Raw genomic sequence first — 72,089 nt, 5'->3', positions numbered from 1 at the left:
AGCAATGTTTGTGTAAGTATAGTCATAGTCAGGATAGTCTGGCTCTCTCTCTTGGGTTGAATTCATGCTTTTTTTTCTATAAACCAAACAAAGCAGAAAGGTATTAGCACTGCAGATTTAAAACAAATTTTATTCAGGTATAAATATACAGGCCAGGTTTAACCGACATCTATAATTAGCTTTGAAATTTAGCCTAAAAATTCTACATTCCTATAGTTTTATATTAAATTCATGCACATGTTACAGAAACTTTGAATTGTAGTTGACATTTGACATTTAAGAAGACTTTAAACTGTGTAGAACATCATCTACTGAGTGGCCTTTTTGAAGTTAAAGATGTCTTTCCTTTAAAATATATAAACAAAAGTGATTTATGCTCAAGACTGAGATGTTTGAAGTTGCCAAATGTGTATATTTTGTATATTTTGTTCCACAGCCACACCCCAGTGATTCTAAATAAATAAATCATTTCATGAAATAATACCAAGTTCTAGAATTAGTTTACGCATGCCTGTGGGAAACCATTTTTTAAATACATTTTTGTAGAGCATTCCTCTGAACTCTCAGCAGACCGACTCAATATTTTTTCTTTGTCTAGATTGTGTTTCACAGTAGATAATAAAGTGTTAATTAGTATGATTTAGCAATCTGTTAATATTTAAATTAGTCCACTCTAGTCAATCACTTTTCAATGGACATGATAACTATATCCTTTGAGGAATTGTGACTGGGTTACAGAATTTCAAATGTATTATTTCAGCGTAGTAAAGAAGAAACTAGTGCTGTTGAGAAGTGCAGTCACAGGAAAAGTAGTTTTGTTACATCCTCTGGAGGTGTGATAATATCACTTCTCCCTTTCCATCTGCATTTTTCATTCTTTTCCTTACTCTCATTTTCCCCCTGTAATATGCAGCATTGTTCATGTGATGGCAAGTGCCAAGAGTTTATTTTGCAGAAAGACCAAGCTCTAAAAGGATGCTGTGGCGTTTGTGGTATTTCTCTATTGATATTTCATGTTCAAAGAAATAGTCTGCAAACAACTGTTAATGCCATATTCACTTTGATGTGGGTGTACCCCTGTGTATTTAGTAAAGTGTCATTCTTTTAGGTCATGAGCAGATGTAGTGTGTGTCTATTATACTGATTATTTCGGTCAGAATTCCCACAAGTAATATTTGCAGTGGTTGGAAATGACCAAGTTTGATTGAGGTCATCAAAAATAGGGAATGGCTCAACATCCTGAGAGAAACGCAACAAGACTTGAGCAATTAAACGCAAATAAATGTTCTACATATTCTGCCGGCATACAGGGCCCTGTTTGCTTCTATATAAAAAAAAAAAAAAAAACTTACCTGCTGGCCGCTGCTGCAGCACGATGTTGCAGGCTTTTCAGTTTTTGTTGCCTTATGATGAGGCACTTTTTCTACTGGTCCAATTTCAAGACGCTCAGTTCCTCTCTGTACTTCATTTACTTCTCAGAAATTCAAGAGCAACCACATATTCACACACACTTTGTGGCTGTAGCGCCTCCACTGCCCATGTTTGGCAGCAGGCCTCAATGGGTAAAAAAAAACAGGGTCCCACAGCAAGTATGGTATTTATCTTGCATTTATCTGATAGATCATGTACTTCCCCTCTCTACAGCCCCCACACGCTCACTTTGCAATCATACAACCAAACAGTGCAGACATGCAAACCACACAATGTCACACACAGTGTCTGTGGAGGGTTGCTGCTGTAAATCTAATAAATGCAGTGTAAAATCTGATAAACGTCAATATATGACATTGTATTTTCTTCATGAATATATTTATTCGTAATGAAGTTGCGGAATGATTTACAGTTCATTTGTGGCTGAGTGTGAAGGCCTCTAGAGAAAGACGGAAACAGTACACTTTTAAATTAAGACTACAATTATAAAGGTTTAGAAATGGCTTAAAAATCTGTTAAATACATTTTATTAATTAGGTTGTAACCACCTTAAATGTAATTAATAATTATTTGTAACACAGAGATAAAAGGGGATACAGTGACAGTGACTGATTTATTTATTTTTTGTCTAAAAGAAGTGTCAGAGATCTTACTGAAAATGTTGAAATAAAGAAGATCCTGAGACTTTAGAATGTGTTTTTATATGATATATGTTAAGGTGCATCACATTAGGATATATGTCTAAAAAGACATTCTATTGGTGGTTAACTGGTTAAAACTGGACATTAACTGACAGAGTTAATGTCGACTGAAGGAGAACACAAAGTGAGGTCAGCATCCAGAGATCTGAGATTTTACAGTAGATGGATGTGGGTTCACTATTTGGCAAACAGCACGTCACTGTTTCACTTTCTATCTGTGATATAAATTATTATTAATGACTCTTAATTCATTTACAAACTAATTAGTAACAATTAATAAACAGACTGTAAACAATTAAGGAACCTTTATAAGATTCATTTGCAAAAGCAGTGGTTCTGTGTAGAACCATATACCATTAAAAAATGAATCCAAAAAGTTTGTTCTCCATGATACATTAAATAAAGATTGTAGGCAGGACATAAATAAATTCCTAGGTAAAGAGTATCATTGCTTTTGAGTATATATGTCTCTTAATGATGTAGACACTACATCATTACACGGCTGTGTAATGATAAAAAAAATGATGAGTCATTTTTTTTTAGGTTCATCAAAATTGATTACATTTTTTTTTTGTGGTTAAATGAATTGCTTGGTTTTCTCCTCAATTTTTAAAAAGCATTCTTATATCTAAAAATGTACGTTCTTAAAAATAAAGGTCCTATAAAGGGCTCTGTGAGCGATGCCATTTCAGAACCACTTTTGGTTCCATAAAGAACATTGTTTACTAATTCATTTAAATTAATAAGGAACCTTAAAATCAAGTGATGGATTTTTAAACTTTTAAAGGGTTTGTCACACGCACACGTCTCTTGAACAGACTTCATATCTTTTTTTTTTCCTGTGGCATCGTTCAAAGAATCCTTTGTAGCATCTTTATATTTAAGAATGTAGGCAAAATAAGCTTTATAACAACATATTTGTTAAACAATTCATTATGATTATTTTGATGAATAATAAAATAATTTGACATACATAATGTGAATACATAATATGTATAACAAATATATATTTTTTCAAATGCATTGAAGCCTGTCTTTCTTAATTTCTAAACAATATTAGACAAAATATGTACATACCCCTTTGCCCAAAATTCCTTCTGAAATAAATGGGAGATGTTTTAGTGACGGATGTCACTTATAACAGTGGAAATCACTTATGTGGACACACTTGTGGTCATATAAAGTTATTAGTTTGTCTTTCCCAAACTCAGCCCAGTAGAAATATTGCACACTGACCCCAAAAGACAAAACAATTAGGCATCTATGATATTTACAGTCAATATTCCATTCTGCTGGTCTCTGTGTCAGATTTCTCCTAATTCATCCATAGATCATGTACAGCTCTGTACCCTCTAAAGCGCTAAATGCTAGAGTTATCACTTTAAAAGACACTTAAAGCTTTGGTTGTACAAAAGGGCTACAATCATGGAGAATGTCATGCTAACATACTGCATATAACCAGCTGGGCTTCTGCCCGTGTTGTGCTAGCATTTATAGCCCTGTTAGAAACCCAGAGACCTGAATTATCAAGTCCATAATTTATGTACATGGGTGTCAGTATATAAAGCCATGACACAGTCGTGACACAGTCACATTAGAGCATCAAGTCAATATGTCAGATATGAGTAGAAGCTCTGGCATCCATAGAGCTAGAGCGGGACAAATAACGGCTCAGTGTGCGACCTTCCTCTCCGATTGCGTTCTCAATCTTGGACAAGAAGGAGCTCTTGAACTTCCGCCTGAAGTCATTGCCCATGAAGACATAGAGGATGGGGTTGAGGAAGCTGTTGGCGGAGGCGGCGGAGGTCCCGATTCTGAGTCCATGGGCGAGAATGTGGTTCGGGAGGCTTTGGTTCAACTCCATGAGCACGAAGGTGTGGTACGGCAACCAGCAAATGAAGAAGGTCACGATGAGTGCCGTCATGATCTTGAAGGGCTTTGTGGACTTGGCCATCTGGTTGCTCCTTAACTTGAAGATGATGATCGAGTAGCAGATAATGATGATCAGGAATGGGATGATGAAACCAAGGATGAACCTACTCAGTGCTACAGTCCTGTGGCTGTATTCGCTTGCGGTGTAGTTATTCATGCAGCGGCTCATACCGAGATGCTCCTGGACGTCGCGGAAGACAACTGAGGGGATACTCAAGGCCACTGAGGTCACCCATGCCAGAACGACGATCACAGAGGCCATTTTTAAGGTGCGCTGGTTCTGTGCCCACACGGGGAACATGACAGATGCACAGCGGTCCATGCTGATGACCACCAGGAGAAAGATGCTGCTGAACATGTTGAGGAACATCACAAAGGATGTGAACTTGCACATGAAGAGTCCAAAGGTCCAGTCCATGGTGGCCATGTAGATGGTGTTGAATGGCAGGACGGCACAGAAGATGAAGTCAGATAATGCCAGGCTGAGATACCAGGTAGTGTTGACGGATTTCTTCATCTTAAACCCAGCGATCCAAATGACCAAACCATTCCCAACTATCCCCAGAAAAATAATGAGCACATTGACAACAAACAGCAACATGCAGAGACCTTCTCCAGAACATATTGGATGGATTTTGTGAGCTAGCCCTTCATAGCTCAGGTTGACTGGTGTGTAACTGCTGTTATAGTCAAACGAATTGTAATCAAAGCTGAACTCTGCGTCCGCCATTGAGAAAATACCTGTAAAGACAAGAGCATGTTTTAATGTTCTGCTTATATTATATATACAATCTCAGAGCATCAATGGCATTCTTCAAGATACTGGGCTGCTATCTCTTGATATTTAATTATTTTCTTGACATTTGTGATTCCATCACAACATGGGGTTGTTCCCCTAAGAACACTTTGGTAGTACCCTTCATGATGCAAAGACATCAGGGTGATATGCTTAATGACCCTGGGGAGGTATCCCACACGACACAGGGGTGGTCCCCAGTGACACTGGGGTAGATCCCTCCAGAGTACCTCTTGAGATTGTTGAATATACAGTAACACTTTACTGTAGGTCATAGATCAAGCTACATGGCATTACAGCTGAAACAGGCCTATATTACCTTCTAGAAAGGCTTATTCAAATAGGAATCCTCACAGATAGTCACCTGGAGCGGGGCTCAAACCCACAATCCCAGGACACTGGAGCTGTGTGATAGCAACACTACCTCTTGCGCCACTGTGCTGCCCTTTGCATAATGTACATTGTAGAATTATAAAAATGTATAAATAGTCAAATGTGAATTGGTTATTGCACATTCCATATTTTATATTTTAGTTTTTCAAATATGTCACATGTAAATTAAATTACAATTATATATATATATATATATATATATATATATATATATATATATATATATATATATATATATATATATATATATGCTCAAAAATATTTCGAATCATCTTCCATCCTATTACACCCTTTATGGTAAATGTCGTCTCCTGCAGGTCATTCTCTATAAACAAGTGGCCACAAGATTGACACTTGTAAATTCACTGTGATAAGCATGGACTTTTTTCTACCACAACACAAACTTTCAGTGTCGTTTCCTGGTTGTGGGTTTTGAATTATCTGTGAATTTAAGTAGAAAATAAAACTAAAAATAAAAATTCAGTGTGCTGTGTGCAATTGTGCTGAATTTCCCATAAATACTCTGTTCATACTGCATTATAAATATATTAATTAATTAATTAATTAGTGTTGTTCAAGATTTTATTCTACACTCAAAATTTTAATAATATTCTCATCCCACAGTTTTCAAGCTAGAAACATGAAACGTCACAGAATTGTAGAACCTATACCCACTCAGTTTGCTTGTTGTTATTTGACACATGCTACACCTAAACTAGTATACTGGCTAACCACAGGTATAATAAGGAGTTATATATTCCATAAAAAGCTTTATTAATGCATTCATAGAACCTTATATGATTTATAGGAATGGTTTAACAAAAAATCAAAAGCAATGACTATGCTCATGCTTTATGGTCTTTAAAAAAATTCTATGCTTTTTTTCTGTATCTGCAAATATTTTGATTCTTCTGTGTGGATATTGTTTTTATCTAAAAACTGTGTTCATTTTCTTTCATTCATTGTCTGTAACTGCATTTCCAATTCAGGGTCGCGTGAGTCTGGAGGGGGAAACTGTTACCTTGCTGAACAAAATGATTTTTTGAAAAGAAAGACTTTTTCTGCAGCTTATGAAAGCAGCAGTCCTTTTCCAATTCCAGTTTCTCACGCATGATTCTGAACAGCCCTGTTCAGAAAGACCAGTTTCAGATGCTGTGCTTTTCATTAGAAAGAGCCATCGCTGACCTGTCCCAAGGATTGAGGAGTGTAAAGCAAAAGATCTGTTCATTAATGATTTCGCTTGGTTCTCATTTGTCTTCTTTCTCATTTTGACTCTATTTAACTAGCATTCGTATTTCTCTGCACTTCCTGTGTTAGTTTTGTTCTGCTCATTGTGCTCTCACATAAACACATGCCCACCTTTGTGATACTCAGATCAAGAGGAGTTCAGCTGGGCTGCTTAAAGCTCATCTGCAATCTACATAAGAGCGGCACAATACCATAATAACGTCTTTTATCCCATGTTTTCAGACCACATAAAAAAACAACTAATATTTAAAAATATCTATTTAGCACATATTACTGCACTACTCTGTAGTAGAAATCTCTGTGGAAATTGGTCATTTTGAACCTATCCTGAAAACAAATCAGCAGATTAACATTTAAACAGCTATAATGTGCTCAGATACAAGCTACATTACATTATATGTGTCATACATTACAGACCTGTTCAAAAAATACTAATTATATTAGTGCAGATAAGACAGATATTATGATAAAGATATTAGGAATTTCTAGGCCGTCATATATCATTAGATAATGTATCTATATACTAAAAACTCTCTCTCTCTCTCTCTCTCTCTCTCTCTCTCTCTCTCTCTCTCTCTCTCTCTCTCTCTCTCTCTCTCTCTCTCTCTCTCTCTCTCTCTCTCTCTCTCTCTCTCTGTGTGTGTGTGTGAGAGAGAGAGCATGTGTTACTGCATGTGTGTGTGTGTGTTTGTGAGGATGCTGATTGGCTAAAGTTACGTTGCTATACGTGCACATTTTCTCTAAGCATTGTTCTGATATGCTGTGCTTCTGCAGAGTTAAGTGATGCTGTATGAGCACCGTCTGAATGAAACTACACACAAAAGATATAGGACTCAACTCATGCCACGGTCACATGTTTATATCACTAAGAAAATAATCATAAATGTAAGTCAATGTAAATGTATTAATTGTGTATGTAGTACACAAGGCCCCTCCAGTGTTTCTGATTATTGCTGTGTGTGAAGGACTGACACTGCTTTAAAGACGAAATGAAAAAGAGGATGTGAATGTGTATGAAAGAGAATCATTACTTAATGTAATAATGACTCATTGACCTGTGTATAGCCTCAATGTTCTCTATGTGACTTTGCTCATCGCAGGAGTAGCTGCATATGAATGCAGACAATTAACAGTGGTCACTTAATGTCTTCACATTTGTAAATCTTTCTTTTCTTATTGGCTGCTCTCAGCATGGGGCCAGTGTGTTTGTGCCTCACAGCTCATTACTGAAAGTGCACTGAACATGTGCACATGTGTTTTGCTCACTTTCTAAGTTGCTCACTTGGATAAACCAGCCGAGGACCAGCCCCGTGCTCACTAAATGGATGAGTACCTGACATTACACAACAGATACAGAAAGGTATGTGAAACCATCAAGAATGGTACTTATAAAACCGTATACATTGCTTATGTTGTTCACTGCTCCACAGCGACATCTGGTGGGGCCAATGTGTAGACTCCTCTGCTTAAGAGCTTCTGCATTAATACATGTATTTGAAATACTATAACTGATGTAAATGTGCTTTTATATGAGTTTATCCAACAGTAATGGCAGTATATTTGCCTGTGTTTTGGAAATATGTTATTACACAGTTTTTAGAGACACATCATAATGAGTGAATAATGCGTAACTATAACACACCACACTTATACAAACAGAGCAGTGTCAAGTAAATACATTGCACTTGAATAATGTCATAAAATTGCAGCACATATTTAATATACATACCAACATTTAAAGGTTGTTTGAATCACATATCTGAAAAACTACATCCTAACCCATTCTGATGGTGCATATCAGCTTGCATTAGGATTCATATAAATAAAATGAAAAGTAATGTAAATATGGATAGAATCAAACCCTCAAAGAAATTACAATTTGATGTAAAAACAAAACAATCTATTCAAGGTGTCAATTTGGAAAATTGGGAAAAATAAGACAAATTTCATTCTTGCTTTATGATTTATGAAATTAAACCATGAGTTTGCCTAATTACACTGGACATGTTTATTCCACAAAACAACACCCAAGTGCAGTTAATCTATTTTGACTCAGATATTGAAAATGCATACAGTTCCAGAATGTCAGAATTAGGCTAAATAGGACTAGATCGTTCATTGTTCATCACATTGTCTTTGTATTTCATTCAAGAAAAAAATGAACTAGCAATTACTCACCAATGAAAATGATGTTGTGGGATTCCTGCGACCAGAGGCTTCTTACAGCTGTTTGGTTTCAAGTATTTATAAAGTCTATAACAGAGGCGTTCTCTTGTGCAACGTCATACACAATAACTCTGAACCTCCAACTTCCACAAAACTACTTGCACAATCTTTTTTGTTTCCCTCAACAATAAAATCCCCATATTTTCACTTCTGCTTTCTTCAAACTCTTGACTAAGGACTTTAGTCAGCTGAAATCTGGATTCATTGTCCAATCCTGATCTAAAAGGTCTAAAACTTAGGTAACTACCAGTGCTCACTGTTTTTATATCTTCAGTTTGTCCGCCACGCTGTATAACACATCAGCTATCCACTGTGAAAAATGGGTGGAGAGTAGGTGTTACTCACTGTTTCAAGCTGCAATCACTAAGGATGATTATCTCTGCTATTTCTATTTAAATTGTACCATAACTAAAAATAGGGTCACATCAACTTTTCTAGTAATTACACTTTTTAATTATTTGGGAATTGAAGATATGAACGTTTCACTTTTGCAAGTGGGACTTTGCCCACTCCTGCTGCATACAAGACTTGAGCTGCACAACACTCTGTGGTTGCCATTGTCTGATTCGCCTGAGACAGATCTGCATTCCACACAGAACATTCAAGCACACACACTCTACGTTTATGAAGCCACACTGTTGTAACTCATGCAGAATGATGCCTGGCAGTGTTGTGCCGAAACTGACATGGAGCTCCAGGGAAAAGATTAGGCACTGAGGGAAGCTTATGTGTTTTCAAATAGCAATTCAAACCTCCTCCTCAAGGGTACCTTCACATATCTGCAGATCACTTATACTGTAACTACTGATACCCACCATGTCATCTCAGATGCTGATTTTTTAACTTTTCCAGTCTGAATGATATTTTTTATCATTGGCACTAATTCAACATTAGTCTTCACTGTTTTTTAGTCTCAGATTACTTTTGGCCCAGAGAACTTACCACTTGCAACCTGACAGAGTATCAGGTTGATTTTATGAGACAAATTCCCCAACAAACCTACATGACCACTTATATGAAACAGAATAAAAACATTTTCCTAAGTTCTAAAAGCTAAATATAATGTTCTACCACGATTCCTGGTTTTAAAAATAGGAGAAAAAAAATGCTAATTCAAACAGGGAATATACACCATATTTGTAACATGGTAATTTACATTTCCGTCATGAGCTTTATACATAAGTGAATGCTAAAAACCAAGCTACTTGTCCTGATCGGCGGGAAACTGATGGCACAGGTGTGTCAAACAGCGACAGTCCACTCCCTTTTACATGCAGTCATAGCTGCAGCACACCACTCATACTGCAACCAATCTGAAATCTTTAGGGCTTAACACCAAAGGAGAGGGACACGTAGAAAAAAAAAGGAACACAAAACATACACACAATGGTTATAACAACAGTATAATGAAAGAAAGGTTTGGTGACCCATGGTTGACAATATGATTTCAGGTTGCTATCCCACTGGCTTCACAACTGCTCTCTGCTCATAATTAGCACAACTGGGGCATCAGTCAAACCTGATGTTGCACAGCACATGCTGAGCTGTGTGTCTGAGAAAAGGAGGGAGAGGAGACAGAAAAAGGGGAAGAGAGAGAAGGGACTGGCGTCATGGCTCAGACAATGCACCAATGCCCTCATTCTGTTATTTGGGAATATTTGATGCATTTACCATTACTGGGTGCTGCTGCCACATAGCTCCAAGGTACTGGGATTGTGGGTTCAAGCCCAGCATCAAGTCACTGTCTGATAAGTTTTCCCTGTGTGGTTAAAACAACAACATTCTGTGGTAAAAACTTAAAATACTAAAATGTACTATTCTGGTTCATATCAGTAAAAAGTTACAAAAAGTACAATTAAATTATTGCACATATAGCTTGAAGCATACATTAAATAAGAGGACATTTTTAAGCTGGGTTACATTTAAATGCGCTGTTCATGATTTTTACACTTTTTATAAAATGCAGAGAATGTTACCTTATCATTGGCTAGCTCTCCAGTCTTTTTGCACGCTGGAAAAACATCCAGTGTTTTCATGCAGATTTGGCTCATTAAAGGAGAAACAAATTAAGTGTCTTGGTCCAAACTGGCTCAGGAGCTCTCTCCCTCCAGGCATTTGGACAGTGGAGAGACCTTAAAAATTGGAAAAGCATATTCCTGCACCATAGGTGGGTGATGTTGACATATTCTTGCTGTTACATTTACCAGGAGAAACTGACTCCAAATTCAGGAGACTGTTAACTGGATTAAATTTAACTCGGACCAAAAGTGCTACAAAATAAAACAGCTTGAGTTACAAGGAAGATTTTGTGATTAAGCAAACAGTAAATAAATATGTACAGATGAGTTAAACTTCAACCGCGAAGCTTCTTACTCAAACATACCCTACTGTCGTTAGGAGGGGGGGTTGTTTTGCTGTGAGAACATAATCAACCATAATCATGTACGTTGCCTTTGACCCAAATGGTGGGTAATAGAGAGAGAGAGAGAGAGAGAGAGAGAGCACAAGAAATAACCCAACAAAACTACCCACTCACTCAACAGCCGTGTAGAAAAAATAGCCTAGCTTTGTTCAGAGTGTGTCTTCTGTGGGAAAGCTACAATCACGAATTTCTCACCTCTGAAATACCTTTTGAGTTTTGCTGACATCACTATTATTATTGGGACTTTTTGTGTCATTTACATTGACACTGCTGTCCCTGACATAAGAGACACACATAAGAGTGACTTATAGATAATAAAAAAAAAAAAACTACAAATACGAAAGGCTCTCATACCTGTCATGCAATCGATCTCTTGTGGGTCAACACATTTACAACACATTGCAACACACACCTTTCCGGCTGCACCCACTGAGGTCTCTTGGTGGAGTGCAGGTAGTGGAGGACACAACTCTATATTTTTCAGACATGTATAAGGTATTAAATGCAGTTGCAGAACCATAAACATGACTTTCACAGTGATCTCCATTTTCCCCATTGGCAACAGGTGATGTATAGTAGGTAAATAACAGCATGATTCATTCCTGAAGGTGGCAAGTAGTACTAATACTACTACTACTGAGACCTATCACAAAGTAAGTGCTAAATGATGTCAAATGTCTCATGAGAGATGACATTTGTCTCAAACTTTTGTCCCACAGAAACTATTAAGATATAAAAAGTCAAGTTTATTTGTTTAACAAACTTGGATTTCTTTGTTGACCTGGTTGATGTTGCTATTAAAACATTTAATTTTTTTAAAAATGGAAACTACTTTGGCACTACATTTTAAATGGAAGCCTACATTTCCTCTGTAAAAAGACACTCTCACCCAGATGAGTGTAAGTGATAAATATAGCATTTGTTACATCTGATGGAGGGCAGTCGTGTAAATGCTACCTGATCTCATCTGTGGATGTAAAGATTATATATATATAAACTATCACATATAATATACATATAAATATATAATAAAACTATCACTTACATCCAATTAGATACACGGTGAAATTGACATACGGCACAACTAATTGTTATCCTGCCGACTACGCCAAATGTGCCAGGGTCAGCTCTTCTCAGGGCGGTGATGTTACGTTATGGTGGGTGGTGTACCACACCCCAGACGCCCAAGGCTAACACTGTGCACGACCACGGTATCAATACATCGACTACGCCACCCCTATATTATGGGAAAGGGGACCCCTTGCTAGGCCACTCAACCGAATGAGTGTGAGGGCCAGACAATAACACACGTGTATCACTCAGGATGCCAAGTATCAATACAAATTTTATTTCAGTTAATTAAAACAGGTATTAAACACTGTAGATACTCTTAAAAGGCTGTATGGGGTTTAAGCTGATATACATATAGACAACAAGTAACATATCACAGACCAATAAGATGTGGCCAAGGAAGTGCCCAACCCACAGAGCCCTTTGGCTTGCACACTAGTCATGCAGTCAATAACACCACCACACAAAACCAATATCATACCACGGTCACCAAAAGCAAGATGACAGCACCACAGTAAACCACCTCAAAAAAAAAAAAAAGAGCACAACCAGAGCACCTGGGGTGACCCACCCCTTGACCACAAAACAAAGAAAGAAAAACTAAAAACAAAAAGAAGCACCTTCCTGGGTGCAACTACATAAAAACGGCCTATGATATGCTATCATAAAATGTTACAGCTAGCAGCATTAAAGCCTAAACCCCAAAACAGTATTAATAAAACCTTTTAATGTGTAAAATAGTAACAAGTGGCTCAGCTAAAACAATGTCGACATATGTAAAAAAAACAATACACAGGGGAGAGAAAAACAGAGGCCCGCAGCACTTCTGGCTGCAGCCCCACTCTGCCGCTGACTCTAACTGCTCCCTCGTGGTAGAATAAACTTCAGACAGATGTTTTCTATGTTGACCCACCCATTCAGAAGGATCTAGATTCTCTACCCCATCTTCCACCATGCTTCCCAACAACCGATCAATTGGTAACTGAGGTTTTTGTCCAAACAACAGCTCATAAGGGGAATAATGTGTGGACTGATGTATTGTAGTGTTATAGGCAAACAAAAGATGAGGTAAAAACTAAGGCCATTTGCGTTTCTTTTCAGGTGGCAGTGTACGAAGAAGATCATGCAATGTTCGATTAAAACGCTCACACTGTCCATTGCCTTCAGGATGATAGGGTGTAGTCCGGCTCTTCTCAATACCATAAATCCTACAAAGACATTTCAAAAGTTCCCCCTCAAAGTTACGCCCCTGATCAGAATGAATTCTTTTTGGTACACCATACACAAAAAAACACTTCTCTGTAAGGACTTGTGCCACAGTACTGGCTTTCTGGTTGGGTACTGCGTAGGCCTGGGTAAATTTTGAGAACACATCAGTGAGAACTAACACATTTTCCTGTCCATTACTTGCCTTCTCTAACACAGTAAAATCTATAGCAAGAATTTCCAGTGGCCTAGTGGCTAACAAACTACCCATGATGGTCCGTACTTTGGGTTGCGTCGCTTTAGCGACTGTACACCGTGCACACACTGTACACCATTTTTTTATGTCCCGCCACATGTTTGGCCAGTAACACCGTTGTCTCACGAGATCTGTAGTGCGCTCCACCCCCTGGTGGCCATGATGGTCATGAAGAGCCATCAACACTTCAGTTGGGCAGAGATGCCCAACGCTGTTCCACCGCACCCAACTTCGCGGATTGTAGATAGCTTAAGGGATTATTGTCAGTGTACACAGTGAACTCAGCACCTAGCAAATACTCCCTAAACTTCTCTGTCAAGGCCCATTTAAGGGCTAACAGTTCAAGCTTCATTGCACTGTAATTTGACATATTTCGCTCACTAGGACGCAATCCTCGACTGGCAATAGGACGTTGCTGTCCCCCCTGATCTTGGGACAGCACTGCTCCCAACCCTGCATGGCTAGCATCAATCTCCACCACAAAAGGGCTTGTAAAATCAGCATATCCTAATACAGGTGCACTCACCAGACGATCTTTTAGGGTCTGAAAGCTTAACTCACATGCCTCATCCCAATGTGACGTTACTGTGCCAAGCAACCTTGGCTTGGGCTGTCTCTTGGAGCCCTGAAGAGCTCCCACCAGTCTATGAAGGGGTGCAGCTAACTTGGCAAAGCCCTCCACAAAACACCTATAGTAGGAGGCAAACCCTAAAAAGGATCTCAACTCTTTAACAGACATGGGACGTTTCCAATCAGTAACCACTCGAATTTTCTCTGGGTCTGTCTCAACTCCTGACGCTGATATCACATGTCCCAGATAATTAACCCTAGTTGCAAAAAAATTAAATTTTTTCAATTTGAGCTTCAAATTGTGTTGTTTAAGACGGCCCAGCACCATATCTAGTCGCTGAAGATGTTGTCGGAAATCTTGTGAAAAGATAACAATGTCATCTAAATACAACAAGAGCGTGTGAAAGCTCTGGTCTCCAAATATTCGCTTCATCAGGCGTTGGAAAGTACTAGGTGCATTACATAGACCAAATGGCATCCGATTAAACTCGAACAATCCAAAAGGTGTACAAAAAGCAGTCTTTTCCCTATCTTCCTCTACTACAGGTACCTGATTATACCCACTCACCAAGTCTAAAGTGCTGAACCACTTAGCCCCACTCAGAGCATCTAAGGACTCTTCTATTCTGGGCAAAGGAAAGGCATCTTTGCGAGTCTTGGCATTGAGCTGGTGGTAGACGACACACAGGCGAATTGACCCATCCTTTTTCTGCACCACTACTATTGGAGAAGCATAAGGGCTAGAACTAGGACGCACCACTTGGTTTTCTACAAGCTCCTGAATGTGAGCTTTCACCAAGTCATATTGTGAAGGAGGTAGGTGCCGATATCTCTGCCTCACTGGGACTGAATCCAGTAAAGGGATAGTATGCTGAACTAATGTAGTGCAACCCAGATCTCCCTCATATTCAGTAAAAACACTCTGATACTTTCTCAGCAATACTTGAGCCTCCTCCTGTTCTTGAGCAGATAAGGATGGCCAGGCAAGTTGAGAGAAATCAATACCAGAATCACATTCTGCTTGAATAGACTGGACAGTAGCTACATGACACCGGTCATCCCTATGGACTTGTATTACCCCTGGAGTAGACAAAGGCTGAACAACATGCAGTTCCCCCAGTACTGTCTTGGGCTGAAGCCACCGATCTTGATCACCCACATTTACAACTGGCACCTGCAAAACGCCTTTTCCCACTGACACAAATGCAGAAGGGATAAGAAGATCACATGGCAACTGGCCATCTGCAAAAGACACGGGCTCCAACAATCCAGCTGAGACCACAGAACCGTAGCCATCATGGCATGAGGCTGAAATAAATGTCATGGCACCTGCCGGCACCCGAACCGCAGGACCCCGTTGGACCCGAACCAAACCAACCCTACCATCTTGCTCAATACGCTTTAACTTTTGACATTCAACAAAAGCCTGCTGCCAGACTTTACCTGCCTGCTGGACATCTGGAACCTTAAAAAGAGCCTGCCCATGTTGTAAAAACAATTCCTTATAGCATGGCCCAATAATGTTCATGCCTACCAGACCTGGAATTTCCCTTTTGGAAAGATTTTGGTGGGCTTCCGGGACGTTCTTAGTGACTAAAATACCCATTTTTGGTAAAACTTTGCCCAAAACATGAACATCAACCTCCACATATCCCACATAAGGTATCTCTAAGCCATTTGCAGCCTTTAACTGAAGCCATGAGCAGGACTGTAAAGATGATTGAAATCGCTGGGATAAATGTTCTTCAAAAAATTCTTGAGTTATAGTACTCACCATGGAACCGGTGTCCAACAAGCAGGTTATTGTCACACCCCCAACAATAATCTCTACTGTGGGGCAGTTCCCAATCAACTGTGCGACATTAGATGGATTCGAGCCCACAACCCCCCCTCCTGACACTTGGGCTAGTGTGTCAGGGGGCATTAGTTTTCCTGCTGCATATCAGAACGGCTTGAAGCCTCTCCGACATCAGGACCCCCCTCTAAATGTGTTCTACAAAGGCGAGCAATATGCCCCGGCAGATTACATCGCAAACAGATCACTCTGCCCTCTGCCTGAAACCTACCCCTGGAACCACGAGTAAGTGGCCCACCCCTAGACTGGGTACCAAGAGGAGTCATCTCTAAACGCTTCATGATAGCGTCTAACTGTGTTTGTTGCTTTCGAAGTCCCTCTTTTAAGTCAGCCAGCTTATCAGTACGTTGGGCCGTGACAACATTCGCATCCACCCCACATTCTACTGCAGCTGTATAAGTACAACCAGAATGAGCCCGGGCTCGAATGCTAGAGGACTCACCCTCCTCTACCCAACGAATTGCTTCGCTACGGATTGCAAAGAAAGAGAGATTAGGGTCGGATCGGACTTGACGTCGTAGCTCCCTTCTCAAGACAACATCCCTAATGTGTTCAATAAACTGATCACGTAACACGGTGTCTGGGCTAGAAAAACAAGAAGGGTCTCGACGCTTAACTACTTCCATTAAAGACAGTAGAGCATGAGAATAAGCTCTTAGAAACTCCCCTTCATGCTGTCGCCCTGAAAGAACTGATTCTGTAAACTAATACAAGACTGAGCACAACCATAAACGCTGGTAAGAATGCTAAAAATTCTCTCTGGATCATCCCTTTCACCTATTGGACGGAATTTAACCTCTGTACGAGCTTCACCATCTAATAGGTCAAATACAGTCAAGGCATGTTCAGAGCGAGAACCAGGACGTAATGCCAAAAACCTGCACACCTCTTCAATCCAATCTTCAACGGCAAGAGAGTTACTAGACACCTCTCCTGAAAACCTAGGACATTTCCTTTCTCTCGGCACATATATCAATCTCTCAATTACGCCACTAGCAGTGACTGGATCCTCCAGAGCATTCCCTTGAATGGGAGGCTGTGCAGATGAACTTCCTCCTACTGGAGTAGCAACTGCAGCTGCCACTGTCCTCTGTGTGATCTCCTCTCTAAGCCTAGTATTTTCTACACGAAGCTGCTGCACCAAATCAGTAAGAGCCCTCAACTGCTCTGCCACATCATCAGCCATTTCAATAATTAAGGAAGAGACAACAAAAGAAAAAAAATGTATAATGTAAAACATTATCCACAAATCAAAAGGGCAATAACTATACTGGTTCCAATCCTGTCCAGCAGAATCACTGTTTCCTCCGGAAAATTGCAATGGTCCAGATGATGATTTCAGCAGCAGTATCCCACTGCTGACCACTGTCTTCTCTCCACCCCTATACCATACACACTGAGCCACTGTAATAAAACTATCACTTACATCCAATTAGATACACGGTGAAATTGACATACGGCACAACTAATTGTTATCCTGCCGACTACGCCAAATGTGCCAGGGTCAGCTCTTCTCAGGGCGGTGATGTTACGTTATGGTGGGTGGTGTACCACACCCCAGATGCCCAAGGCTAACACTGTGCACGACCACGGTATCAATACATCGACTACGCCACCCCTATATTATGAGAAAGGGGACCCCTTGCTAGGCCACTCAACCGAATGAGTGTGAGGGCCAGACAATAACACACGTGTATCACTCAGGATGCCAAGTATCAATACAAATTTTATTTCAGTTAATTAAAACAGGTATTAAACACTGTAGATACTCTTAAAAGGCTGTATGGGGTTTAAGCTGATATACATATAGACAACAAGTAACATATCACAGACCAATAAGATGTGGCCAAGGAAGTGCCCAACCCACAGAGCCCTTTGGCTTGCACACTAGTCATGCAGTCAATAACGCCACCACACAAAACCAATATCATACCACGGTCACCAAAAGCAAGATGACAGCACCACAGTAAACCACCTCAAAAAAAAAAGAGCACAACTAGAGCACCTGGGGTGACCCACCCCTTGACCACAAAACAAAGAAAGAAAAACTAAAAACAAAAAGAAGCACCTTCCTGGGTGCAACTACATAAAAACGGCCTATGATATGCTATCATAAAACGTTACAGCTAGCAGCATTAAAGCCTAAACCCCAAAACAGTATTAATAAAACCTTTTAATGTGTAAAATAGTAACAAGTGGCTCAGCTAAAACAATGTCGACATATGTAAAAAAAACAATACACAGGGGAGAGAAAAACAGTGGCCCGCAGCACTTCTGGCTGCAGCCCCACTCTGAGTAAAAAGACACTGCTGTTGTCAATATGATTGATATACCAACGTTCTGTTGACACAAAATGTCTCAGCAGGCGGCAGTCAAGCAACACGAACGCCTCCGACCGTTGATTCAGCTACCTGCGCTTCTCTAGTTCTCAAGCGATTGGCTCCAGGCACCAGCACACGTACACAGACCAAGTTCTCCTAGTAGCGGCCGCAACGCACCAGACAACTCCCGCCGTCCCGTTGTTTAGACAAAGTGGAAGTAAACTAACTTAGGTGCGCTCCCTTTTATCTTCCCCTAGGGATCACATGCTCCCTACCTGGGTTCCACCCACTCTATAGTGGGTGTGTCCCTATAAGACCACTACTTGTCTTTAAAAGCTGCAAGAGTCCATGTTTTTCTATACAGAACTATTAGGCATTTAGCCATGCCACATATATATATATATATATATATATATATATATATATATATATATATATATGTATTTATTTATTTCATGGCAGGTTTTAAAAAGAAACAGCAGAGATAATATCAACTGTGTCATTTTGGTTTCAGCTTGAATCACTCTAGTTGTATACACAGATAAGATACTATCCTATATTACTCCAGAACAGCAACCTACAACTACATCGTCCCTGTTGTCATCTGTCATTGAAAATTAAGCCTACACCTAACCATTAAGGTCGCTGTGTACTTTAATGATCCAGTCAGCAACAAGCTACATGTTTCGCTAAATCAAGCCCACAGCACCTTCTGTATGCTCAACAATAAAGTCCAGACCCACCCTGTTTCAAGCTAGCTTTCCAGTCCTCTACCATACTCTCAAGCAAAAATCCACACTGATCTTCCAGGTGACACAGGCCATACAAAGGCCCACTGACACTGTTAATGCAAGCTCAGTGCCACAAGTTCCATGTGAATTTTATAGGATACGTCACAATAAACACACAACAACCACAATAAAACACACACAGCACCCCACTCACCTGCACTGTCCATGTAACTAAAACACACTTCAGCCATCCCACATTTACAGTGTATTTTCCAATGGCGATTGCTCTAAGACTGCAAGGGAAGCTCAGCTTCCCCTAAAATATCAAAAAATAAGTGATCAAATATATTCTGTTGTGTGTACATATCATTGAATAAATATGCACTACAACGCGCTCATCTTTTGTTCAGAATCAGCTTCTTATCACTGGTAAAGACGCGGCTTTCCCGCAGGTTCACAGTGATTTAAACAGTGCTGACGCTGAGCGTCCACAGAGTTCAATGGAGAAGCAGCGAAGTGCAGCGAAACGAGACGCGTGATTGGATAAATGCTGGGCTTTGTCCCGCCCATCGGACGCTCAGCGTCTCTGGGGGTCTATGGGGCAGTGGGCTGGCCTCGGCTGGTCCGGAAGCTCAGCTTCTGCATGATGATTGGATGATCTGTCTGAGGCTGAATCCCTTTTTGATTGACAGCGAAATGAACGAATCAGCGATCCTTTGGTGTAAAGATCCGTGGGAGCATTACATTTTCATTCTGTTCTGAGTTGAACCGGAGATTTTCTTAAACCTCTTAGCGGCATTTTCTTTGTTAAAAACGACTAGCGACAAATCGAGCTTCTATTTCTGGTGGGTTTTTGTAGCTGCTTGTGTTTGGAGACTGACTTCTATCACTCTTTCTGACTTCTATCACAGTTTCTGTCCAGCGGGTTTCTGTTCTGCTGAGCCCCTCCACCGTCACAAAGCACTCACAGGCGGACACACTTCACATGGGCCAAGGCCGTTTAAGCAGCCTAGCTCTGCTGGCCCTTGAGAGGGCACTAGTCAAGTCCCTGGAAAAGACGCCTTGTTGGTACGACAGGGTCACAGATCATTTTCTTGAAAAGGAACAGCTGTGCTCATGTGAGAGACTCGTGTAATAAGATTGTATAAGGAATATTGTTAGTTCATAATTGTAAAAGCATGATTCAGAGATGCAAATATTTTAAATATTCATTCACCAGAAAGAGTCCAGGATTAATTCTGCGGTTCCTTTGTCTTGTCAAATGTCATAAATGGTATGTGATGTCACAACCCGAGGGAGGTTCTAGGCTGGAAAGGCCTATGAAACCCTCCAAGTAGAATTAGAGCAAGGGAAGAGATCTTCCCTCCCCCAATTCCTCAGAACCAATCAGGTGTTCACGGCATTGGTCCTGAGGCCTGGTTTAAACTGCTGCTGCTGCATTCAAGTCATTTTTTTCATGGTCAGTCAAGTCAGTTTTTAGTTCATGAAATCAAGTAAGTTTTTACAGCCAGTTCATACTCAGTTTTAGTTCTATGCAATGCAGGGCCATCACTAGAGATTAATGATTAGGGGGGCTAAGATTTAACCAGGGGGATCTGGGTTAATTGCCTTATAGCAGCAAATTTCTTTGGAGAGGTAAAGACTAAGCAAAGCCACAAGGAGATGAAATAACATTAGTTCTATGTAAAGCAGAGTTGTAATTCCCAGTGCTTCAGCTCTGATGTGCTGCTCTCAATGCCGCTGCAAAACAATAATGGATAAATAGGTGAAGTTACTCAGAGAACCCAGAACAGAGAGTAGCAAGGAACAAGAGAACTGCAGAAATGAAGTGAGATAGGAGAATTAGTACATTCAAACCAAAATGAATCTACTTCAGATAAGTTTAGAGACGTTGTCTCATGGCAATATAAATTCTAGCCTAAGTTTTATTTCTATTAGCAAAGTTAGGAAGATATAGTTTAATCCATTGACCCTCGACTCCATGCCCAGAGTATGAATGAGACCTCAGATCATGAAATGAGGGTCAAAGTATAAGATTATGGTTAGCTACAAATAATTCCATTTTATGGTTTATTGATTTTGTTTCTGTTTCAATTTTTGATAAGTGAACATACCTGAAGAACCTATTTAAAATGTATTTTGTCATGACTGTGGGTAAAAGATAACAAAACAAAGACAGACAGACTTAGAACACACGACAGGATACTTAGACAAATAAAGATGGACAGAGAGACTTGGACAGAGATGCCATACAGGAAGAGCTAAACAGAGACCTAGACAGCAAGAGTTAAACAGAGACCTATACAGCAAGAGTTAAACAGATACCTGGACAGGGAGAACTAAACAGAGAAATACAAACAGACAAACCAAACAAGCACACAAAGCATATGGAAGAAACAGACAGACATATGCAGGGAAGTGAATCAAGGAACAGACAAGACAAGCGAATGTGGAACAGCAAAGACAGACACACAGACTTGAGCAAAACAACAACGATGGAGAGAAACAGACAGACCGAATGGTCAGACAATGATGGTGGAAAGCAAACTGAAGGTGGAATTGACTTCCGACAAACAGGAAGTGACAAATGGAAACTTAAATACATAACACAGACAAGGACACCTGAAACTGATAACAAGGAGGCAGGATTACAAATGAGACACTGACGGGACACTGACGAGAAGGAAGAACAAAGGCGGGACTAGGGCATAGACATGAACAATAACAAACAGAGCCAAGGGTGTGCAAGGGCATGACATATTTTATGCATAATGAAGTAGCAATTCTCTAACAACCACCTGGAACACCATTGCATTGTTCAGGACTTTTTTCAAGCCTACGGTGCTTTTCCACTGCACAGCATCTTCTCGGATTTTCCCTCCATAAAATGTAGCGGGTGAAGTTGCAACACCTCATTTCTAAGGGGAAATGCAGGCTTTGAAAATCACAACAACAGCAGTAGTAATGTTAGGTGCTGTTTACTTGTTGTGTATTCATGTATTTTTTTGCTTTTGACTGAACATGGCTCCTTGCCCCCATTTTCACAGATCAGCAGAGTTTTCTTTTTGTTGAGGGTTCAGCTCTTGCTGGAGATTTCCATCAGCCACCAATCCATGGAGCGTTTGAAGCTCTTCAAAAGACCCCAGTGTAATGTTATGAGCTGTCAGGTGAGTGCCAGATTTGACAAGTGGAAAAGAAATATGCTCAGGCCTACATTTGCTCGATACTCAAATGCAAACATCAACAGACAATAAACAACCTTTTGTTCATAAAGTGCTAATCAACAAAATCTCTGTAAACGAAAATATTTATTTTAGAACGAAAATCCTTTCTAATAAGAAATAATTATAATAAAAAACTAAACTCGATTCACGTGACAATACTGGTCATTTCTATATAAAGGGTGAACAAGTCAATCAAATAATAATAATGTCAATTAGTGAGAGCTTGTTTCTCTGCAACGAGCCGGTCCCATCTTGGGGTAATGTGAGACAGTGACATCCGAAGTGTGTTCCGTACGTCCAGTCTGTTCCGTAGTTTCTTTTTGGTTGCGGTCACTGCAGAAAATCCTGCTTCACAAAGATAGGTGGTTAGAAATGGAAACAGGGCTTTCAATGCGTTTTGGGCGATCTCAGGATATTCTGCCTTGATTTTAACCCAGAACACTGGCACAGTTGTTGTTTGAAACATACTTTTAAGGCCACCGTCATTTGCAATGTCCAGCAGTTGATCCTCTTAAAGCGGACAGGCTCAATTCACCAGGTTTGTTTACAAATGGGTAGCAGATCCATTTTTTTTCTGTCCGTGGGTCTTTTGCTGTCAGGAAGTAGTGCTCAAACTCTTACAAAAGCAAAGACAGGTGATCGTGCACCAGCTGGGAGAATGATGGATCAGGCTTAGTCTCTTCCAAAATGGAAGAAACATGTCAAATATCCCTTGGTTCACCCGCCGTCCCCACAATTCCAGTTTGGCTTTGAATGCAGCTACTTTATCTGCCAACTTGAAGACAGTTGTCGATTTCCCCTGAAGTGACAGATTAGGTTCATTGACCAGGTTGAATATGTTGCACAAATAAGTGAGTTTTGTGACCCATTCCTTGTCACTGAAATGTGCTGCCAGTAGTGACTTTTTTCTGAAAAAAACCTCTGCAGCAGCTCTCGTAATTCAAACACTCTTGCCAATGATCTGCCTTTAGATAACCACCTTACTTTAGTTTGTACTCTGCGTCCATCTCCTCACTAAGTTGCTCGAACAGACGGGAGTTAAGGGCATGCACTTTTATGTGGTTAATAGTTTTAATGACATCATTCAACACGCTGTTGAGTTCAGGTGACATTTTTCGGAGAAGTTAAACCAGAAAGCCGTCCAGTCATAGCAGCCGCTACATCCGTGCCCATGCCCACACAAAAGGACCAATTTAGTTTACCTGACATGTAATCATCCAGAGACTTGAATAGTTCTGCGGCTGTGGTGTTGGTTTGCAACAATAGTGCGCATAAAATATCCTCCTGCACATCCTCCTGATATATATATCGCACATAAACAAGATGAGGATCCAAGATGGCGGCATGTGCACACGCAGCAGCCACTCTCTCTCCCGAGTTTACAGTGTTTAAAATGTGTTTGTCTTGCAAGTTGCAGTGTTTTTGTACGTCTCCATCATGCGTTCACGTCCCGGAACACTCATACAGCCGTGAATCCCTGCTTGATGTCGGCAGAAGCTCGCATTTGGAACTGAGCCCCGAACTCTGCAAGGAGCTGCGAAACCGCGGCTTGCTCAGGATACTGGCACCATCACCGACCCACAACGCTGTGTCTCGCCCACAAGGGAAGCGCCACAAGCGGAGCTAGAGGCTGCAGAAGAGGGGGAAACGCGGCGGTATCAGAGCGAGACTAGCGGCTAGCCCACACAAGCCAGCCATCCTGACCATGATACTGGCCAATGTACGCTCATTGGATAATAAACTGGACTATATCCGCTTACTTCAGTCAACTCAGAAGACCGTGAGAGACTTGAGTTTATGTGTTCACAGAAACTTGGCTCAACAACAGCGTCCCAGACCACGGAGTTCAGCTCGAGTGGCCAACTTGCTACCGGGCGGACCGAGTTCTCACTGAAGGTAAAACACGTGGCGGCGGGCTCTGTGTTTACATTAGCAATGCTTGGTGTCGTAACGCTGTTGTGGTCTGCAAATACTGCTCACCAGTAGTGGAACTGATGTTATTAAGTGCCGACCGTTCTATCTACCGAGGGATTTCTCAGCTGTGCTGTTAGCTGCTGTATATCTTCCCCCAAGCTCCACCAACATCAGGAATGAGGCACTGAATGAACTGTACCAGCACATCAGTGAGCAGCAGACAGCCCACCCGGATGCTTTTCTCATCCTGGCTGGGGATTTCAATCACGTAGACCCAAGGGCTGTGTTTTCTAAACTTTATAAACACATAGACTTTCCAACACGGGGCAACAACACTCTCGACCAGGTCTTCACCACACGGAGAGGAGCTTACAAAGCCCTGCCCTTCCCCCAACTTGGCGCCTCTGATCACCTCACTATTATGTTAATGCCAGCTTTTAGACCACTGTTTAAAGTCATCAAACCAGTTCTAAAGCAGGTACGGGTGTGGCCAGATGGCTCAATACAACTTCAGGACCAGTGGAGGATGCTGGTCTTTCAAGGAGGGGAAGCTCAATTTCGGCCTACATCATAAAATGTGTCGGTTTATTTATAAGTAAATTCTACCCTCCGTTCCTTTTTAAGAAAATGATCTATGACCCTGTCGTACCAACAAGGCGTCTTTTTCAGGGACTTGACTAGTGTCCTCTCAATGGCCAGCAGAGCTAGGCTGCTTAAACGGCCTTGGCCCATGTGAAGTGTGTCCACCTGTGCTCCCACGGATCTTTACACCAAAGGATCGCTGATTCGCTCATTTCGCTGTCAATCAAAAAGGGATTCAGCCTCAGACAGATCTTCCAATCATCATGCAGAAGCAGAGCGTCCGGGCCAGCTGAGGCCAGCCCACTGCCCCATAGACCCCCAGAGACGCTGAGCGTCCGATGGCTGGGACAAAGCCGAGCATTTATCCAATGATTCGTCCACACTGTGAAGCTGCGGGAATGATTGAGAGGAAAGCCACGTCTTTACCAGTGATAAGAAGCTGATTCTGAACAAAAGTTAAGCACGCTGTAGTGCATACTTATTCAATGACATGTGCACACAACAGTATATATTTGATCACTTATTTTTTGACATTTTAGGGGAAGCCGAGCTTCCCTTGCAGTCTTAGAGCAATCGTCGCTGTTCAGGACTGTTTTAGCACCACAGATTGGAATGTGTTTAAAGTGGCTGCTACTTACAACGACTCCACAGATATTCAGGAGTACACAGAAACTGTCTCTGCTTTCATCACCAAGTGCGTTGATGATGTAACTGTCCTCAAGGTCATCACCATTCCTGCCAGTCAGAAGCCATGGCTGACAGACGAGGTCCAAAAGCTGCTGAAGGTTAGAAATGCTGCTTTCAAAGCTGGAGACCAGGCAGGCCTGAAAACAGCTAGGGCCAACCTGTCCTGTGGCATCAGAAAGGCAAAAAGGCAGCACTCCAAGAGGATAGCCCAACGCTTTAGCAACAGCAGAGACATTCGGAGCCTGTGGCAGGAAATTCAGTCTATTACGGATTACAAACCCCCGGCACAGATCTGTGACAGCACCTCCTCTTGGCTGAACAACCTGAATGGGTTCTTTGCTCGGTTTGAGGCACTAAACCACACCCGGCACATAAACCCACCCCCCTCTTGGAGACCAGGTGTTCACACTGTCCTCAGACAAGGTGAGGAGTGTACTGAAAGCTCTAAGCTCCTAGAGCTCCTAGACCTGACAACATACCTGGTCGTGTGCTGAAGGGCTGCAATGGCGAACTTGCAGAGGTGTATTCTGACATCTTCAACACCTCACTGAGTCAGGCTGTGGTCCCTGTATGCTTCAAAGCCACCACTATAATCCCTGTCCCAAAGAAGTCTTCACCCTCCTGTTTCAACAACTACCACCCATTGCACTTACCTCCATCCTCATGAAGTGCTTCGAGCAGCTAGTCATGCAACACATCAGGTCTTCCCTACTCCCCTCCTTGGACCCCTACCAGTTTGCATATCGTTTCAAATCTTTCGACTGATGATGCTGTCTCCACTGCTGTCCATTCTTACTCATCTGGACAAGAAAGACACCTATGTCAGAATGCTTTTTATTGATTTCAGTTCTGCATTCAACACAATCATCCCCCAAAAGCTCATTCAGAAACTGGACAGACTGGGACTGAATACATCACTGTGCAACTGGCTGTTTGACTTCCTGACTGGAAGACCACAGGCAGTACGGGTTGACAGTAACTCGTCCAGCACCATCACTCTGAACACGGGGGCTCCCCAAGGATGTGTGCTGAGCCCCCTTCTGTTCACTCTGCTAACCCACGACTGCTCTCCATCACACACCTCCAACCTCTTCATCAAGTTTGTGGTTGACACAACTGTGGTAGGCCTCATCAGCAAAAACGATGAGTCACACTACAGGAGCGAGGTGAGCTGGCTGGCCTCTTGGTGCAAACACAACAATCTCTCTCTGAACACTGAGAAGACCAAGGAGATTGTTGTGGACTTCAGGAGAACCCACACACAACATGCCCCTCTATCCATCAATGAGGCTGCTGTGGAGAGGGTGAGCAGCACCAAGTTCCTGGGTGTGCACGTTACAGAGGACCTCTCCTGGACCATAAACACTGCATCACTGGCCAACTGTGACTTTGAAAATCAGGCAGGCACTCAATCAGTTTAACCAGCCTCCAGGATTCATATCCCTGTATTTGCACTACTCTTGACACCGGGTCTGTTTATATTGTTACTGTCACTTTAGCTTCCCATCAGACCTAACTGTGACTTTTTCAATAGGTATGCACTTGTTCACTTTATTTAGTTGTTATACGATTATCTTGCACTATTGTCCAGCATCCTACCTCCTCTTATTACGATTTTTTGCAGTATTGTTTACACTGCCTTGTACATCCATTATCCTACCTCCAAATCAGGTTATTGTCTTCAGTCAGTGTCCCATTGTCTCATGTATGTCTATCAGTGAGCTGCTGGTAACGTATGTCCTGCACTTGTCTTCTGTTTGTTCACTTTCATATATTTATTTACTTAGTCTAATTGAATTTAGTCTATTTTTTGTTAAATGTTACTGCATCTTGGAGAGGAGAGCAACGTAATTTCAATCCTTTGTATGTCCTGTACATATGCAGAAATGACAATAAAACTCTCTTCAGTCTTGACTCTTGACTTTTAGTTTCGCCTTGTTATCAACATCAGTAGACTCGTCAACCTGGATTGCGTACCACAGTGACTTATTAATCCTCTCCAGCAACTGCTTCTCAATATCCTCTGCAATATTCTCAATTTGCCTGGTGACAGTGCTAGCCAAAAGAGGAACCTGTGCTACCTTTTTAACTGCAGCCTCTCCTAGAAGTTCACGGCAAATGTCCTTAGTGGCAGGCAGAATCAATTCTTCACCAATAGTAAAAAGTTTCTTCGCCTTAGCAATACGATTAGCCACTAAGTATGACACTCTCAGTGCACTCACATTTGTTGATGTGGTGGCCATCAGTAATTGCTTCTGTCCTTCTTGTTCACGTTTTTTTCTTTCAAAAAACTCCAAAGGCTTGTCTTTTAATGCAGGGTGCTTGGTCTCCAGGTGCTAAAGCAATTTTGAAGGCTTCATTGACTCATTTGCTAGCTTGTTGCCACATATTACACAGAGTGGGCTCGGCACATGAGAATCACTTGTAGGAATAAACCCGTATTTTAAGTAGGAATCCTGATATTGTCTTTTAAATGCAGATTTCATTTTCTTGGAAGTCGTAGGCTCTTCTTCTGTCTCCTCATTGGGCCTTTTCCCTTTCCAAAGAAGCTTGCCAAAGATTTGTTTTTCACTCATTTTTGCTAGCTTTTTGGGGTAACGGCTGGTTACGCATGTATGCGTCTCTTCGTCATTCAGCACAGAATTCACTTTTCAAAATAAAACATCAACATTTAGACTGATAATCAATTTTAAAAAAAGAAAAATTCAAACTTTCTGTGCGGCCCGGTACCTAATGGCACACAGCCCGGTACGGGGTCGCGACCCGGTGGTTGGGGAACACTGCTGTAAGCCATAGGGACAATTTGTCAAACAGAATTTTACTCTGGGTCCGGGTCTTTCTAAGTACATTAAAAGCCCATTGTCTATAAAATACCTTACGTGACTACATACACCATCACTTTTCCCTCCAAGCAATGACGAATGTCTCTCTTCAGCTGGGAAGAGGGAACTGGGGTCTCTAGAACCTCTAAAATAGGGCATTTTATTTCCCCTGCCATATCACTCTCCAGGATAAAAATCATATTTTGTGGAGCCCATTCCCAATCCTTGACACACAACATATGATCCATTAAATAACATTCATGTAAACAGCAGAACATCAGCTAAAATTAGTCTGCATCAGCTATATCTCTTAGTATGTGCACACGAATGTGATCGCCAATCTAACACATCTGTAACATTAACAATACTCATGAATGTTAATGAACCAAGGTGGAGACTTAATTTCATTCACTGATGCATGGTCTGCCTCAACTACAGCCATTTTTAAACACTCATCTGCCTGCAGAGGATTGAGTCACTCTACACACAAGCCTTTTTTCTGAACACAACCACATAAGAGAATCAACTCACAAAGTGGGGCGGCACGGTGGCGCAGCAGGTAGTGTCACAGTCACACAGCTCCAGGGGCCTGGAGGTTGTGGGTTCGATTCCCGCTCCGGGTGACTGTCTGTATTCTCCCCGTGTCCGTGTGGGTTTCCTCCGGGTGCTCCGGTTTCCTCCCACAGTCCAAAAACACACGTTGCAGGTGGATTGGCGACTCGAAAGTGTCCGTAGGTGTGAATGTCTGTGTTGCCCTGTGAAGGACTGGCGTCCCCTCCAGGGTGTATTCCCGCCTTGCGCCCGATGATTCCAGGTAGGCTCTGGACCCCCGCGACCCTAAATTGGATAAGCGGTTACAGATAATGGATGGATGGATGGAACTCACAAAGTGACTCCACACTGTGTGCTTTACATGCAGCATGTCTCTTTTCAAAAAGAAGACCCTTTTCCCATGCTAACTCCTAGGTCCTGTCTGATTGCTTTCTGGTTCATAAATATTTTACAGCATCATATTTTATACTGTAGGCTAAAAATGATCTCTGGCTGTATGATACAGGCAGTAGCAAACAATGACACTATCCACGTCCAACTATCACAGCATTTTCTCTGAATTCTCTCCATTAACATTCATGCTTGTGGCAAAGGACATTTTTCACTAAAATGGAGGAGAACACTAAAGAAAATTTTATTAATTACATTAATTCTCTATATGCAACAAATAATAAAGAAAAAGTATAAATCAATTTTATAACGGTTTTGCACGATTTGCCAAAACTTCTTCCATGTTTTCTCTGACATATACATGGAAAACACTTAAATGAGAAAGCTTTCTGTAATTGTATACCGTCAGCAGTTCCTAATCTGGTGTTTGCCCAGATATAGATTGGCACTCTGCCCTTGGTAAACCCCCTAGTGCCCCATGCAGTCCTCCGGGTGCAGGGTCGTTCCTGGAGCCCAGTGTGAAGAATCCATTGAAACACAGTGTCTTAAGAATGTTACTCTCTAGTGTTTGACTGATGTAGAACAGAAAGAGCAGTGATGATTTTTAAACACAGAAAATTATTTAATATACACACACACACATATATATATATATATATACACACACATTTGTTACATAACATAATGTTAATGCTGATGTTACTGAAATATTGGTATAAATAAAAACAGTTAAGTTTAATGTATGTTTAATATACATAGTAACATAGTAGTAATTTATATTTACATTTAACTATGTTTGAATACTGAGTGACTACTGTCATATTGAGCTGTTAATGTTTCTCTGTAATTTTCTGATCAATGCCATGTGTGAAACTGCACAGACACTGTTCAGTTGTCACAAGGTCTAGTATTTGTTTTTACATCCATTTGTACTTCTTCTTTCCTGTGACTCCTTGACAGAGAAGTTAGTGTTTTGTTTACCAAGGATGACCATAAGCACAGGGGTCATTACATAGCCCTCATCTTCCTGATATCTGGTTTCCTTTACTCTTTTTGGTAAATGCGACAAGTAAACATAACATCACTGTGGAATAAAACATACATCCTTTTTTTTTTCATTTTTCACATAATCGGAGAAGGTCACGTGTCAAAATGTTATGATCAATAAATAGTTCAAAAGCAATCCTTCAGATTTCCTTGAAATAAAGTTCAACCTGATATCATGGCTGAAACGTGCCTATGCTACTAAAAGACCACACCAGCTAAAACATTCATTTAACTATGTTAAACTTGATATGCAACCCCTAGCCTCTAAGGCCGCTTGGAAAATGGCATGCTGAACCAAAGCATTCAAGTAGAAGATTATTTAACTTTTTTAGTGGAAAAATGTGTTTAGAAAATTTTTGCAATCAACTGATATGCCACGTGTATATAAACACAAATAAATGCAGTATACACACACACACATACATATATATATATATATACACACATACATACATACATATACATATATATATATATATATATATATAAATATATATAAATCTAGAGGGAGGTCTTGGTGTCAAGCAAAATAAAATTGTCAGGGTGGTGAAGATCACGGGAAGCGGACACACTCGCTACAACACAGATGATTTATTTAAGCGAAAACACGACAAACGAACTTAACGAGAAACACGAGATAACATTAACGAACAGGAAACAGGGCAAGCTAGATGATCAAACATTTCAAAACACTAACGAAGTAGGGGGTCACGAAAAGGTGTAAGAGAACGAACGGGGAACGAGGAATCAGAAACGAGAAACAATACGAAGAACCATGAGCATGAAACAAACAAAGAAAACAAGCAAACAGACAAAATCAAACTCAAAGTGACCGCTCCCAGGAAGTGAGGGAAGAGGGCTTAAATACATGAACTAACTAGACACACCTGACACGGATAACAAGGGAAACGATGACAAAAGAGGCGGAGGTAAGAGTGAAACGAGGGCGGAGCTAGGAATGACAACAAACAGACAGCCACATGGAAGAGGAAAACAAACCAGAAAGTGTCAAGGTGTGACAAAAATATCCTACACAGACATTGTGGGAAATGTAATTTAGTTTCGCGCGTGAGTAAGAGCAGCTGCAACCTGCCGAGTGAATATATATATATATATATATATATATATATATATATATATATTTATTTATTATCAGTAACCACTTATCCAATTCAGGGTCGCGGTGGGTCTAGAGCCTACCTGGAATCATTGAGCGCAACTCCTCACAGACAGTCACCTGGAGCGGGAATCGAATCCACAACCTCCAGGTCCCTGGAGCTGTGTGACTGCGACTCTACCTGCTGCGCCACCGTGCCGCCCTACACATTTTTCCACTACAAAAAGTTAAATAATCTTCTACTTGAATGCTTTGGTTCAGCATGCCGTTTTCCAAGCGGCCTTAGAGGCTAGGGGTTGCATATCAAGTTTAACATAGTTAAATGAATGTTTTAGCTGGTGTGTTCTTTTAGTAGCATAGGCACGTTTCAGCCATGATATCAAGTTGTTGTTTTTTTATAGACTCACTTTTGAAAGTTGTGAAACAGATGTTTCCTTCCTTGTACTGTAAAGTTATTTTTTTGGATTTCTACGAATATCAATGAGTCAACTGTTGCAGTGTATTATAGGTTTGATAGGGATTTTTGTATATGCAAAAATGTCCTAAGGTTCAGTCTCAGAATATCTGTGAATATCTTGGCAGTAAGCAGCGAAAGGACATTCAGTGCTTGTGCTTGGTAATTCTGATACTCTTATGATCCTGAAGTTATCAGGCAATTTAAACCCCTATGAACCCTTTGGAATATTTGTACACTTACTTCCCCATATCTTCTGGCAGAAGCACAGTGGTTATGGTCATTGCTCATTGGTTAGTTTTCTCGGATGCAAATCATTATGACATATTTCTTAGTGCAACACGTTCACTGTTTTTTTCGTCCATTTTTAACAGCCATTTCATATTCAATTTGCGTCCCACCAACAGGTAGATTAGTGGGTTGACCATAGAATGAGATGCAGCTAGCACCGTGGCCGCTGGTAATAAATAATCAAAGGACTTTTCTCTCCTGTTAGTAACCAGAACAAGCTGTAAAATAATCAGAGGTGTCCAGCAGATTAAGTAAGCCACCTTAATTAAGCCGATCACCCACTTATAGGTTTCTTTCATACTGCGATCTTGTAGTTTTCCCAGACAGATGTTAATGGTCATCAGGAACATGGGAACCAAGATCCCAAGCAGGAACCTGGAGAAAACAACCGCAGTCATCTTTTTCACACCGTCATCTGTGGTCTTCTCTTTGTCAAAATCAAAGTCGTCAATGCACTGCAGCCCTAAATGAGTGTTACGAAGCTCACGGGAGACCAGAGATGGACTGCTGAGGATCACTCCGAATGTCCAGGAGCATAGAATAAAGACAAGGGCTGTGAACGTGCCATGACTGCCACATTTAATTTTGTCAGGGCATCTGCTGCTGATGGTGCAAAGGCTGAGTATAGCAGCTGTGGAGAACATGCTGACATAAAATACGTAGGATGAAAACTTGCAAAGAGCAGCTCCGCATTGCCAGTTGAAGTGGTGCCAGGCATAGAGCAACTGCAGAACCAGGAATAAGGAGAAGACCAGGTGGGTCACAGCCAGTGCCAGAATCCAGATGATGGGTGGGGATTTCTGAAGCTTGTGGTATTGATGACAACCCACAACGATCACATAACTGTTGAGGATCACACCCAGGGCACAAATGATGATGTATCCAACAATGTACAACATCCTGATGCCACTGAGGAGAGAAGCAGTTGCTTTGCTTTCTTCATCCAGCGCATCATAGTCACAAGTCTCATTACATTGATTGTCCATTTCGCTGAATGGCAAGTCAGATATTCTGTGAAAGAGAGTGAGAGAGCAAGACATTTATTGATAATAACCAACTACAGAAAGCAAGCATATATACTGAGGACCTGGACTTGAAATCCAGGCTAAATTCTATCAGTTGTGTCTTTTCTTAAGATGACTGATCTTTATATCCTGTCCCTATGTACTCTCAGAAAAAAAGCCCTGAATTCTCACTGTGATGATAAATTCATTCCACACACCATTCATTCTTAAATATTCATTCATTTATTGTCTCTAACCTCTTATCCAGTTTAGGGTCATGGTGGGTTCTGAGCCTACCCAGAATCACTGGGTGCAAGGTGGAAACACACCCTAGAAGGGGCACCAGTCCTTCACAGGGTGACACACACAAACACACACATTCACTGACACACTCACACCTATGGACATTTTGGAGTCGCCAATTCACCTACCAATGTGTGTTATTTGTGGACTGTGGGAGGAAACTGGAGCAATCGGAGGAAACCCATGCGGACACGGGGAGAACCCACCAAACTCCTCACAGACAGTCACCCGGATCAGGATTGCAACCCACAACCTCCAGGTCCCTGGAGCTGTGTGACTGTGACCCTACCTGCTACACCACCATGCTACTGCTTATATAATTGCAATTGTATAATTACAGTTGTTACAAGTATTGTAGGTTGACTCCTGATGTTTTTACTTATGAATGCTGTGTGAAGAAAATGCACATGCATATACCTTTACCGGTGGAAATGTGAAAGTGCAAATTACAGAATAAAACATTTCAATTCAAATAAAAAATGTTTTTTATAAAAGGTTTTTTAAATATAATTGGTTTTGTTGAAAAGCAGCTTTACAGAATTCTACGTCCTAGCTCCAAGTGAACATTGCTGAGGTGAAAATGGCAAGTAAAAACTTGTGGTGAGAACAAAAGGAAGAAACTTACAGAGTTATGAGCTATGAGTACACATTCAATAAAGTTAAAGACCAGCCTCAAAAAGTAGTCAATGGGTGTGAGGTTATTTGGACAAATACAAATGGCTTCATGGGAAGTGGGTAGCCCTAAAATCTTGAGGCTGGTGGATCTCATCTGGAAGGTGAATAGGAACAGGGACAAAATAATACAGACATTTGTTTCCAGGTGAGGGGGCAAGAATAACAGTGTGTGTTGTAGCTCTGGCAGGTCCCTTCAGAATAGTGTTAATAAAAGGAAGAGTGCTCTCTGAAATATCAGTGCCATCTACCACACCATTAACAAACCTGAATGATTTAGTAAGAGCAGCAGGACAAGAGCACAGGCGTATTATTACAATTCCCATAAATGTCCATAAACCCCTAGATCAGCATGTAGACTTTTTATGTAAAGAGTAGCTACCAAATATAACAATAGAAAAAAGCCTGATTTGATTTGAATTAATTGACTGGATGGTTATTATTAAGCATTGGACTTTCCACCTGCAGTAGATTCAACCTTTATCACAAGGCAGCCAACAAACTGTGATGGCTTTACTTCCAGAGGTAATGGAAGGCCAGTTTTCCCTCAAGCTCCCAGAGATTCTAACAATGAGTCTTGGGATGTGTAGTGACAATGCACATCTCCATACCTCTAAATTAATTAAGACTTTAATGAATCACTATTGCTAGTGACATGGAATCATATCCCTTAACTCTCTAGTGTTAAAGAGTGCACACTCTGCCATAATGATACTGACATTAGTTCTGAGTTAAATCCAAAAGTGAAGCCAGAATATCCAGAGGATGTGTAATCAAATGCAAAAATCACTGACAGATTATCAGAAAACAATAGAACCCCTGTCAAGACAGTTCAATCAGTAACTAGTGTTGTAAATGTAAGACCCCTGTAATATTTTTATGGGTATGATTCGAATATATTTTCTTAATTTTATGGTTGTTTTCAAGGGAAAAAAAACACATTTCTGCTTAAAAAGTGTGAGTTTTACGATGGTCACACTTTATAAATAATTGCAAAGAAAAAAATTAAAATCAATCATCTGTCCCCAATCTTTTGCACAAAAATGTTTGAACTCTTTCATTTTACAGGTTAGCAAGAGAAACAGATCCTGCAAAACATTTGCCCTATGTTTTGATCCAGTCCAATAAATGCAAGTATAGTTCTTAATGAAATCCAGATTTGTTAAACGAACATTTGTTCCACCACTGAGGGGCAGCCGTGCACTGTGGACTGTTTTGGAATGTGCCTGGCTTGCAAATGTGGCGTGAGCATTTAGGGTGAGGCTAAATATATCTGCTGCAAAATAGAAACTGAAAGTCAGGAAGGTCTAAAATATCAGCTGCACAGTACTATCCCATGAGTAAATGGTAATAAAATATGACTGGGAGTTTAATGCTCATTCTGTATTCATTAAACTTTAGTTATCATTTGTTTAATCTTCAATAAAGCATACAAAACACAGTGTAATATCTGGTTAAGGCTTGCATAACTGCTCTGAAGTAGTCCTCATAAATTTATATCAGTTCATTTATACCTGCAAACAGTACATGACATCACTAAGTGTGGTTTCGTAACAGATGGTAATATCTGTTCAGAAATACATAATTTATATTATGAACTCACTACAACAAAAAGTCTAAAATTGAAATTTAAAAACGGTTATCATTGGTTATTATTTAAGTTACAAACACCATATAGGTTAATAATAATAATTTATAACACAGAGTGAAATGGTGTCAGTGATCTGTTGTTTCCCACAGAGTGAAGACACATATACTTTGTCATTTTTAGAAAGTCATCAGGCACTTTCACTATTAGGCAGATGATAAGTCAATGTTGGCCTTTCTGTCTAAGTGTTATAAATGATTATTATGAGCTTTAAGGTGTTTACAACCTAATTATTAACCATTAATACACAGATATTAAACCATTTATGAACAGGTTATAAGTGTAGTCTTATTCTAAAGTGCTGCCAATTTATATGCAGTAATGTCCTTTTGGTTTAAACCCCATCATAATGGATCATAAAGTACAGTCTTGTGAATTATTATACTTTCTTATTCTTATATATAACTTACAAAAACATTCATTTAATTTGAATGCTGTAATTACCAAAGTGTTGTACAAAACAAAACAGGAAGTGTCACAACATAATGCATGCTTTGTATTGTTCTTGTTTAAAACTAATTTTTCTGAAACAAAATTTAGCCAGTTGCACCACTCTGCAGACCATTGTTGAAATTCTGCGGGTACATTAACACAGTTTGTATCTTGATACAGCAGCTGTACCTGGAAATCACCAATCTTTTACAGAGTTAGGGCTACGCCCCAAGGAACAATTAACGGATATGCTTAAAAGAACCTTGTTTCTGTGGTAACCAGCTTATAATTATTTAAAAAACACGAAAGAGGAAAAAAGGAAATGCATGAGATAGAGCAACACTTAATTTTCCTTTGGACTTTTGCTACACATTCCCTTTTCCCTGCTAGAGCAATCCATCACTATCAAATGATTTCCTCACTTTAGAGTAGAGTCCTGTGGGATTTATGTATCCTAGGGTGATTTTGAATTGTACAGTAATAATTACAGTGGACTGTATTACTATTTGAGTAAATACAATCTAATAAACCTTTGAGCTGCAAATTCCTTTGCATGGCTTAAAATACAGATGATTCTATCAGTGATACATTGCTATAAAATGATGACAAAATGGTCACTGGATTCAAAATGTGCATTATTAAATAATCTTAAGGCTTTGAAAACCTTCATTTGGCTTACTATCATTCATAGAATAGCCTCAGAAACTTGACACAAATAACAACTCAGGAAAAAAGGCTTATTAAAATACATTAAAAATGTATTATTACATACTTAATAAAATGTAATGCTTTATAATAATCAAATGTAAGACATACAAAAAAACAGACACAGTCACTTTGGCATTATAACAACAAACAACTTTGCTGGCCATGCACACAGACAATTTTAGAGATGTTCTTACCTCAGGCAAATTAATGAAATAAAAAGAAAATAGCCTGTGTTCTGTGTTCTGTTCTTTCGTTCTCTGTTCTTCTGAGTTCTGAAGTGACTGTGGTTTTGCAACAGCGCAGATCCCAGAGGGAGGTTGTAAGGAAATGGCCCACCCCCACATTAAAAGCTTTTCAGTTCAGGGAAATATCTATTCCCAGTGCAGTATGTAATCAAATCAGTATGCACTTCAGTTAAACACATCTTTGTAGTGATTTGGTTTAGGATACAGTAACAAAAGTATATGGTTTAAGTCAATAGTTTTGAGTTTTTGAGTTTTGAGGCTAGATTTCATTCCAGCCATATACATGTACACAGTGAAGAAATACAACATTCCTCCAGGACCATGGTCCAATACAGGAAATAAAATGAGTGCCAAAATGACTCCTGGTATTTATTATAATGCAATTCGCAAGAAAATGATGTGTTTACTCAGAATTTACTTCAGTGTAAACCCTAATGCTGAAAGTAATTAAGCAGACTGAGTGATTCTAACTGAAAACATATTAAAATGTAGACAGTAGAATTAGGTAGTGTCGCAGTCACACAGCTCCATGATCCTGGGGTTGTGGGTTTGGGCTCCACTCTGGGTGACTATCTGAGAGGAGTTTGGTGTGTTCTTCCTGTGTCCATGTGAGCTTCCTCCGGGCACTCGTTTCCTCCCACAGTCTAAAACCACATTTACTCAGAAGTGCCCATACATATAAGTGTGTGTCACCCTGCAAAGAACTGGCACAGCCCCCAGGGTGTGTTCCCGCCTTGTGCCCAGTGATTCTGGGTAGGCACCGGACCCATCGCAACCCTGAGCTGGATAAGTGGTTACAGACAGTGAATGAATTAATTAGCAATAGTATTTTTTGAGTTTGTGAGAGTCCATGAGTTTTTATTAACAGAGTTCTGTTTGTGGATTTAAGTACAAATAGCAGTATATAATAGATTTAACTGAACTTAAAGATTATGACTTTGTGCAGCATGGCATCTGAAGTCATAAATGCAGAACCAGTGCTTGGCCATATTCAATCATCAGGGCAGATGGTCTGAGATTCATATTCACATGCTCATTCCAATGGTGCAAGAAGTAGCGTCACTGTATCACAGATGCTTGGGCTGTTGGTTGGAGCCTCACCTTGGGTCCCCGAGGAGTTTGATGTGTTCTGTCTTTGTCTGTGTGGGTTTCCTCCCATAGTCCAAGCACACATGTTGTTAGGTGGATAGGCCATCCAAATAAATGTCCATAGGTGTGAATGGGTGAGTGTGTGGTGCTCCTCTCTTGTACTGGTGCCCTGTCCAAGATGTATTCCTGCCTTGTGTGCAGTGATACCGTATGGGCTCTGGACCCACTGAGACCCTGATAAGTGGTTACAGATTGAATGAATGTATGGTTAAGGATACCTTAAACATTAGGTTTAAACAACACCAAATATTTAGTTTGTTTCTTCTCTAAACTAAAGTGTAATTTATTACTAATCACACACAAATTGCATTTTGTCTTATCACCTTTATCATAATAAATGACATATCACTGGTATGTGCTGTGTAATATAATGGAAACAAGACATAAAACTACATGTTTCCTGTCCTTACCTAATGTTCATAACTAGGTTTAATCTAGGTTGATAAAGTGCAATGGGTAACACAAATGCCCTCCACTTGTCAGACTACGGTATAACTCCTCACTTGGGAAGAAACTCCATGTTATATCAATGATAGTCCTTGGGTGAGATTTGTAATGCTTCATTCTGTAATGCTGCAATACTTACAGTAAATGATGAAAGGATGCAATTAAATGTGTGAGCAGTGTTAATGGCATTCTTCTTTAAAAAAAAGAGTGTTATTCTACTCTCAGCTAAATAATTTGGAATTTGGAAAACAGCCATATTAAAGTTTAATACCAATGAGTCGATTTTTACTTGAAATCTTTTGCATAATGATGACCTATCCATGTGATTAACGTGATAACAGGTGTTATTTGTCGTCACTATTTGTTCAGTAGTATGAGAGTGTTGCCATTACTGGCAATGATACCAGATTCCAACTTATGTGTCTACATGTAATAGCAATGTATTGTTCCCTGTCTGGTTTTGGTTAATGGTTGTGTTTCCCTTTGTCATGTGATCTTCCTGCCCTTGTGTTCCCTTGGACGTGTGTCTTGATTTAGTTCCAGGTGTCTTGTTTTGTGTGTCATTTCAACTTGTGCCCTAGTTTTTTGATTGTATGCCATTTGACTTTGGTTTTTTGAGTCTCTTGGGTTTATTGTTTCTGGTCTGTGTATTTCTCTGTGTTTAAATAAATACTGCACCTGTACAGCCAAATGTGTTGTAGCTAAAAAATAATAATAATAAAAAAATACATTCAGGTATATAATGCTGTAAGCCAGAGCTAAGGTGGAAGAATTCAGTAGGCAGAGTACCTGCCTTTTACCTGCAGTTATCTGATTCTAAATTTTGTTTGTCAATCCTGTTTTATCAAGCAAATGACTGATAACAGGGCTTGTGTATCATTTTCCACTGATGCCACACAACATAACATTTCTTCCAGATGGCGGCAGGTATTGCAGTTAAAAAAAATCTATGGTAATTATTTTAATAAAAGTCAGTACAGAAGAGCAACAGAGAAGGATACAGTAGGATGTTATAGTTGTTATTCTGTGTTGTAAATGGCAAAGAGAAATGAGGAAACTGTTTCATACCATATTAAAAAATTATTTCCCAGTTCTAAGTTGATTTGGCATAAAAGTGACAGAGCCCATAAACAGCTCATTCTGAAAGCGATTGAAACAGGAAAAAATAGAGCTGATGAGATCTCTTTATGTGAGAGTGATTTTGTGCAAAGGACTTCATGAACATGTTTTGTATAGCCCATAGACCTATTCAAATTTTAAAAAGGGGTATATGTCCCCTTTAAAAAACCAAAATAAAATAACTTATTTTATTCCATGTTTTCTGTCTTAAAGGAAAAGTTCCAGAATCGAAAAAAAAAAAAAAAACACTTTATAAAAATTCAGGGGATGTTTCCTCACTATTAGCTTGCTTTCTAGTCAGTTTCCATGCTGGAAACCAGTCTTGCGTATGTACAAAGTGAAAAAACTTGGCTTTGCCTTTCTGTTTTAGGAAGGATTCTGGAAATTTTACGTACTGTAAAATGAGTAGTAAAAATAATCCCAGGTTATAGTAATACAGTGTGAATGAGTGGGGGGAATATTTTGTCATATTCTTTGGTAAAAGAGTTTGTGGATTTTCTCTGGAATTGATGCAGCAGAGAAGGAATTTATTGATGTAAAGTATGACTCAAAACAGAAACATTCAACTATGTCGCTAAGCTCTGGTGCTGAACAAGGCACCACACTCAAATCCACAACACAACAAGGATCACTCAAAGAAGTACTGTTAATTTTGGCAGCTGATTTTAATGGCACTTTACCACTGCATGGAATGTACATGACTCTACTTATCTTGGCATGGCTCTTCCATGCTTTTCCACTGGCCAAAGCTGGTACCTGGTCCCTGGAACCAGGTTTTTTTTTTTTTCTGTCCCTGTCCCGGTTACCAGCCTGACACAATTCAATTCTCTGTACACGAATGTCTGGAGGGAAATCCATAAGTTAAACATTATGGCAGGAGTTGTGCTCTGGTAAGCATGTCATATATGACATTTTGCTGTTAAACATTATATTTCGTTGTCACTTTCCAATTCAGAATCAGAAATAATGGATAATTTATCAGTTTGTTTTTTTGTTTTTTGTTTTTGTTTGAAGAGGCATATGCGCTTACTGAGTGACTGACACCTAATGTTGAAACATGCATGCGAGAGTAGGAACTGTTAATTAAGCCGTATTTCACAGAAAGAACTTAAGGTGGTGCCACTTCACCGTCTGTTGTTAGTTCATTCCAGTTCGTGAAATAAATTTGGAACTGTTCAGTGGTGACCAGAGGTCCTCTTTTCCCTGGACAAGTACTCTTTTTAGGACCTAAATAATGCGTGTTCAAGGAGCCAGAGTTGAGAGCTGAATTGGGACACACTCTCACCGATTCAACGCTGTAGGCCCACCTTCCACCACAGAAAGCAGCTCAGTGTTTTTTTTCCCTGGAGCCTCAAACAGTGTTGAACGTTAAGGTAATATTTATCAGCCTCTTTTTTATGTTTGGAGAATGTTTCTGTGACCAAGCCTATTGCTTTCTAAAACCCTATATTTAACAAAGTCATCTTGTGTCCCTATAACAATAAGAATACACGGACACATCTCACCGTTACTGATTTTCTGACGAGTAAATTATATCTGCACAGATTTTGTTTAACTTTACATGAACATGGACAATCTCCGGATTATTAAAACCAAAACACCAGAGTGAGGTGTTACTCAAAATAACCGAGACTGTGAATTTGTTACAGCACCGTTTTATCAGTCGGACCTTTATAGAAATGTAAGTCAGTAATAAATACTCCCAGCAATGCCCTGTTCCTTTATCAAGTATAGATTACTAGGTTGCTAAAAGGTGCTCGGTTTTAGAAATGTTCAAAAGCTTAAATGTTATCTTTAGCTTAAATTGTCCAGCTAAACTAGGCTTGCCTAGTTTCTATTTGCTCTTGTGTAGTCATTGATATAAAGTGATCATATTTCTTTTATTTATATTATTTTTAATGAATTCTTGTCTAGTATTCATTGTGAAATATTTTGCCATCATCTCACCCATTATTTGTTATGAAGGACTAAAATATGAGGTCTTTAAAGGCTGGATATTTTTTTTTGTGACTAGGGCCAACCCCTACAACCCAATGCCTCTCCCTTGATTTCAGGGCAGTGCTGCAAAAGTGAATTACACTCTGCAACTGAAGCGCGAGTCCAGGAACAAACATACTCAATCTTCCCTAGTTTTCCTTTAATTCTCATACGTCATACCTAACACTGCATTCACACTGCAGCAAAGTGATGTTGAAGCATAATGCTTTAATTTTGGGGGAAGGCTACACAGTGATATAAAAACGGGTTTCCAATTAATTTGCTTCTATTGTCACGGATCAGCTTCTGAACATAACAGTAATCACCCTGCTTTGTGTGTGGGGGGCACAAGGCAGGAACCAACCCTGGAGGGGGCACCAGGTTGACACACACTCACACATTCACTCACAACTATGGACACTAGAGTGACCAATCCACCTGCCAATGTATTTTTGGACCGTGGGAGGAAACCAGAGCACCCAGAGAAAACCCACATGAACACGGGAGAACATGCACCTCACAGATTTTAGATACATACATACATATATATAGATATATATAATCATACAGGTTTTGGAGCCACATGCTGCCATTAATACATATTTTCAATAAGATAAGGCTAATACACATTGTGCATGGATAAAAACAGCATGGCTCCTTGATAAAGAGTCTGGGTGCTAAACTAGTCCAGACCTGTCACCCATTGACAACAGTGGTGTATTATAAAATGCCAGTATAATGGAGCCCCCTAGCCCAAGAGCAAGCAGCGCAACAGAGAATGTGCCATTGCATAGTGGAACAGTGACCCCGATTTGGAGATTATTGATATTGTTATAATTATTGCATTGTACATAATTTTAGCAATATAAAATAAAATACTTGTACTTTGTAGATAAGATTACAACTATGCCATATTTTCTGTTTCTTTGCAGATTCTTCGGAACAGATGTTCCACTGTGGTGGAACATCTGAAGGCAAGCATGTTGTCATCCAGGCACCCTTCAAATCTGCCTGAACCCATTGGACATGGACACTGGCACCAATCTGGAGCTAGTTTCACCATGAATAGGTGGAAAACAGCCAAACTTTTTTTTTTTACTGCCTACACAGCGAGTCTTTGTTGTCAAGGTTGAAATGTGATACAGATGTAAATTCCCTCTTACTGCTACTGGACTAGACCAGAAACACATTTTACCAATTTTATTAGCTAATCTTATATGTGATTTACATGATTAACAATGATATTTTGACATAGTTTGTTATACACTTTGTACATCTGAGTCTTCAATAGCACTAGTATTAGCCAGCTACCGTATAACAGACACTTTAAAATTTTATAGCTTTAAATCTTTCAAATGCCAAGTGATATCAGATGTGTTATGAAGGGAATATAGTAGGTGCTGCTACTGTGGACGCAGAAACACTGCCCAAAATAGGCCCAAGCTCATTCAAAATAATTCAAAAGCAGAAATAATTTTTGAAAATCATAGATGCTACATCTTCTGGACTAAAGAGGATAAAGGCCTTCTGACTTGTTATAATGCAGAGTTGAAAAGCCAGTCATTGTGATAGTATGGGGTGCATATGTGCACATGGATTGGGGGACATATGCAATGCACTATTAAATATTAATCATACAGGTTTTGGAGCCACATGCTGCCATTAAGACATATTTTCAATAAGATAAGGCTAATACACATTGTGCATGGATAACAACAGCATGGCTCCTTGATAAAGAGTCTGGATGCTGGTCCAGACCTGTCACCCATTAACAACAGTGGTGCATTATAAAATGGCAGTATAATGGAGGCCCCTAGCCCAGAAACACTGTGGTGTTACCTATGATTGTCACTATGGTGGTACTTTCAAGGGTACATATTCACCTCTCGGTCTGAAGAAAAATCACTTTTGTAGCTTTGAAGGTACAAAAATGTACCTATACAGAAAGGTGATTCATCACAGTGCCAAAAAAAAAAAAAAAAAAAAAAAGAGCGAAACAAAAAAATCCCCTTTCTGTTTCAATATTAAAAATGTCTTTGTAATATTTCAACCTTCCAGGGTGTGTTCCCGCCTTGCGCCCAATGATTCAGGGTAAGCGGTTTCAGACAATGAAGGAATGTAGGGTTTTAGATTATTTAGCACATGACTGCATTTTGTTTTTAAAGTACATTTTTCACATTTTCCCAATATTTTGGGGGAAATAGTGTGTTTATATTAAAAGCACCATCTACAATTGTGGGGAAACAATGTTCTCATGTTTGTATATGTTCTGCAACTCAGTGTCTTTTAAAGTGGAACTGTAAATTTGTTTATACATGGCTGAAGCTGAACTTGTCTGTAGGTCTTTATTCACTGTTTGAATTACCACAGAATCTAATTTGTAACTCAGGTGGTTTAGTTTTGTAGCATCTTCAGTCTGTGTTTACTGTCATGTAGTTGCTGCTCTCTTGTATTGAGTGTCAGTTCCATCTACAGCAAAAAGAAGTCAATATTACCTACGTATGGAGCAGAAATAGAGCAATATCCTAATCACAATTCATGCGTTCAACATTTGGACATCTTTTTTTTTGTTTTGTTTTTTTTTGTCTAAAAAATCCAGACATGAGCAGACAAAAAGCCTAGCATACTGGACTGAGATGTGACCACACAAACATTCAGAGTGCCGCTTAAAATAATGTGCCCTTGAAAGGAAAAAAAAAAAGACAGGATATCCTGAAAGACTACTGTATATACAATGGGCTTCCCAGGCCTGCAGAGAAAGCCTAATGGTTTCTGAGAAATAACTATATAAATAAATAAATACATCTGTTAATATAGTGTTTGCTTAATACTTAATACAATCATCATATTTATTTAAATATATTGTGAAAACATAAGGGATGAATTCTATTATAAAAATTTTCAAGCAGGATTATATTGTCTCAGAAATATCTAGGTAGTTTTCTCTGTGCACATGGCACAGAGTGAAAGAAATCAAAGTAGATTTAGTGCATTCTGCAGATACCATGTCTCCTATCACTGTATAAATGATGCCAAAATTTCTTTTGCATTGTGTGGGACTGAATTTAAAGGAAAAAGCCCTACATTAATTGCCGTCGTACTTTAGGAGAATCTTTTTTTAGTAAAGTTGAGTAAGTTGGCATTTTCCTCAGCAGCAATCATGTGTGGGTTACCTCATGGCTCAATCTTGGGTACTATATTTTTCTTCCTTTACATGCTTCCCTTTAAAACCATATTCTTTTTCTCTTCATATTTAAACCAAACACACAATATATTATTGCTATGCAGACCACACTCTATTATCTACTACTTGAACAAGATGATATCAGCTCTGTGCAAGCTATGCATGTCTGCTTTCAGGATATTAAATGTTGGATGTAAAGAATTTTTGCAAAATAATTCATGATAAATCATAAGCTAGTGGGGGGTTTTAGTGGTTAGAAATATTTTTGTCAACAATCAAATACAGTGTATTATTTAAAGGCTTGGAAACAGAAAACCATGCAGTTGCTTCATTAAATATTGACTGCTGCAGTTCTCCATACACTAGAACTAGTCAGTGAACTCTATCACATCTACAACAGGTCCAGTTAGCAAGTGCTAGGTTCCAGGACCAGAAAAAAAGGGAGAGCATCTCAGTTGGCTACTCAAGCTCTAAATGGTATGTCTCCAATTTACATTTCTGAACTCTTGTGTCCATATCAGGGGTTTTTCCAAACTAAATGCTGTACCTGCTGTGTCCGCGGTGAGGACACAGTTTTGAATGGTACAGATTACCAATCAGTTTTAGGGGCAGAATTATGCATCCATTAACACTAACAGATGGTATGATTTAACACTTCAGTGGGCATTTCTTTGTCATAGATGAGAAATAATTAACATACAAAAATGAATGCAATTAATAGAAATTTGTTTAATGTGTACCTTCATGAACAAATACAAACAGAAAACATACTCCTCAGATTGGCACCATTTGCCAAACTGTCATGAGAAGTTTGTTGGGTTGTGTTACATGCTTGATTCTTGATTGTTTTGATTTTGTCTACTGAAGTGGCCTTATCTGACTGTACAAATAAATATTTTATTTAATTAATATTATATCATTTCCAATGAATGTTTTCTTATTTTACTATTTGTAAATTAGTAAATGGCAGAGGCATCTGGAGATTAAGACAACAGAGAGAACTCCAAACGTTGAAAGGATCATGAAGGTTTAACAAATTTCTGCATGAATCATGCCACCTTTAATTACATTTCATTCATTATCTGTAACCGCTTATCCAATTCAGGGTCACGGGGGGTCCAGAGCCTACCCGGAATCATTGGGCACAAGTCGGGGAATACACCCTGGAGGGGGCGCCAGTCCTTCACAGGGCAACACAGACACACACACACACACATTCACACCTACGGACACTTTGGAGTCAAAGAGAAACCGGAGCACCCGGAGGAAACCCATGCGGACACGGGGAGAACACATCAACTCCTCACAGACAGTCACCCGTAGCAGGAATCGAACCCACAACCTCCAGGCCCCTGGAGCTGTGTGACTGTGCCACCGTGCCGTCTTTAACTACATTTGTCAGGATCTATCCATACTGCTATTAAGCACTTTGTTTCATCAGATTGCCAACCATGTGCATCCTCACTTGTTATCTTCCTCGCAGACACAAATGATATACTCAGTGACACACTGCATGGGGAGGAGTTTGGATTATACTGGGAAAAGTTTTGATTGTTGAATATGTCTTCAGTGCATTTACATTTGTATTTATATGTGACTCTTTCTCAATTTCAAAGCCGCTCTGTTTTAAAGAACAAAAGCCACATACTAGTAAAAGATAATGAAGAAAGCATTATTGTGATCAGATGGATGAATTTTCTTATAGGGACATTTATAATGAAAGCAAAACCTTTTGAGGCAGAGGGTATTTAAAAAGAAAGAAATATTCATCCAAAGCACTTACAAGGTGTGATCTGAGAGCAGTTTAAACATGTTAAGAGCGTGAAGGGAAAATGTGGAAAAATCAAACAAATGAATGCCAGAATGGCATGCTCAAACAAGATGATATAGACAACACACACAGAGAAAAGTATTCTCAACATAAAAACATTTGCTTGGTACTTTTTTCCTCTATTGGTTCTATTTTCATTTATCAGTGGTTGCAGCTGTTTTCTTTCTTTTCTTCACTTTCATTCTTACTCATTTCTCGAAATACCCTACTTATCACTTGCAGGTGATACTCGAATGGAATTCTGAAAGCCTACACTATAAGCAAATTAAAACCACAAGAATTCTGCTTCTTGAATTGGTTCCTTTCCTGATTCTTGGAACTTTGCTGTTATCCAGTAAACCAGCCCACATTTTGAAGGGAACCAAGTATGTGTCATCAGGGCGTTGCAGAGGGCTGTTCAGTTCTAAGGTTGCTGTGGCTGAATACAGTGCCAGCACCTAAGCCACAGATAAATGGACAGACCCATATCAGGGTCATTGTTTATAGTTTGCTTACAGTAGGTTCTAATCAGAATGGTATATGATACACGTGTAAAATTCTGAGTTGTGAACAGTGGAGAAAAGCAGCCAATTGTTTGAGCTAAACACATATCCAGAATCACTCAATGTTCCTGTTTTATTTACTGTTATTTATTTATATATACATGATGAAAATTACCCTGTCCAGCCCTACTGCACTGCAACATTTTGAGGCTTCTTGTGGAGTTCAGCACCTGAATGTTTGTGAATGTTTCCTCATTGGGGGAAAAACACCATTACTGCTGTTTGCAACTGTAATGTGTACAGCCCTCTACAGAATATCCTACGATGGAATTTCTGTGATTACTGGTTCTAGTTCTCCCAGAGTGCTGTCCTCACCTCCTGCTGGCTGTCGCAGGCATGAATTGATTCCTCACACAGTGGGTTCCCATGTGGGTTGTGTTGCTATAGCCTGCTATAGTTTTGTTGCCAGCTGCCATCTTTTCCACTTAGGTGTATCCAAATCCAGACTGAGCAGGATAAGCTCTATTATTTGTTGCCATGAGTTTCAGCATGAGCTCCAAGCTCTGTGCCTCTATAAAGAAAAGAGAAATTTGCAAATGAGTTCTAGTTTTTTTCCAGAGACCCCTGAAAATATTTCAGTCCAGATGGAACTAATCAGTTTGCTCTGTTTGGTGAAAAACAGTAGGAAATTCAACCTGCAAATTTCTCAGAGGAAGTAGGAGAAGAACGCAGACATGGCCAGTCCAGATGGATAAAAACAGAGGAGCAGCTGTAAAAGAGGAAATTACCCTTGGAATAAATGGGCATTTAATTATGTATGAATTAGGCTTAAACCTAATACTATACAACTACATAAACCAGATGGCAAAAAATGATTATGAAAATCTCAGTTCAATAGACAATGCAATACAAACCTCAACATGAATATCATAAAGGCTTGTCAGTGCTTTGTTTGTCTTCAAATGTACAAATTCATTAGTAATCCATCAGTCTTCTATAGGTCAATGCCACTGGCAGTTAGGAAACAAATGACCCATTATTATATAATATTTTTGTATTAAATTACACTTATATACAAGTATAGTCATGAGTTGGACCCTTTGTCTATTCAAATGACAAAAAGATGCCCAGATGGTGGAAGGCAAATGCCAGAAGAGAGGCAGAATCAATGATAAGGAAGCCATCCAGTGGTGAGGCGACCTCAGGCACCAGGGGCACTGGGCAGAAGCTTGCCCACAGCAAACCCTATGCTGAATTAACTGTACATTTAGTGGCTGGGAGCAGCACAGCCAAAAATGAGGAGGGGTTGGGATGATGGAGGTGTGTGGGAGGAGGAATTTGAATCATTGATGATAATCAAGAGGGAGGCTGGTCAAGAAAGACACCTGCGGAGAAAGCACAAGCTGGAATGTTAGAGTCTGGGAGCAGCATGGCTGCAAAGGGGAGGGATTGGGCTGATGAGGGAGGGGTGGGTATCTGATGAAGGGAAGTGGAGTAGATGATGAGGGAGGGGTGGGTATCTGATGAAGGGAAGTGGAGTAGATGATGAGGGGAGGGGTTGGTTCCACAGCGAGCCCCCACCTTGCCCTTCATCGTCAGCATTCTGCCCCGAGCCTCCCAGTTCCCCCTTCTCTGGATAAACAGCGCATTCAGTTGTTTCCCACTTCAGATCACTCTCTCCTGCCAGCCTCCTGATCGAACCCCCTTATTTGCCTCTGTCAAACAGCTTCGAGCCTCCCCTTATCTCCACCTCTGACTTAACTGCAGTGGGACTGCCTCGTGTTTTGAGAAACAACATCTGCCATTGTCATGCCTGCTTCCCCACTGCACCGACTGCTACAAACTTTGCAGTTCACTGTCAGGGACACATGCAGGTAGCATGAGGAGCTTTTTTAAAGTTAAAGCCTTTGAGTACTTCATTCAAGTGGTTTGGAGTAAATGCTTTACAGTAAACTGAGCTGAAGAAGTGAACTGTTGTACATGCCAGAGATAAGACGTGTAAAAGTTGTGGTTTTAATGGTAGTATGTATTAAATGGGTCATTTGTGTTGAGTGCCAACATTTTTAGGTCAAAAAAAAAACTTTCAGCATTGCTATTGAAAGGGACGTATAATTTGAGGGGTTGTTGTGGAATGTAGTGTTCACTTTTATTTCTGTAATTTCTTTGGTGATTTCTGTTTGACAAGCTTATAGTGGTTATTTATTATTTTTAATATTATTGTCTTTATTTTGTGGATGTTTTGTTTTTCATTTCTTAAGTCCTTGTAAATGATTGCTTTTTGATACATGAAATTGTAGTAAACATAGCACTGTTTTTTATACTGTCCAAATTCTATTTCATTGTGTAATTTTACAAGTTTTTCTTTTTTATACGTGCTTTTTAAGAGATTTTCTAATAAAAGAACTTACATACATTTGGGTGGAATGCTCCCAAATATGCTAGATGAGGCTGATGAAGCTCTACTTTAAAACAATTTTTTGAAAATCCAGATTCATTGAGCTTGATACTAAATGAAGACTCTGTTCTAGTGCTCAATCCACTTAAATAATTGAAAACAACATAAGATTGTTTTTCTGACTCTTGAAGAAATGTTGCCCTATAATAGATCTATCATTGAGCTTGTTCTGTTATGTAAGTAGCAGAACCCACTCACTGACCACTGACTGGCTTGTCCAACTGTTTTAAAAATGGCAGCCTCTTAGTCTCTGATGATTTTTCCGATAGTCGTAGATTTCTGAGCATCTCTTGTTAAATGTATGTGTCCATTTTTGGTTTGTTGTTCAATCCCAATCATAGGAGTGTGTGCCAAATCTGAACTATAAAACCACTTTCTACTGCTCTCTCCAGGTGCCTGCAGACCACATACCGGATGTAAAGAGAGTTCAACACTGGACAGCTTCCAAAATAATCTAACAGACATGCAGTCTCTTACTTAGGCTTCTACCACTGTTCATAGAAGATATGATTAAAGGTCCATAATATGATGAGGTCAATTGAGGCTTGAGCTTTGACAAACTATATAAATGGTTTATACTTCAACTATCCCAAAGGGGCAAATTGCTTATTGGTTAGTTTTTATTAGTGAATGCATATGTTTTCAGAAACCTTGCTTTAATATCCACTGAAGCCAAAGCATCATTATCTGTGCCAATATCTTGAACTTGTATCTAAATTTTGGGCCTCTCTCTCTCACCTGTGGACATTAACAGCATACCAGGAAGCTGCAGAATTTCAAGAACATTTACATCCATTCATTGCCTGTAACCATTTATCCAATTCATTCTGAATAGCTAATCCACCTACCAATATACGTTTTTGGTCCATGGGAGGAAACTGGACAGAAACAGGACTCTGGATCTGTGTGACAACAACACTACCTGTTGTGCAACCATGTATTGTGCTGGAATTGAGCTCCTTCAATGTTATTTAAGCACTGGCAACTGCTTTCCACCCAAAGTTGTGGCAGAAAAGACAAAAATTTACCAAAGTGATTAATGTGACAAACGTTAATGTGATAAAGTTCAGGGAAAGTATAGGATCCCATTTCCAGTCTGGGAACACCATAGCTATATATACTGTGTACCTTTTTAAAATGCTTCATAAAAAGAAACAAATTTGTTGCTCTTAGTCAAACTGAACAGGTTCTAGAGGTTGGAGAAATTAAGTTGATATGATCTGCATCAGACAAACTGTCTGATTGATTAAGATCTTCGTAGGCTTATTGCCACGGTGAATGTCAGTGTAATCTGCTGGATTATTAGCTTCGGTACAGATATAACTTACATGGCTTACCTGTTCTGTATAATTTACATCTCTCAAATCTGTCAGGATTGACCAAACTGATTAACATTATCGTAATCCTTCCTCCCTAATCGTCCAGAAGAATCTGTCAAAAATATGTTTCAAATGTTCACAGGCCAGGGACAGGAAAGTACAATCAGGCTTTTGTGAGAGAGGAGGATATTCTGGAGTGTGTAAGACCATCATAGTTCCAAGAGGCCATTTTTGTTGGTGCAGATGTTTTCTGATGTGAGGGTGTGAGGCATGTATCGCACAAAAGTGAGTACTCCCCTTACATTTTTGAAGATATTTTATTCTATCATCTCATGGGACACCACTATAGAAATGAAACTTGAATAAACCTTTTTCAGTGTACAGCTTGCATAGCAGTATAGATTTATTGTCTATATATGTTAGTAAATAACACAGTACATAATTTAAAATCTGAATGGCTTTGTTTACTTGTCACAAATTTTCCAATCTTGAATGCCCTAAGTTTTAACAGTCATTAGTAGGTCCTCATATTTCGAGCCTGGATGTTTCAGTGAAAAAGGAAAACCCTCTGTGCTTTGGAAGCCTGCCAGAGACGAGGGAGGAATTTCCTACTGCTGCTCGCTTCTAAACTGTTTTTGTCTGTCTACTGCCTGCATGTAAATGCAGACTTTAACATCAGTGAGCATATGAAAACTTTACAGCATTCTCTTTCTCTTTTTTGAAACTCATACTAAAGCATGTTTTTTTCCTTGTTTCTTCAAGCATCAAACACAGGAACAGGCAAAATAAGCCTAAGGAATGGGCAGCCTTTCACAAATCTTTATTCAACAATTAAAATTTTTTCCAAACTTGTGTGCAAATTTTGTCCCGATGAGGAAGCTTAAATAATTTGAGTGGGACTTCATCTGAGGTATCTGTTGTTTATTTATATGCTTGCACTCATTACTGTATATTCACAGGGTATTTACTCTTTTCTCTGGCTTGAAAACATACATCCACTTTGTATTTAACTGGCTGGGCACAATGGTCATTCGCCGTGCGCTCCCATCATATCTACGGTTGCCAACTTTCTAAATTCGAATGGGGGATTGTATAAATTATTATATGTTCCAATGTGAGATTTATGTGAAAAAAAAAAGACTTTGATAATAAAAGTCAGTAGTTTCTCCAAGACACGATGCTAACATTAGGCTTTTTCGACTTCACCTGGCACCGTGGTGCATGACGGTTAGTTTTTTTTCTCCGACTTGCGTCTGCGCCTGCGCTAGGTCACGATGACACAGCGCTATAATCTCGCGATTCAGAGGTGGCTGCAGGCTACAGAGCCGACCGCTGCAGTTGTTTCCCCGGAGCTGCGGGACGATAACGACAGAGCTTAATCCTCATTGGCTTTATTTCGTTTAGCTCTAAAATGTAAATCAGTTGTCTCTCTTAGAAAGCCCTGAATGTTCAGTAGATGGCAGCTACCAACAATGTCATGATCACTTGTAAAATCTATTTATTATTTTGAATATGACATAGATTATTTTATGAAATGCTGTGAGATCTGCCAGAGCTCACGTGAGCTGCAAGTGGCTACTGTCCTTGTTGACGACTCTTTCTACCCTTCCCTCCCAACTGATACTCTTGCTGACCACCAAGGCGAGGCGCAGTTCATCAAGTCGTTCTATCCAAAAGCAGAGCTGTAAATTTACCGTCGTTTCAGCACTGACCTGTATCTCTAAGGGCCTGCAAAATAAACCCCTGAAGGAGGGACTGTGACTCCATTGGCTGCAGAAGCACGATAGAGAGTTAACTCTGGCTGATGATTGGCTTAATAAAAAAGTGACACCCATGAGAAGGAGCACGTGAACTCCCACGAGGAATTTCCCCATACTATGGAATCAGATTTGTGCCCAAAAGAATCGCACAAAAAAATTCTCTCAAACATAAAGCTTATAATTTGCAAACAAAAATATCCAGTTCTGAGTTTGTGCTCCATGACTTTTGTGCGCGAGCTCTCTCAGTTTTTTGCGCCTGTTCCCTGAGTTTTGCGAGCAGTTTTGGCACAAACCTCTCGCGTGGGTGGGTTTTCTAAGGGTTTCCTTCCCTGTGGCTAATGAATTTTTAAGTGACAACTCGGTGTCCAAGGTATTTTGAACTGCGCATGCGTACTCCACGTTGCAGGTCAATAGTCTCTGTGATTTACTGTTTTAAAACGCCGAAATACCTGCAAAGTCCGACGATAACGTACTACCTGCAAAGTCCCATGCGAGAGGTTTGTGCATAAAATGCTCCGCAAAACTCAGCGATCAGACGCACATAACTGGGAGTGCTCGCTCACAAAACTCAGAGAACTCGCGCACAAAACTGAGAGAGAGATGGATATATTGTTTGCAAGTTATATGTTTATGTTTGAGATTCATTTATTTGTGTGATTCCTTTTGGCACAAATCTGATTCCATAAGTGCCCACCCGTGTGTACGTCATTAGGGGACGTAAATAATGCCAAAATTAAAATAAAAACAATAAAATAAAAATGCAAATAACATTTTGCCATTTCTTTTTTCCAAACTTGTGTGCAAATATCATGACAAAATTAAAAGTGAAATAACTACGTTTGCAATTTCATTTTTTTCACTCAAGCATGGGTCAGCACTGACAAAATAAAAACTTGAGAGAACTGTTAACTTTGTCCTATCCCAGTAAACAAGGAACGTCCCTGGACGTTCAAAATAGGTCTAAAAGTAGTCTGTCCGTCAAGGACATATTTTAAACGTCAATGGACGTCCAAAATCCATCTTAATAAGTTAGTTAAGTGGTGACCAATCGATAACGTCAGTGGACGTTCAAAACACGTTTTATACAAGTAATTTATTTCGGGACCAATTAATAACGTCTGTGGACGTCCAAAATACGTCTAATAGTCGTCTTTTCAATGTCTGTGTTTGGACGTCTTTTCAACTTTCATTTTTAACCTTAAGAGAACGTTGATTAGACGGCAGTCATTACGTTATTTCAACGTTGAATCAACGGCTAATTGTTTACTGGGATCCCTTCTCTTTGTGCAGAGTAGAGCGCTAGAAACATTCTTAAACACTTAACGTGGCTTGCTAGGTGAGGCAGACCACTGCCTGTCTAAAGTTGCTAACAAACATTATAACAATTTCGATTATAACTTTTTTACATAAATATATCACAAAAAATTAATTGTAGGACCTACCATGGACTATAAAAAGGAATTAAATTGATACAGGCAGCGATGACTGATTCTTACAAAGTTGTGAATAAGAGGACTGATATTGGATGAAGTTCCTCTGTACATATAATTAACATTTTCATTCAAATTGGTTTTAGATCAACACTTTTAACCTTGATTTGTATACATTTTGTAAGTAACAAAATCCAAATAACCAACACACATATACAGATGGGGTGCCTTCCCTCTTACCTAATGTTTTTAACAGGGACCTACCTACATGTTGCATATATACAGGTTCTTCTAAATCTAACCTGCTTATTTCCCTAGGATCTAATAATCATTCAGCTGAAGTGACTGCAGATCTAACAAAACAAGGCTAAAATGTCTAATCTCTTAGCTACAAACTGTAAATGCAAGTTCTTCCAACCATATTCACCCATGAGAAACACCTGTGTAAAAATGTGCTTGCAAGATTTGGTTAAAGCCTTTCAGTCATGCACCGATCCAAAGAAAATCGCTGTTTGCGATGGACAGAATTCTAGAAACCCTCCCTTTATGACTCTCTCCAGAACTGTAATTTTTATAAATTAAATACTTGAAATCTTTCTAATCAATCATGAACTCATCTGTGTGATTTCTCCTGTATTTCAAAGATGTAACTCTAATGTCTGCCAGTAGGTGTTGCAAACGTCCACTCATTGTAGTCCTCTTTTGTTTAGATATGTGCACGATTTTAAACGCACATTAAAACAGACAGAAAATCAGCAACTGTCCACAGCTTTACACAACTGAGCAAGTAACAATTGTGATGGACCTCTGCCGAAGCGAAGGAGACCCAGAAAGCGAGCATATATCGGTCCACTGGAATAAAAAGGCTGGCACACCACTGACTGTAGACCACTGCTGATCCAACATCGGACTAGTGATGTGTCGGTCGCGAACGAACCGGTTCAAAGAGCCGGCTCTTGTAAGTGAACGATGAGAGCCGGTTCCCGTCTAAGACCGAGCCATTTTTTTCCTAAGGCTTGTCATTCAACCAATCAGAGAACAACAAGCAAGCTCCAACCCTCCAACCCTCCGAGCTGAGACACTTGGAAACTTCTGCCTTCCAAAAAATAGTTGAAGAAGATGTTAAATCAGTTAAATGTTTGTTGAGTTGTGGTTGTTTAAATCACTACCGTTGAATGCTGCTGTTTTGCACTTTGCAGAGTATTTGTTTATTTCCCAGAAATGGATGATTATTTAATTTAATAAGCTATTTTGTAACACCTACCTTTGGGGTTCCATTGGCTATATTTCAGAGTTTACAAGTGATTTTTCATTAAGATGTTTAAATAAAAATGTAAAGTTATTTATAATTTAAATTTATTATTTAAAGTTATTTATTCAATTGAATGTGTGAGTGCAATCAGTGACAGCCATAAAAACAATTGGCCATTGCAACACTATTTATTTTTAATATTGAACAATAATATTTTGTCCATATAGTCATGTGAAATGTAGGTAATATTGTTCTGTACCAGTGGAAATATGTGGTAAAACAAAGAGCCATTTAGGAGCCGAAAGAGCCGGCTCTTTATGAAGAGCCGAGCCAAAAGAGCCGGCTCCCCCAAAAGAGCCGAAATTCCCATCACTACATCGGACCACTGAGATTACTGCCCTGTACAGGATATAACTCATTTTTAATCTCCTCAAACAGATTTTAAATTCACAGAGACTTTTATTCTGGAAAACAATCTAATACAAATATTACCAACAACTATAAGAGACATAAAAATGAGTATAAGCCTGATATAAAATGATTATGCTAAAAATGTTGACACTGTGCTGGATTAAAATGATTTACTAATCTTATTTATAAAGTTTAACAAAAGAACCTAATGAATGAAAAAATTGTAAATTGGACTGTGAATGGAAAAGTGCTAAAATGTGGCATTTTGTATAAAATGGTGGTCCGCCGTCTCCTTGCTATCAAGGGAACTTTAATCCCTGTGGGTAAACTTATTCTGCCATGTTTCAAAAGGCATGAAAGTTGGGATGGGCATGGCTAATTACCAGTGGCAGTTTCAGAGCACCTATTAGTTACCAATGAATTTCTTGATTCTAGGAATTTTGCTTGCAGATTTATTTTTGCTTTTGTAAAACTTTTGACACAAAATTCACTCCATACGCTCTTTTTGCACTATTTTTGCACTATGTGCCCATTCAGTGTTTCACAGAAAGGTGAACCTCTCCCAATTTTTACTTTAAAAATAATCAATCTTTCTAGAAATAGGTTTGTATCACATATCTGTGATACAAAAATGACTGGATACTGACTGAATGTGTTGTTTTTGTTGAATAGTATCAGTTAAATGTTGTGTATTGCTCTGTAAATAAAGACTTCCTTGGTTTGAGATACTGGAAATGGGTCCAAAAATTGTTGGGGAGGGTCTTGCATTCCTGCCACTAGCATTTGTGTTGCTGCGCACACAGAACTCATTAAACAGCTCAGTCCAGCAAGTGAAAGACAGACTACTCATTATTGTAATTTTCATTTGCTTCATTTGTCTGTGGTAAGAACATTGCTTTTTGCAGATAGTGTTTTTGTTTTGCTAATTATAATGCATTATATTAATATGCATGTTATAATGTCATGGATTTTACAATATAGTAATATGGCTTATGCATGATTTTTAACAATTTTATTTATTTATGTATTTATTTGTCCAATGACTAAAATAGTTATCTTAGTTTCCATATGTCGAAATATACAGCTCATTCTTTCTGTACTACATTACGCTGTATGTGCAGTGGCTGTGTGCTCTTTATTTTTATCTTCCTGATTTTGTTATTCGGTAATTCTGTATGTCTGTGCTTCTGACTTGATACTGTTTTCCCATACTTTGAGAACAGTTTTGATCTTTTGTAGCATTGCTTTTCTTGGTCCATTTTCACATTCCATTAGCTTTAGTCATTTATGTCCTTCCCCATTCTCATTCAATCCTCTTTCTCTTAGCACTATGTTTGCCAATGCACACTCAAAAAATGACATGTTTAATTTACTTTGCAATGGCTGCATAAAATTAAATGTTTAACATCCAGATATTTAATTTTACAAAATGAGTACATGTTTAAAATAAATAAATAAATAAATATGTACAGAATTCCATATACACACACAAGTACTGTGCAGACGTGTTAGGCACCTAATATAATTATATATATTTAAACTAATGTCTTCTCAGTAATCACAGTAAATACAAATAAATAATAATATAAAACAAATAAGAAATATAAGTTTTTTTTCTATAAAGTAGTAGGTGTGATTGAGTTTGAAGAACAATGATTTGTTCAGATTCTCCTTGAATGCCATTAATTTGTTAAATCAACAGCACACATAATTTAAAATCATTATTTAGTAATCGTTAAAACTAGGGATGGGATGATAAATAATAATATGGACTGCCACGAGGAGAGATTTGGAAAAAGTTAAACAAACACATTCACACACAGAATATAACACTTACTGGAATAATGTTATTTAGGTTTATTCTAATGTTAGCATTATTTGTTGTTTGTTTTTTTAGCAAAGAAACACTTATGCAAGCCTTTGATATAAAATATTAAGGACATTTAAAGTGTCCTTTGGGTGGGTCAGAATCTGATTTTACTTCAGCTATTTCATAACAAATGCATCCAGTAAATTTTTGGCCATATCTATGTGTATGTGGTCCATAGTAAAGTTATGGTCTGATGTAGAGCATCATTGTCTATTACTTCATACATTGGCTGATGTATATACAGCCCAGTATGGGTATGTTCATACTTGTCAGCCTTGGCCCCAGTAAAATGAAGCCTGCTCTGTTTTCTCTGTTAGTGTGATTTGTTTATGTGAACTCTGGTGTGCATCAAGCAAGCTGATTGAGACCACCTGAAGAGTTGGGACTCTGTCCATTTGACCATATATTTGACATAAATTTTATAATTTTCATAGAAAGTGTTAATGCTAGTCAAAACAATGTGTCAAATGTTACTTAGGTTATGGCTCTGTATATAGATAACTTCATTTTATGTAACTCTAAATAAAATGAAGTACATTCAAAGTGTCACTTTTGTCAGTAATGACAAAAATGTAACAATATATTATTTTGCTGTTTGGGTCAGTACGTTTTGTCTGGACCAAAGTATGTACACACACTTTAATCTTTACTGATAAGTTCCGCTTAAAATGGATGTGCACTATTATTAGTGGTGAGCACAATAGTTTTTTTTTTTGTTTGTTTGTTTGTTTGTGTTTTTTAATAAAATCTGCAAACACATTTCTTAGAAACAAGAGGAGAAAGTATATAATGTGAATGCAAAACAATAATAATGTTCCTTTGCATTTTGCTTTAATTTTGTTTGATTTGTGGATTTTGCTGAATAGGTCTTTTGTTCGGGAATCTCTCTTTTGCTTTTGCTTCATGTTTCTTTTGCTTCTGGGGTCAGACAGTGGGTCTTAAGATGTTTAATTATCTTGAATCTCCACCTGTCAACTGATTTTGGACTGACAGGTGCTCTAGTTTTTTCTGGAACTTAGCCACACCCAACAATCCAACAAAACTATATTTTTTTCAATATAGCAGTAGGTAAAATGAATGTTGGCATTAAATAGAATTAATGTACAGGGTGGGCCATTTATATGGATACACCGTAATAAAATGGGAATGGTTGGTGATATTAACTTCCTGTTTGTGGCACATTAGTATATGGGAGGGGGGAAAATTTTCAAGATGGGTGGTGACCATGGTGGTCATTTTGAAGTCAGCTGTTTTGGATCCAACTTTTGTTTTTTCAATGGGAAGTGACACATCATTAACTTTATTCTTTAATGAGTTATTTACAAGTTTCTGATCCCTTATAAAATGTGTTCAAAGTCTAAGGGAGTCAGATCGGGAGACCAATCCACTTTCCAGGAAACTGTTCCTCTAGCAGTGGCGGATGCTGGTCTTTCAAGGAGGGGAAGCTCAGTTGCGGCCTACATCATAAAATGTGTCGGTTTATTTATACGTAAATTCTACCCTCCGTTCCTTTTCAAGAAAATGATCTGTGACCCTGTCGTACCAAAAAGGCGTCTTTTCCAGGGACTTGACTAGTGTCCTCTCAATGGCCAGCAGAGCTAGGCTGCTTAAACGGCCTTGGCCCATGTGAAGTGTGTCCGCCTGTGCTCCCACAGATCTCTACACCAAAGTATCGCTGATTCGCTCATTTCGCTGTCAATTAAAAAGGGATTCAGCCTCAGACAGATCATCCAATCATCATGCAGAAGCTGAGCGTCCGGGCCAGCCGAGGCCAGCCCACTGCCCCATAGACCCCCAGAGACGCTGAGCGTTCGATGGGCGGGACAAAGCCCAGCATTTATCCAATGACTCGTCTCGTTTCGCTGCACTTCGCTGCTTCGCTATTGAACTCCGTGGACGCTCAGCGTCCTCACTGTTTAAAGCACTGTGAAGCTGCGGGAATGATTGAGAGGAAAGCCACGTCTTTACCAGTGATAAGAAGCTGACTCTGAACAAAAGTTGAGCACGTTGTAGTGCATATTTATTCAATGACATGTACACACAACAGTATATATTTGATCACTAATATTTTGACATTTTAGAGGAAGCTGAGCTTCCCTTGCAGTCTTAGAGCAAATGCCACTGTCATCTAGGAATGCTCGGACCTGACACCCATAATGTGGTGGTGCACCATCTTGCTGGAAAAACTCAGGGAATGTTCAGCTTCAGTGCATAAAGAGGGAAACACATCATGTAGCAATTTCGCATATCCAGTGGCCTTGAGGTTTCCATTGATGAAGAATAGGCCCACTAACTTTGTACCCCATATACCACACCATACCATACATTTTTTTGTTCCAACGGTCTTGGAGGGATCTATCCAATGTGCGTTAGTGTCAGACCAATAGCGGTGGTTTTGTTTGTTAACTTCACCATTCACATAAAAGTTTGTCTGAACAGAATCTTCTGTGTAAACTGGGGGTCCTGTTCCTATTTTTGTTTTGCCCATTCTGCAAATTCAGTGCGCCGATCTGGGTCATCCTTGTTGAGATGCTGCAGCAGCTGGAGTTTGTAAGGATGCCATTTGTGAGTAACTAATATCTGCTGAAGGGATGTTCGACTGATGCCACTCTCCAGTGACATGTGGCGAGTGCTAGGCTGTGGGCTCTTGCTGAATGAAGCTAGGACAGCCACTGATGTTTCTTCATTAGTGACAGTTTTCATACATCCACATTTTGACAAATCCAACACTGAACCACGACATGTCAATGGTTGCAAACAAAGAGAAACTTGTAATAACTCATGAAAGAATAAAGTTAAAACCAAGCACACCATTGTTTTTCTTGTGAAATTCCCAATAAGTTTGATGTCACATGACCCTCTTCCCATTGAAAAAACAAAAGTTGGATCCAAAATGGCCACCATGGACACCACCTATCTTTAAAAGTTTCCCCCCTTCCATATACCAGTGTGCCACAAACAGGAAGTTAATATCATGATAATAGAATGAATATCATTGTGGATGGGAAATATGAATTCCTTCACTTGGCCTCAGAGTCACAGGTTGAGAAGAAATAAAGAACAAATGTTAATGTAACACATACTAACTTGCACCTCAGAATTACCACCGTAAAAAACAAAGTAAACCGCAATGGTAATTTGTCATTGTTTCAATATTTTCTCTAAATCTAACCTCTAATAAAAAGTCCCCTTATAACAAGGAACACATAGATTAATTAATCTGTATTAATTTTCCATTACCTGAGAAGTTAATTTTCTTGCTTTCTCTTATCACCCTGGAGTCTAAGGCCTTTCACCCTTGTCTGAGGTGATCTGTCATGCCTTGATATTTTAATAAATTTCACCTATCTTAAAAGGTTTGTTCACAAAAAGCTACACATGCTAATATTCAGAACAAACCCAGCAACAATAATGTGACAGAAGTCTGTATGCCAGTCATCTATTTATTTTTTTTTTTTTGTTCAACATGGACTTCCCAAAAATCAATTTTCAAACGTGCTTATATGTAGTGAAAAATTATATCGTAAACATATATGAATTTTTCTTTAGAGCCCTGAACTTTGTCGACATGGGTGTTGGCTACACACTGGTGTTAACAGCTTTCCATGATTTTTATTAGTTTTTCTTCTATATTGTTATGAATGTGATGTGACATTATTTTTCACTATTCTCTGGCTCACACATTGACTATTCATGAGATAGGTGTGAAACACAGGTGAGAAATCTCCTCCCCACTGTCAAAGATACTGGCCCATTAGCCTCTGTCCTACCCCATCAATGAGACCAACTGAATCATTTGTTTGTAAACAGTGTTATTTCAGTTATTTAGCAATGACAAAGACTGCTCTGGTGCATCAAAGCCATAAATATGAGCTTCAGATGACTGCTAGAAAGTAGCAGAGTTCATCTAAACTTTACTACAAGCTGTTTTTTTTCCCCTCTATCAGCTGAGACCTGTGCCTTTGTGCAATTACAAATCATTTACCGTCAGCTTCACAAATTCTGTTGCTGGAGTACCGTACTGAACTGTATACGCCAAAAGTGCTACAGAAAGACAAGTTTAATATATTCACTTACTCAAAATCTTTCTTCAGAATACTTCCATCCCAAAAATTAAAATCCAACATGGGCATGTGAAAGTCTCGCCTTTTATTAACGTAACTAGAATCTGGAGTTTGTGTACCATTGAAACCTGCATTTCATTCAAGAATACAAATTTCTGAAGCTAAACCTCAGTCTTCACTGAAAGCTCATAATTTAAATTAGCACTACAGTAACATTTCTGATTTCTGTTTGCTTTACAGACCAAATCATGAATTCAACCCAAGAGATGGAGCCAGACTATCCTGACTATGACTATAATACTTACACAAATATTGCTGACCCAGTTACACCTCCACTAACTGATAGAGATTCATCCTATATTTACTTGGCAATAATCAACGTTATCGTCTTCATCCTGGGAGTTGCTGGAAATGGTTTGGTGATCTGGATTGCAGGCTTCAAACTAAGGAAGTCAGTCAACACCACTTGGTACCTGAGTCTGGCTGTGTCTGACTTCCTGTTCTGCTCCTTTCTGCCCTTCGGTGTTGTTAATTTGGTGAAAGACGACTGGATCTTTGGGCTCCACATGTGCAAGTTCACTTCCTTTGTGATGTTCCTCAACATGTTCAGCAGCATCTTCCTGCTGGTCATCATCAGTGTGGACCGCTGCGTGGTTGTTATGTTTCCTGTTTGGGCTCAGAATCAGCGCAGCGTAAGAAAGGCCTCTGTGATCGTCGTGTTAGCCTGGATCATCTCAGCAGTGTGTAGCTCACCCTCTGTGTTTATTCGAGAAGTAACATTTCATCAAGGGAAAAATGTCTGCTACAACAATTACCCTGAAGGCAGCCAGTCTGTCATAGTCTCCTTCAGATTCATTGTGGGGTTTCTGGTACCGTTCCTGATCATTATCTCCTGTTACCTTGTCATCATACTGAAGCTGAAGATCAACCAATCAGCGAATTCCAAAAAGCCATTCAAGGTCATGACGGCACTTATTGTTACTTTCTTCATCTGCTGGCTGCCGTTTCACATTATCGCTCTGATGGAACTGAACAATTACAAAGACAAGAGTATTCTCCAAACTGGACAAGTATTAGGTGCCATTTTTGCCACCGCCAACAGCTGTATGAACCCTTTCATTTATGCGCTCATAGGGAAGGACTCAAAGAATAAATGTTGTGCTCTATGGTCCAAGATTGAGAACGCAGTGGAGGAGGAAGACCAGGGGACAACCCAATGAACCCCTGTCAGCTTTGGGGAAGGCAGTGTACCAGACCTTTAATTAACTATTTTTTAGCTAAGCAGGTTATAAAACATCCCCAGTCATATTAGTGCTTTGTTTTTACTAGCACCAGCAGAGCCTGACATGTATTGACAAACATAAGGCAAGTAGGTCCTTGTTACTTTACCAGAATGACATAGCTTTGGTCATCATAGTCATTCATTTTGATCCATAAGTCAAAATCAACGCTTACCCAAGAATCTGGATCAGGGGGTCATTAAGTAGAGCAATGCACAAACAGCCAAAAATTCAAATTAAAATAATTTTGTGCACTCATTCGCTGCTTTGTAAAATTTGCCTGAGACAGAATTCTAAACTGCTTAGATGTGTATATATAATAATAATAATAATGTTTAATTTTTGATGCATGAACATGAGCTTCAATCCTCTTTTGCCCTTGATTTATGAGTAGCCCACTCATGATTTATTCTAGGTAAAATAAAAAATATGGAACAACATATAAAACAATGCAAAATAAAAAACCTAAAAATCTTCCAACCGTACCCAAAGTACAATACATATTAACAATAACAAATCCATCAAAATGTTTAAATTGCTATCATTTAGGGTTTAAAGTAAATTAATATTTAAATTTTTTTAATTTATTTGTAATAAATAAACTGCCAATTACTTAACTTGAAACAGCAAATGATGGCATATTTATTATTATTATTATTTTTAATAACAATTTAAAAATCAACAACAACAACAATAATAATAATAATAATTTTTATATTATATATAATTAAATTTGTATTTGTATTTTATATTAAAAATAATACAGCATTATATTAAGCTTATAAATAAGAGCTTCATAGAAAATTTTACCAAAATGTACAGCATAAAATGTAAAAAACTAACAACAATTTTAAACATTCCCCCTTTACACTAAATGAACTTAAAGGAATTTTGGGTATATAACTATACAAATTCAGTTAAGTAATGATATTGCTGACAACAAAACAGACATTAGAAATCAATAGATCAAATATTTGACCTGTTCGAATATAAGGGTTTTCTAGAATAATTCAATTTGTGTGTGTGGGTGTGTATGTGTGTGTGTGTGTTTAGCCATGTTTTCTAGCAATTGTATTCATGAGAAGGAGATGGAAAAATTTCATTCATTCATTCATTGTCTGTAAGCACCTATCTAGTTCAGGGTCGCGGTGGGTCCGGGGCCTACTCAGAATCACTGGGCGCAAGGCAAGAACACACCTTGGAAGGGGAACCAGTCCTTCACAGGGCGACACACACTCACAAATTCACTCACACCTACGGACCTATCTCTCTGGATAGATTAGACCAAGTAGACCAACATCCCCCTCTAAACTCTAACCTCTGATACTCCTCTCTACCCTCAACCTGATACTAGTCAATGTTGGAGTCTGCTCACTGAATAACATAATTAGCAGTTAATGTTCTCAGTGTTATGCTGTTGTATGTCAGCGTGACAGTAGATGTACGGGGACATTGCTAATTAGGGTGGCTTTAAATATCTAAGAATTACATTTTATTTGCTCTCATATCTTTAATATATTGTTGTACTTACACCTGAATATCAATATATATATATATTTGCACCCGATGGTTCCAGGTAGGCTATGGACCCATCGCGACCCTGAAATGGATTAGCGGTTACAGAGGATATTAGAGGATGAATGAATGAATATATTTACACACACACACACACTTTTTTTCTTTTTTTCCCTGCAATTTCTGAGTTTGTAATTTCAGTGAATCCTTCAGGAAATGCTTAAATCTATTAGATGCAAATACAAATATGTCCAAATATTTTTAGACATGTTCATGGCACGAAGGTACATGCAGGGAATAACTTTTTACGACAAATAACAAAACCCAAAACAAAGCAGAGCCAGAAAATGAACAGTGGACAGGACAGAAAACACAAAGCTAAACTAAACAGAACAGAAAGGAACAGGAATACTAGTGACAAGGCAAGGCTAGGGCGGAGCTAAGGGAGGACACAGGAACCAAAACAAACACAGAGCCTGTGTAGAGACACAGACATCACAAAACAGCAAGAAAGCACAAAACAGGGCAAAAGTTTGACAGACATACATTACTGGTGAATTCAGCTGATTTAACCTTCATCTATTCTGTTCAAGTCTACATACTTACAGCTTGTATAATCTCAGAAAAGCCCCCAGTATTGCCTATAATACAGTGGTAATATTCTTCATGGAGTGATGGAGCACAATGCAATAGCTATAAAATAAGTTGGAGTTCACTGGCCTATCTGTTGTGTAGGTTTCTTTCCGAGTGTGTTAAGTTTTAATTTCTCTTTTTATACCTGTCTATATATAATATAAGATGCTTATTTTAGCACAAGGCACAATAATGTAATAATCAGTAGCCAGCTCCTTAACAGTTATAGTGCCTTATGTGCTACAGTACAATTATTAGATTAATGAAACCGTATTAAGTGTATAGTATTGGATATCATTTTAGTAAATTAGTAATTGTAATGGAAATTTTTATATGTCTCTGTTGAAAGACCCTGTCTGCTTGTTTTGTCTGTATATTCATTTCTAATCGTCAACAGAACCCAAAAAATAAGTGTATGTCAGGTCAGTTCGAGGTCAGTGCTTCATCAGAACAAAACATTTTGTCCTTCATCTTGTATTAAACTGGGAAGTCTCTAAGGAAACTACGCTTGCAGAAACATCGAGTGATTATCTTATGGTTATGACGTATAAACTACCTATAAACTCTCTGTGAAAACATCTTCTTTGTCCAAATTCACATAGTACTCTGTGCTATTGTGTGTTTACCACTTTAAGGTTAATAAACTACTTCCTTATTTCAAATGCTCTTTCTTAACACTTGTATTTATTTTCTCCACCACAGTAAAGAGCTAGATGGTACTTCTTGCACAAAGCATGTACTTTGTGGTACTTTTGGATTTCCACCTCTGAATATTTTGCTTTGCAATTATGCATCTGAATATAATTGCTCTTGAATTGAACTCATGATTTTTCAAGAACATGTTTTCACTGTTATTATTCAAGGTTAATAAATTAAGATAAAATAATTAAGCTTAACAAATTTCAAATTCTATCGTGTCCAATGCTGTTTATAGGGCAATTATATAAAAATCCACAGTAAAATTTCGTCTTCAGGATATCAGTAGTCTGTTATATTGTGTCTTAGAGTATAAGACACAATATAACAGACTATATAGTGAGCTTTTCAGATTTTTGAGACTCTTTGAAAATGAAGAGATAATATCTGCAGAGGGCGGTACAGTGGCACAGCAGGTAGTGTCGCAGTCACACAGCTCCAGGGGCCTGGAGGTTGTGGGTTCGATTCCCACTCTGGGTGACTGTCTGTGAGGAGTTGGTGTGTTCTCCCCGTGTCCGCGTGGGTTTCCTCCGGGTGCTCTGGTTTCCTCCTACAGTCCAAAAACACACGTTGCAGGTGGATTGGCTACTCAAAAGTGTGTGTGTGTTGCCCTGTGAAGGACTGGCGCCCCCTCCAGGGTGTATTCCTGCCTTTCACCCAATGATTCCAGGTAGGCTCTGGACCCACCGCGCCCCTGAATTGGATAAGCGGTTACAGATAATGAATTAATTTGAGCCACTTTGAAATATATTATTTGAATTATTTTGAGCTTGAACTTTTTTTCTGCAAAATATTCAGAGGAGGAAACCTGAAGACTTAAATTTAAAAGCAACAAAATTCAGATGCATAATTTCAGTGCATAAAATTCAGTGCTACAAATTCAAAGGTGGTAATAATTCAAAGTTTGATGAGACAGATTTGCTTACATAAATCTGTAATACTGACAGCAAGCGTTTAAAATGTGTATATCGCCAAGAATATCATTATTGTCAAAATACCCGGAAATATCGTGATATTATTTAAAGACGATATCACCCAGCCCTTAGCATAGATTTCAGCTGTCTTTAGTGTGCTTGTAGTTGAAACACACAAAAAAAAAAAAAAAAATAAAAAATACATTTTCTAGAATGGCCTGAAAAATTGTCAAAATATACTATTAGGTTTCATCAGGTTTTGTCCGGTTTGGTGTGTCATTGTGGTAGTTATTGTCAAGTTCTGCAAGAGGGTTCTGGTCTCAAATGTTGGTGGGCTAAATGCAGAATGCTTACTGGCGTACAGGAGTATGTGGTTCTGGATAGACTTAAGGTCAGCTATCTATCTGTTAAAAAAAATCAGACATGGATCAACATTTAGAATTTTCATTTATTTAGCATTGGATTCACAGAGTTCACAAGATAAATTACCTGAAGTTCAGGTACTTGTGAAGTTAGCTGAGCCAGCGCTTGTTCCCTATGTGTTCCCTATGTTGGCAGCTCCCCAGTACTGACCTGTATTTTTTGTTACATGATGAGCAGTCAAAACCTGAAGGTAAAAAAAAAAAAAAAAGGTGTCATTGCTGATAGCTTTATGTTTCCACCCTTTCTATATGCTGAGAAATCCAATAAATCCATTTGTTGTTGCTTGTACCTACAAATTCCCTTAAATCTGAATATTCAATTTGTAACAAAGTGGGAAGCACTGTCCATGGGCTATTAAAGGACACCACAGACAAGAAACACCTGGAACTAATCAAGACGTGAGGGAAGAATAATCACATGACAAGGAACCAAAACAAACATAGATCTATGTGCTCCTTTAGCACATGGCAGAAAAGAAAACAAAAACAAAGCAGGAACACACTAAACAGGACAAAAGTGTGACAACATCACACCATTTACACACTGAAAATACCATTTTACACTTGAGCTAATGTGAAGGATGTGATGGCAATTGTGATTGAGCACAGTCCGTATGGAATTACCAGCCCAGTTCTAACTATTGGTTTACTTCATGTCTTGACTAGTTCCCTTTGTCTGTGATGGTTGCTGATCATTCACTATCATAATCCCTTTAAGTAGATTACATACTGTCCTACAGTGAAAACCTTCTTGCTTTGCTTGTTCATATGCTACATAAGTCAAACATTTGCCCTATTCCAGAAGAGACACACAGGTTTACACTTTTTTATGATAATAATGCTGAGTTCAGTGTATGCCAGTCACCTTTAGGTCCATACTTCAATACTTCAAGCAAAGAATAATAATAAAATCAGCCACAATAAGCTTAATTTGTATAGCACCTTTCATACAAAGGTAATTTAAAAGGAAAAGCTGTCATTTTAAGTAATTGATACTATATATATTTTATATGCGTATATATTGTAACCACTTATCCAGTTCAAGGTCACAGCAGGTCCATATTCACTCACTCACACAGGGCAACACACACACTCACACCTATGGACACTTTTGAGTCGCCAATCCACCTACCAACATGTGTTTTTGGACCGTGGGAGGAAACCAGAGCACCTGGAGGAAACAAACACAGACACAGGGAGAACACACCAAACTCTTCACAGATTGAAGAACAGGAACAGGATTTGAACCCACAACCTCCAGGTCCCTGCGCCACCGTGCTGCATATATATATGTGTGTGTGTGTGTGTGAAACAACAATAAATCTAAATGTACACACTTTTCCTGAGGTCACTGATCTTATGTTCATTCATCAGGTATTCATTGACTGCAAATGCAAAACATTAGGTTACTAATGTAACCCCGGTTCTCTTATAGCATGAGTGAGGTGGCTCACTATGGGACACACCCCCTCCAGGTATACCACTGCTGAAAAATCCACTATTAAAGGGACCTGATTGACAGAGATGTAGCATTCTGAATGGTTTCAATCACATTCAGCGGCTACTCTTTTTGCTTAAACCACTTACGGGCCAGACCCATAGAGCCATACATTCTGGGTGCGGGTGATAAATCTCTCCCCTCGCCTGCATCGGTAAATACCTGCATAGCATGAGGGGCCATGAGGTGCCCTGCAGCATCTGTGTGATCTCCACCAGCCAGGGCTTGCCCAGTCAACGCGGAGCTATCAAGATAACAGTCAGGCACCTTTCTCTGCCTCTTGCTAGAGTCGGAGAGATTAATGCTATCGATGTAAACTCATAAAACAGTGGTTTTGGCCACTTGTGTGCAAAAGCAGAGAGCCCTGTGCATTCTCTTTTGACGTGAAAAGATCCACTGTCGCCCTGCCGTAGCGCTTCCAAATCCGTTGGACAACTGCACTGTTGAGTGCCCATTCTCCATAAAGGGGGTTGTCTGTCGACAACAGATCTGCTCCCCTGTTGAGCATCCCTCGAACGTATGTTGCTCGCACGGATAAAAGTGAACGCTGCTCCAAAAAATCAGTCTGAGTGCCAGCATGTGTAATGACCGCCAGCATCTCCAAGCAGTTTATGTGGAGGGTCTACTGACTGCGATTCCACCTGCCATTCACTATTCTGCCCTCGTGAGTGCCCTCACAACCAGACTACAAATCTGTAGTCAGTACATGTGGCATGCACTATGCCCTTAGGAACCCCCTGTGTGGGAAAGCCCATGCCCTTCCACTGACACAGGGCTATCAACGCTGCCCGAGTGATTTTCAGTGGGTTCATCCCTAGAGAGGCCACCCAACATTTTTATGCAGCAATGTGAGTATTTCTACATAAATGGCTGGTTCCCAGCAATGCACTGTTCCTTTATCAAGTACATGTTATTCTGGTTAATAAAAAATAAATGTATTTGCATTTATTCATTCATTCATTCATTCATCTGTAACCCTTATCCAGTTTAGGGTCGCGGTGGGTCCAGAGCCTACCTGGAATCATTGGGCGCAAGGCGGGAATACACCCTGGAGGGGGCGCCAGTCCTTCACAGGGCAACACAGAAACACAAACACATTCACTTACACACTCACACCTACGGACACTTTTGAGTCGCCAATTCACCTACCAACGTGTGTTTTGGACTGTGGGAGGAAACCGGAGCACCCGGAGGAAACCCACGTGGATACGGGAAGAACACACCAACTCCTCACAGACCCCTCACAGGTCCCTGGAGCTGTGTGACTGCGACACTACCTGCTGCGCCACCGTGCCGCCCCAAATGTGAGAAGAAGGCTCTCTGAATTGTTAATGAGGCATGCTCCTGAGAAACAAAGAAGGTTGACCTCTGGCTTAGATTATTGTTTTTCAGATCTGAATCCTTAAGATCTTAATCAAAATGTGTAAAATGTATCTGAATTTTTAAAATCTGAATATTTGGCCACCTCACTAGTTCAAGTTTATCAAATGCCATTTCCACTGACCATACAGGAGCACTTTGTAGTTCTATAATTACACATTTTAGTCCATCTGATTCTGTGCATACTTTTTTCAGCCCCTTTTAACCCATCAGTGTCACTGCTGACAATGATCACCACCCAAATCGTACCTGCACTGTGGTGGTCCTGTGGGGGTCAGGTGGACTACAATCTGTAACTACATAGTGCTCCTGTATGGTCTGGACAATGAGTGTAGATACAAGGCAGGTTTTTCTATTTCAGTGATAGGTCAGTGTATATTACTGTTCATGCCCTCAATTCATGTTCCAGATCAGTAGGTGAAGAACAGGCCACTTGTTTCACCTGAACCACCATTGCGGTGCATAGCAGAGACATTTTTGTCTGTATCAGAAAAGGCATATTCTGGCACATTTTCTTCACACTTTTGCTGCTTCAGAGCACCTAAAATAGAAAATAATGTTAGCTACAATCATCCTAAAAAATTCCATATAATAACAATTAAAATAATCACAGGCCCTGCCCCAGTACTTCCACCTCAAAGCCGGGTGTTCGCTTTCTTTTATTTCCCCACAAGAAGTGTTTTCACAAGCCCCAATCATAAGTCTGCATCAGAACACACTTTCATAAATCAACTACCAATGACCCACTGTAAGCCCTGTGTTCACCTTTACATTTTAACAACAACATTTAATATACTTTGACAAAGGAACAGGGCATCTCTGGAAACAGTCATGTATATAGAAATAATTATTTATATATAAAAGATGTATTCCTGAAGTTTTCTTTCATACCTGGTTAATATCTAGTCCCATAATCATTTAATGTACTGAGCAAAACACTCAGTTGAGTGGGGCCCCAATTTCTCAAAAAAGTGCCAATGGGGGCTCAGGAGTAGAAAGTTTTAATACTGACACAGAGGATACGAATTATTATAAAAAATAAATGCACAATTCCTGCAGGATTTATTAGTCAAAACATTAAACATTACACAACCACACAGACACAGAGTTTTATTTCTTAATGAACGAATCAAGTAAATGTTCTTACTGCAATGTGCAAATATTAACATACTTTTTCACAAGAGTTCCACACTGTATGTACTATATAACATTTTTTTCATAATTTTACCACTGCCGCCCTAAGATCTGTTTCTCAGATGTCAGCTAGCACAGTTAGAGCACTGTGTGAAAGCATCACTGAATGTACAAAAGGCTATGTGCTTGAGAGGGAGTGATGCAACGGACTTACACACACACACTGCAATTGTTGCATTAGGGACTTATATGAGTTACACTTGTTCATGATTACCAGTGAGGGTGTGACCCTTACAATGCTCCTCCCTGCCAAAAAGCCACGCCCAAAAGCACACCCACAAAAAAAGTCATACTCGAAATCCCTGACTTTTAGTGAGAGCCTGAGGCTGAGGGGTGTTGTTGTGCGTGAATGCCAAATAAGTGAGTATCTTTTTTCTGTTCTTAAATGACACTATTTCATGTAAATAAGTTGTGCTAATGTATATTATTTGTGCAATAGTGATGTACTGTTATTAGAAAGTGGCTGTAAGCGATTAGCCATTAGTACCGCATTGTGTGTGTAAACTATGAAATACCGGTTTATATTACTACTTAGGCACTCACTGTTTTCAATAGG

General features: G+C 39.4%; 5 protein-coding genes across 5 annotated transcripts in view; 2 read left to right on the top strand and 3 right to left on the bottom strand.

Annotated features, from left to right (window-relative positions):
- The window catches only part of LOC136676847 (chemerin-like receptor 1), a 4,025-nt gene extending 2,639 nt beyond the window's left edge, over positions 1 to 1,386 (bottom strand). Inside the window, exons 1-2 of the mRNA XM_066654107.1 lie at positions 1,353 to 1,386; positions 1 to 76 (exon numbers count right to left, since the gene is read on the bottom strand). The exon at positions 1 to 76 is cut by the window's left edge and continues 2,639 nt beyond it. Of these exons, the coding sequence (XP_066510204.1) occupies positions 1 to 66 (66 nt within the window). The 5' untranslated portion in view covers positions 67 to 76; positions 1,353 to 1,386. The remainder of the gene's footprint in view (positions 77 to 1,352) is intronic.
- Positions 1,387 to 1,395: 9 nt separating this feature from the next.
- On the bottom strand, positions 1,396 to 8,713 carry LOC136676846 (chemerin-like receptor 1). The gene is made up of 2 exons (XM_066654106.1): positions 8,680 to 8,713; positions 1,396 to 4,805 (listed from the first exon to the last, which is right to left on the bottom strand). Exon 2 carries the CDS (start codon positions 4,792 to 4,794, stop codon positions 3,748 to 3,750), a length of 1,047 nt encoding a protein of 348 aa, XP_066510203.1. The 5' UTR covers positions 4,795 to 4,805; positions 8,680 to 8,713; the 3' UTR covers positions 1,396 to 3,747.
- Positions 8,714 to 31,840: 23,127 nt separating this feature from the next.
- LOC136677346 (chemerin-like receptor 1) lies at positions 31,841 to 37,470 on the bottom strand. Its single transcript, XM_066654874.1, has 2 exons — positions 37,201 to 37,470; positions 31,841 to 33,250 (listed from the first exon to the last, which is right to left on the bottom strand). The coding sequence occupies exon 2, from the start codon at positions 33,223 to 33,225 to the stop codon at positions 32,266 to 32,268; it is 960 nt and encodes a 319-aa protein (XP_066510971.1). The 5' UTR covers positions 33,226 to 33,250; positions 37,201 to 37,470; the 3' UTR covers positions 31,841 to 32,265.
- A 19,418-nt stretch (positions 37,471 to 56,888) lies between these two features.
- On the top strand, positions 56,889 to 63,623 carry LOC136676781 (chemerin-like receptor 1). Its single transcript, XM_066653999.1, has 2 exons — positions 56,889 to 56,950; positions 62,242 to 63,623. The coding sequence occupies exon 2, from the start codon at positions 62,250 to 62,252 to the stop codon at positions 63,219 to 63,221; it is 972 nt and encodes a 323-aa protein (XP_066510096.1). The 5' UTR covers positions 56,889 to 56,950; positions 62,242 to 62,249; the 3' UTR covers positions 63,222 to 63,623.
- Positions 63,624 to 71,857: 8,234 nt separating this feature from the next.
- The window catches only part of LOC136676959 (chemerin-like receptor 1), a 16,638-nt gene continuing 16,406 nt past the window's right edge, over positions 71,858 to 72,089 (top strand). Inside the window, exon 1 of the mRNA XM_066654277.1 lies at positions 71,858 to 71,893. The gene's annotated coding sequence lies outside the window, so the exon portion shown is untranslated. The remainder of the gene's footprint in view (positions 71,894 to 72,089) is intronic.

This window comes from Hoplias malabaricus, chromosome X2 (genome assembly GCF_029633855.1).
Source record: "Hoplias malabaricus isolate fHopMal1 chromosome X2, fHopMal1.hap1, whole genome shotgun sequence".
In the NCBI taxonomy this organism is placed as follows: Eukaryota; Metazoa; Chordata; class Actinopteri; order Characiformes; family Erythrinidae; genus Hoplias; species Hoplias malabaricus.
This window is presented reverse-complemented; position numbering and strand designations above follow the sequence as displayed.

What these genes read in the sequence shown, in the direction of transcription:
- LOC136676781 (XM_066653999.1), top strand. Translation starts at nt 62,250, where the DNA reads ATGAATTCAACCCAAGAGATGGAGCCAGACTATCCTGACTATGACTAT.
- LOC136676846 (XM_066654106.1), bottom strand. Translation starts at nt 4,794, where the DNA reads ATGGCGGACGCAGAGTTCAGCTTTGATTACAATTCGTTTGACTATAAC.
- LOC136677346 (XM_066654874.1), bottom strand. Translation starts at nt 33,225, where the DNA reads ATGGACAATCAATGTAATGAGACTTGTGACTATGATGCGCTGGATGAA.